This window comes from Prunus mume, linkage group LG3 (genome assembly GCF_029339155.1).
Source record: "Prunus mume cultivar Tortuosa linkage group LG3, ASM2933915v1, whole genome shotgun sequence".
NCBI lineage: Eukaryota > Viridiplantae > Streptophyta > Magnoliopsida > Rosales > Rosaceae > Prunus > Prunus mume.
In genome coordinates this window covers 11,865,420-11,933,785 of record NC_142700.1, presented here as the reverse complement: position 1 = coordinate 11,933,785, position 68,366 = coordinate 11,865,420, and the positions used below count along the sequence as shown (strand labels likewise).

The following is a 68,366-nucleotide window of genomic DNA, read 5'->3' as shown; positions in this document are numbered from 1 at the left end:
AAGGTAGTCGTACATGATAAGTTTGTGGTTGAAAATTCTGTTTTGCAATGCATGTTATTTGAGAAAGACATTGAGGTTCAAAACTTGTTTGAGATGATAAAATCACTTTAAAACAACATGGTTAAACAATCTGAATCTTTTGATGCTTTACAATTTGAAAATATAAGATTGGAACATGAACTTAAGTTGGAAAAAGAAAAGATTCAAGTTTTAACCATTGGTGCTGGAAAGATTGATAAAATGCCCAATTTTGAAAAATTGTTTGGTGATAAAAGAGGTTTATGATATATAAATGAGTCTTCTACACCTTCATCATTTGAGACAATCTTTGTCAAAGATGTGTCAACTTAAGAAGCTCCAAAATTTGTTCATGGTCTCAACTTGGGTTTCGATTCCATGAATATTGTTTCTAAGGGAAAGTTGTCTCCTCCATAGTTCAAATTTGTGCCTACCTGCCACCATTGTGTTGTGAAAGGACACATTCGACCTACGTGTCATATCCTTAGGATTGAGTCTCAAGTTTCCAAAGAAAGTGAGTTTAAGACTCATGTGTCATCTTTTAAGGGGTATGCGGCTGCAAAGTCTGTGGTTTGTACAAGTGATAAAATTCTTCACTTGCAAAATTTGGTTTTCAACAACCAAAAAGGTTCATTCCTATATGCCATCATTGTGGCACATTAGGACACATTAGACCAAAATGTTTTGAGCTTAGGAATTTTGAGCGAAAACTTTTTGTTCATTTCAAGAAAGTAAATGATAACTCACTTCAAACTCAAGTGAATGATCTTCTTTATAAAGTTGTCAAAATTCCTAAGGTGATCTCTTTACCTCATAAAGTCTCAAAAGTGAAGCAAGTTTGGATCAAGAAGGAAGACCATATTCTTCCTCATGTTGGTGACTAGTTTCTTTATCATATGTATCTAGACCATTCTCTTGTTTATGTGTGCTTCATGGAGTCTAGATACATTGTCATGCATATGCACCTTACTTGTTCTTTTTTTTATTAGGTTTTTTTTTTTTTTTAAATGTGGTCATTGCATGCATTTCTTTCAATCATCTCTCTCACAGTGCTTTGAATCTTGGGTGATCAACAAAATTTCATGTTCTTTTGAACTTGTTCGTATTTATCTTGTTGGTCTTGTCCAAACCTTTTCCCTTGGTGCAAGGAATACATTAGTCTTTGTAGATGACTTATTTGGGTTTATTTGGGTCTCATTCTTGCTTGAAAAATCAGAAACCTTTCAAAGGTTTAAATATGTCTGCTATCTTTTACAAAAAATTAAGATGACTAGTCATCTGCCACTTGTTAGAATTCAAACAGATCATGGTTCTGAGTTTGAGAATTCTCAATTTATGAAATTTTGTGAGGAGATGAGAATTAAGCATGAGTTATCTGCATCTACTACACCTCAGCAAAATGGTGTTGTGGAGAGAAAAAAATAGAGTTCTTGTTGAGATGGCTAGGGTGATGCTCAACAACAAAAATTTTGTTGAACATTTTTGGGTTGAAGTTGTAAATATAACTTGTTACATCTTAAACAGGGTGTTTTTGAGGTCTGGTACCAAACAAACTCCTTATGAGCTTTGGAAAGGTAAGAAACCTAATGTGTCTTATTTTAGAGTCTTTGGTAGCACATGTTATATCTTAAGAGATAGGGAACACCTTGTTAAGTTTGACTCTAAAAGTGAGAAAGAAATTTTTCTTGGGTATTTCACTTCAAGTCGAGCCTATAGAGTATACAATTATATGACCGAAACCATCATTAGTCTTTTATCTCCTATGCTTGAGGGAAAATCTTTAGGTATGGATCTAGTGGTTGACCTGTTAACCTTTAGCAAACCGGTTGACCTGTCAACTCCTGACAATTTTGTTCTAGTTGACCTTTCAACTTGTCATAATCAACCTCAGAATCCCAACTCATCTGTCCCGGTTGAAAACTCTCTATAGAAGCATGATAGCAAGCCTTCTCTACTTGATTGCAAGTAGACCTGACATTTCTTATAGTATAGGAGTTTGTGCTAGGTTCCAAAGTGATCCCAAAAAGTCTCATATGTTTGTTGTCAAAAGAATCGTAAAATATGTTAGTAGAACCATTGATTTTGGTTTGTGGTATACCTATGACACTAGTGTCAATCTTGCTAGGTATGGCGATGCCGATTGGGTAGAGTGTAGTGTTGATAGGAAGAGTACTTATGGGGGAGTCTTTTATGTTGGCAAAAATCTTGTCGCTTGGCAGAGAAAAAAAACAAAACTTTGTGTCATTATCAACTGCTGGGGTTGAGTTTGTTGCAGCTAGAAGTTGCTGCACTCAACTCCTTTGGATGAGACAAATGTTGGAAGACTATGGTCTTGCTTAATCATGCTTTCTAATCTATTGTGACAACATGAATGTCATATATATTTCTAAAAATCATGTTCAACACTCTAGGACTAAGCATATAGACATTATGCACCATTTTATTAGAGATCTTGTGAAAGATAAAATTTTATCTTTGGAATTTGATCCCTCTGAGAAACAGCTAGCAGATATACTCACCAAGGCCTTAGACTTTCAGAAACATGTCACACTGAGGTAGTCCATTGGCCTTTGCTCAATTGTTTGATTAGCTTGTTTGTTTCTTGTCTTCAACACATTCCAAAACAGTTGACTAGTTATCTTGCATGTAGTTGATTAGTCAAGTCCAATTTTAATTTTAATTTTTTTTTTAAGGTTTTTAAATTGATATGCCATTATTTTACATCTCTCATCTCTGATGGTGTGAATGTTGAATTTTTTTGTGCTTTGTCTGACTTGTGCATAATCCTCTTTCTTGTTTAAGAGCTATTAGATGAGACTTAAATTATGCTATATTATCATCTTGGTGAGCCAAGTGTCTATGCTTTATTTTGGACTGTCATTGTTATTGTCTCTTAGCTTATCTCACTCTCTTAGCCAATCTATTCAATATTGTTTCAAAAAAAAAAAAAAAAAAAAAAAGGGAAGTGTGACCAATGTAGTCACGGCTCTAGGAAGGTATAAGGTGATATGAGTGAAGCATCTAAAGCAAAGAGCCATAAAATTGGGCTATTCAAGCACTTATGTCTGGGATGTGCAAGTGTCAAAAAATAAATCAAATATTTTGTTAATAGAAAGTGATGATACTTGAACTTTGAGCCTATACTCTGATCATGTCATAAAATTTCATTATATACATGTCTCTCCAAGAGAGATAAGATATCATTCCTTGTGTCCCTTGGCTTTGAACCTCCCTATTCCAAAATATGCCTTGTCTCTGAGCATGAAATGCAATTCATATTCTATCTCTCAAAGTTGGTTGTAAATGTTACTTGCATAGGCTTTTAATTCTTCCTTTTTAATTCATGTGCTTGAAGACTTAGCCTAGACAATGAATGTTGAACATCCTTGATCACTTGATATGTTTGCTAGTTCTTCTCTGTGTATTAGCAAAGTCCTTCATCTTCTATAAGGTCGATACTAAACATGTTGCTTATTGTGATTACTGCTCTGGTTGACTAGTCACTATATGCATACGCTGATTGTGGTTGACTAGTCATCATGTTCTATTTTCGTTTCTGACCGTGTCTCTGGTTTTGTCTCTTATTCCTTAGCTATGTCTCTAGCCGTCAAGTCATGTTGTATATGCTTAATAGGGATCTTGTTCCTTTTTGTTGAAATTAATTTTCACTCTCTAAGAAAGACCATTGGTTATGAAACAAAGCACAAAGGCTCACTTGTCTTCTTCTTGTCTCATTTACACCTTCTGTTTCAACACTGGTATTGTGTTTATATGTGGTCGTGTTTGGATGACGCCACTTTGGTCTATGACCAGTCATCTTAATAAGTTGTGTTCCCACATTCAATGATTTAGCCTAACATAATTTTTGAAATCCTTATGAGTCTGTTGTGCTATATGAGTTTTGGATTGTTGGCTAATTTATTTTGTTGGGGGAGTTTCTTTGAGATGCATGTGTTTTGGCAACATTCTTGCTGGTTGTTTTTATCATTTTCATACATCAATGTTACCTTCCTAAGCCTTCTCTCAGTTGATTTGCTCTCTTTTGTTTTTGGTTATATTTATGAGGTTGATGGTCTTTTGATACCATCCCAAATTTAAACTTGCGTGACTAGTCCGTTTCACTAGTCCACTCTCTTCTTCTTGTGCTTTTTGGAAAAGCTATGTTGTGTTTTTTGGACAACCTAGATACTTATTTCTTGTGTTCTTTCTCATATGTCCTCAATTTTGAGCAAAAATTTAGGGTTCATCTTGCTTGGTGCCTTCTTCAAATTTGACAATGATTGATGCCTTAAATTTTGAAATCTTGGTGCTCTGTTTTGATTTTTCACTGTGGTGTGTAAAGAAAAATTCATTGATTGTCCCTTGTTTTGATAAATATGTTGCTTAAATTCTATCTTTTTAAGGGAGTTTCTTTATGTGTAATGTGTACACATTGAAATTAAATTCAGCCACTTTATTTTAATTGTTTTAGGTATGATTCCTTGCAACTTTTGCTCCATTTCTTATTTTCTTTAGCCTGATGCACTTTTGTGTTTGTTGGCTATTTATGGAAAGTTTGCTGGATTAGTACGTCAAAGGTTAATTCCTTTATGTTATATGATACTCAGGGGAAGTATTTTTGGATAGGTTGGGTGGTATATTTTTGTAATCACATTGTGGGGATCTTTTTGCTTGGGTAGTCTGTGCAACTTAATAGGGGGAGTTGTCTTGTATCATTTTGAACAAATGCTGTTTTGCTTTGTAATCAAACTGTGTCATGTGCATATTGTTCAAATATGATTATGTGACTTGTGTTTAATTCACTTGATTACTGTTTCTCTATATTTGCTTTTTTGCTATTTCCTTATCAACAAGGGGGAGAACACTCTCAACCCCATATTGCATATATTGCATATTACTTCAAATTTATGTGATATAATATGCTTGTCGTGTGCTTGGGAGTTTGGTTATTGTTTTGCATGTACTTCATTTCATCATCTCCTTAGGTTTGGTTTTGGGTTGAGTGTATTTAGAGAGTGTTGTCAAGGAAAGCCAAAAAGGGGGAGATTGTTAATGTATGCATTTTGAGTTTTTCTTTTGACTTCTCTTGACAATTTTGTAATAAGATTTGTATTGTTTTTATCAAGCTCAAGTTTAGATTAAGAATAGCTTATCTAGGTGTTCTTAACTAACAACTATCCTATGGAGGTTCAAGCAAATTGACAAAGGTAAATTGTGTATTGCATCACATTGCATTAAATTGCTTTCATAAAATGATGACTAGTCATCTGTTTCTCATATGACTAGTCATCCTTGCTCTGTAGGATTTCCAGCTAGATAACCAACTATTTTGTCATATTCTTCTTTCTCTCTCTACTACCATGTGTTGATTCAGACCTAGGGAATTTTTGGGTGTAAAGGCCAAAGGATTCCTAATTTGGCATCTGTCACTTTTGTAGGCAAGTTTTGGAAAGTTTCTCTGTAAACTTTCTCTTCTTCCTCAAGTGTAACATTCATATTTTTCATCTTTGAGTTTTCCAAAATGTCTCTTTTTGACAATTGCATTTGAAATATGAAAACCTCATCTTGCTAGATCAAACACTCTCTCGTAAATATCTAGGTCATACTCAAGATTGATTTCTTCAAAAGTATGGTTTATTGAAGAAATTGGTCATTCTCCTTTGAATCCAAATTTTGGTTTCTGTTTGAGTTAGAGCTTGCAAGTTGGTGCCATGGGATGAATAAGCTGGAGAAGGAGCTGTCATTGCCATGAAGAACTGAGCTTCAAGTTTTGCTAAGTTGGAGAAGAAGATTGCACAAAAGAGAGGTATAACTCATCTTCCTAAATAGATCTAGGTTTTTCTTGAGCTTGCTTGTGTTCCTTTGTAATAATATTTTTCTACTTAGTGGATTGCCTAATAAGTTGATGACCCCTGATTTTTCCCAATGGTGGGTTTCTGGGTGAACAATTTATGATTGCATCTCTGTAATTTTTTTGGGTTTGTGTTCTTGGTGGTTGATTAGTCATCGCATGAATTCTAGGTTTGTGTCCTTGTAGTTGACTAGTCATCATTATCTGTTGTTTGGTGTTTACTTGATTATGATAATTTCACACACTTTCACCATAGTTGTTGCTAGCACAGGGGATGCCTAGATTGACGGGTCATTCTAAGTGCCTAAGTTGTCATTAGTAATCTTCTAGGGTTGCAGGTACATTATGGCATGCTCTGTGTGTATTCTTGATTGTGGCTGTTCATGACTAACAGTTGACTAGTCATAAGTGTTTTTGGTCAAGGTCTAAAATGTGTGAAAATTGTTGCGTTAAGTGTTGTAAAATTTACCCTCATCACCTAAGTACCAATTTCAAGGTGTGGCCCTTAAACTTTGTATATCGTCACTTATCATGAACTTGATCAAAGAAAGAGTGGAGGTGTTTCACCCAAATCTATGGCAAATCCTCTATCACACCAAATTTGGAAGAAGTAATACGATTATCTCAGCTATCATCTTGTCCATCACATTGTAGTGTTATATGGCCTCAAATAAACTTGGGATTTCCAGGACATGAAGAACCATCAAAAGAGAAAAGTCATATTGGAGATCTATAGAAGTTTGTCTATGGTGGAATCATGGCGGGTCTAGTACTGCAGCGATGACAGTGGTGCGGCTAGGATGATGTTAGGGTTTGGTTGTTAAACTAATTAATAAAATAAATTTTAAAAACATAAAAAAGCTAATTAAATTAAAATAGATTCTCCATGTCATGCGAGACATTAGTTGGTAATAAAAAGTTGGTGTTTAAGTTGGTGCCCGTAGCATTACTACTATTAAAATTACAATTGTTTCACAATTCAATATATTCTTTTTCGTCATTTTATATTAGGGTAAATTAGTAATTCAATAAATAGTTTGGTAGTAAGGTGTACTCAGTTAATTTTAGAGTTCGTTTAACAACACTCAATTTTTAATAAATAAGATACTGACATATGTAAGGACGACAAATGTCAGTTGATAAACCAAGTCATGAGACTCCAAGATTATTGTAGTTGTAATTGGTAAGACAATATATAAAAGAGGCTCAGTAGATTAGTTGTGATACGTATAGCACTGTGGACTTGTGGCTTGACTGAATCTTACGTCCATGCAAGAGAGAGTCGGTCTAACGATCATATCAAATAATTAATCTCCTTAACAATCAAGTCATTATTTGTGGGATTTAAAAAGCTTGGGAAAGACTAATCAAAGTCACAAACACATGCCATCGACCAGGAACAGGAATTCACATTAGTTTCACCATTTGAATTTAAATTAATCAGTTCCCAAGTCCATGGGTTTAGAACATCTCGGTGGTCAATGGGAAATCGATTTATATCGATTTATATTCATGTACTCTTGTCAGATTATGAAAATACTGAAAATGCGTATTTAAGGTGGTATTCTAATTACTGATGGGTTGGTTTTTGTATTTGGGATAGCAATGTTTTTACCACAAGATCTCTGATGCCTATAAATCATCCCTTGGGCTCAACTAATAGACGCCACAAAAAGAGATAGCAAACTTCGTGTTATTCAGAAAACTTTGTGGTACAAATCATTCAAAGTATATCTCTAATTAGTTGCTAATATGGCTTCTGGATCCAGAAGGCCAGGTATTACTACAGGTCCTCCTCCACAAATCAATAAAACCCCTCAAACGAATGCGGTGACGGATGAGGACAGGCCAGTTATTACCACAGGCCCCCCTCCACAAATCAATCAAGTACCTCAAAAGAATGGTGTGACAACGGATGAGGAGGAGCAGAATGGTGCCAATGGCTCAAATCGAAAACCGATCAGCACAAGTTCTGAAGAACCTCTGATTAATGAATAAGCTTATAGATCTCTTGCTGCTTGTGATATTGGTTAACTTTTAAAGTCTTGTGTTACAAATTCAATTGTAATCTTATATCTTTGAGTGTTTAAACTCTCAACCGTATAAGATAACGTTTGGATTTTGTAATATGCTGACTCAAATTGAAAATCAAGTGATGCCAAGACAAAGCAGAAATCCCAAAGTAACTGAATCCTCTTGTAATAGCTGTGACTAGGTAAGAATAATAGTCTTGTTTTTGCATCCTTTTGTAATTCCCCCAGTATCATTTTCATGTTTTTCTTCCTCTTGCGTTTGCTTTTTTATTTTGTTTGCCAATAAACCTTGTAATTCTTCATCGAAGTATGATGATTTGGAATAAAGTTTGTATGATTGATTGGATGATAGGTGTCACGTTTGATAACACAATTAATCACGTTTGATACCTTTTTGGTGCATGTATAGAATTTCGTCTTGTACAATATCCTAGCTTCTTATCCTAGTTTCTATTTGATGGGACGACGAGGGATCAGCAGAGGGAGTGGCGGACAAATTAAGGGGACGACGAGGTTGAGGGAGCAGAATGTTTCTGATCTCACCAGCTCAAAGACTGATCAGAAAGACGGCAAGAAAAGCAAAGGAGATGTCACTGCTACTCCAAAAAAGATTGGTTCTACCAATTGATAAAATGTCGGTATATTTGTCAGTAGTATGTCATAATCATAAATAATAATAAAAAAGAAAAACACTGAATTTTTTTAAAAAAACTTTGGTCGTCAATGGGAAAACAAAGAGGGCCGTAGGATATGCCAACTTAATTACGTTGACTTGGATCGATCTGCTGCTGTTCACTTCTCCAAAGGATTGCAAACCAAATTTGAGAAGTCAGACCTACTCCTCAAGTGACTTTTTCCTTTTGTTTTTTAGGATATACATATACAAATAATAGCTTTCTAGAAACATCATATAAATAATATGAATGACATGTATATATCCTAAATATAATAATAAGTTCTCGATGCATGTAGCTTTCTAGCTCGCTAGACACAGAATATGTACACACAAAATATGTCAGTAACTTTCAATAAAATAAGAATGGGAGATTCTACGATAAGTATATGTTAAGGATTAGTTACATACTTCTAATCTTAACTGTTGGATTGCATTTATTAAAGGTATTGATAGTCTCTTAGACACAAATCAACAAGTGATATTAAAAATATGTAACTAATTCTTGTCTTATATTAAAAATATGTTACTTAAATCCTTATTGGAGAATCGCCCAAATAAAAAAGGAAAATGCTAGGTTTACCACATTTTTCATACCACAATTGTATCACCTCTCTAATAGAGGTGGGCCCCATTGTATTGGTGGGCTCCACCTTCATTAGAGAGGTGGTACAATTGTGGTATGAAAAAAGTGGTAAGCCTAGCATTACTCAATAAAAAATATCGAAAAGAAATAGTTGTCTTATATATGTTGACTAAGCAAAAAGGAATTGGAGAATCTCCCAAGTCATGAGACTCCAAGATTATTGTAGTTGTAATTGGCAAGACAACAAATAAAAGAGGCTGATCAGCAGATTAGTTGTGATAAATTAATTTCCAGCAGTGTGGACTTGTGACTTGATGACTTAATCGTCCATGCAAGAGAATTATTAAGACGGTCTAACGATCAGTACGTATATCAAGTAATTAATCTCTTCAACAACCAAGTCACTATTCCTGGTCATTTAATTTGTTACGTATTGTCTTATTAGTCGACTTGGCTAGTTGCCACCCCAAGATCTGCTACAAATCATTCCAAGTAGCAGCCTATAAATCATCCCCTCGGGCTCAACTGAAGATATAGCAAACTTTGTATATCTCTAATTAGTTACCTACATGGCTGTTGTTAGAGGCTTCATGTCAAAGGCCATGCTCCGAATTCCCATGTTGAAGACCATACAACGGAAATTTACGACTGTGTAAGTTGATTGGTCTTCCTATGCAATCATTTTTCCCACATCTTTTCTTTTATCTTTTGGTGGTGAATTTTCCCCTCTTCTTTAGAGTTTGAAAACCATAATTTTTTTACACAATTATTTATAATTAAAGGTCATATGAGTAAGGAGGTCGGCATTTCTTACCCCCTTTGGATTGAATTGGAGTTGAGTCCAAACCAGTCCTTATGAGTCTCATCCTATGAGACTTACAAGGCACAATATGTTGGATTGTTGTCCAATTTAATAAGTTCGAGTCTCAATATTTATAAGTTCACCAAACAGTGACCATTACACATTAATCCAATCCAATTCAAACCACGAAACATGTAATTCTCATTCCTTTAAGTTTCATTTTACATATAATTACTTACACTAATAATTCCTTTTCTATTTCTTTTTCTTTTGTTTAGAAGATGTGCTTCTTCTGGACCTATAAGGCGAGATATTACTGAAGGCCCCCCTCCACAAACCAATGGAACACCTAAAACGGAAGCTGTGACGGATGAGTACAGGCCAGGTATTACCACAGGGCCCCCTCCACAAACCAATCAAGTACCTCAAGCAGAAATCTCAAAGTAACTGAATCCTCTTGTAATAGCTGTGACTAGCTAAGAATAATAGTCTTTGTTTCTTGTTTTATTTTCTTTTTTGCGTCCTTTTGTAATTCCCCCAGTTCCTTTTTCTTTTTCTTTTTTTTTTCATTTTGTTTGCCAATAAACTTTGTATTTCTTGATTCCGTCAATTTATGATGATTTGAAATAAAGATTGTATGTGATTGATTGGATGATCGCAGCAAAAACTTTACACTATTTAACTTTTAGACTTTTAAAATATATTTTACATTTGCAAAGTCTTCCTAAAATTTTACTCTAAAAGGAAACAAAAGATTGTGGAATTAAATAGTGAATAGCCAAAATTATCGGGCGCTCTTTTTCTTGTCTTCACACGCTACGCTACCACCCCACCAAAACAAACAGGAAACCGCGGCCTGGTAACCCTAATTCTTCTTCTGGTTATTTACATACAGAGTCTTCTTCTTCTTCAGGATTTCTTATTATTTTCTTATTTTGGTTATTTACTGAGCGTTCTTTGTTTACTGAGTGAGGGTGTACTTGAGGCTCTGATCTATTCTCAGGTATCAATTCTCTTCATAAACATATTTTGGTTTTTCTGTGAATTTTAATTTTACTACCCGATATCTGCAATTCTGCTGTGAATTAGTATATTTTGGTTTTGCTGTCAGAAGAGCAAGAACCCATCTTTCTAGTTATAAAAACAATGATTCTTATTGATCTGCATGTATGTCTGGGTTACTAATAGAAAAAATCAAGGAAGAATCGACATTGGGTGCGTGTTAAAATAATAAAGATTAAGAAAGAATTTATATGGGCTAAGTTTTATGGCGCACTTAATTTTTGTTGCTATAAAAATAATTTTTGTTGGAGTTGGGCTCTTAATTTGAGTAGGCTTTTGATTCCTTCTTGACCAAGGATGCCCAACCATTATAAATACATGACTTCTTCTTGACTTGCGATTTGACTTGTGATTTTCTTTCATTTTTGCAGTTGCTCAACTACCATGTCGTCTGATGAGGGAAGTCGGTCGTTGGGTTCACAAGTGCCTTTGTATTTGTGGGGCGGTTCTCAGGTTCATAAGAAGAGGTTCGTGGCCAATTTGCATCCCATCACGACCGAGGCACAATTCCAAAAGTGGCGCGCCCGTTTTGCTTCTGCCATACCGAATGATGTGCATATCAGGTTGGCGGAGCCTTCGACTGATGATGTCGCTCGTGAGGACCCAAACGATTCGGACGCGAGGATTATCACCTTTCGCCCATTTTATTTTTCCTTGGGTTTTAAGTTCCCCATGTCAAAGTTCTTCAAAATGGTGTTCCATGCTATTGGTTGTGCTCCTAGTCAGTGTACTCCAAATGTCTATTGTACTATAATTTGCTTTAACAATTTGAATCGCTTCTTCGACCTGGGCTTAACTTTGCGGGAGTTTTTCTACTTCTTCGAAGTGAGACGCTGTAAGAAGTACGCTCAACTTCGTGCACACAAAGAGAAGATGTTTGACAGCCTTAGTGACGATGATCATGCATGGAGTACTGATGTGCTGGAGGTCAGTGGAAGATGGGAAGGCGTGGCAGACGATGGTCCGCAAGTTCCCATCACTTATTGTCATGGTATGTCACAATCTGTTGTTATGCTTCATTTTTACTTAAATTTTTTGAATGTATGACTATCTGACTTTCGTCTTCTGCTTGCAGGTGACGATATCAGCAAAAAGATTGATCTCAAACCGGATATGGCTAAGATCCACCAAGCCATGAACATCCCTGCGAAGTTTCGAGAATGGCGTTGGCTGTTGAGCGAGCATCGAAGCGAAAGCAGGTGGTCCGCCGCCAGGGACATTGAAAGGTGGAAGCGGTATGGCCCATACTCGGATGATCACCCTAATGAGCTGGATGAGTCCTGGACCAAACTTTCTGGAAAGAGAAAGGTTGCTCCTGAGCTTTCCAGGGATGAAGTTAAGACCTCACAAGCAAGAGATGTATCCAGTTTGATGAAGAAACACTGTCTTCCTTATGTTGTGATTAAGCCTTCTTCGAAAGAGGTCTCATATGCAGAGAAGACTCAAGTGAGAGCTGCTCATTCGTCATCTACCAGGGTCAAGTACACTATAGATTATGATGGCAAGAAGGTGCATGACATGCGAGATATTAGGGATGCAATGCTCAAGTCTTCAGCTAAGAAGTTGAAGACCGGTGATCTGCCCTGCAAAGATGTTTGGGCCAAACCTTGTTTTTTTGCCGAGAAGCAAAGATATGCTGACCTTTCTAGTAGAAGTTTGAGTCGTCTACATCACTCAAATGATGATGATCGAATTAAAAAGGCTGTTACTTCACTTGGCAAGCGTGAGCCACTTGACGAATTGCAAGAAACCAAGGGTAGAGCAGTTGAGAAGTCTTCAGCTGAGAAGTTCAAGATCGGTGATCTGCCCTGCAAAAATGTATGTGCCAAACTTGGTTCTTTTGCCGAAAGGCAAAGAGATACTGACGTTTCTAGTAGAAGGTTGAGTCATCTACATCAGTCAAATGATGAGGATGGAACTGAAACGGCTGCTACTACGCTTGGCAAGTGCACGCCACTGGATGAATTGCAAGAAACCAAGGGTAGAGTTGATGCAACATTATTGACTATCTTAGAGGCTAGGATTGAGGCGTTCCAAGCATCAAAAGAGCTGTCTGCTCAGGCTAAAGGTTGCGATGATCTACCTAAGAGGACCAAGTCTTGCCCCACTAGGGATGTGTGCGTGTCTAACCTGTTTAAGACTAACTTCCTGGCACGGTCGTCTACCTGTCCTGGGCTGGTTGATCATCTGCGACAAGCTAGTGATCTTGGTGCTTTTCAAAGTCTTCATTCAGAAGAGCAGAACAATGAAGCTCTTCCTTTGATTAAAAAAGAAGTGATTTTCGCCTCTGATGCTATCCAGAGCTCGTCCATTAATGCCCCATTTTCTGCTGAGTTTGAAAAGCTGGAGAAGAAGAATGCCACTTTGTCTGACCTACTCTCAACTGAGCAAACTCGCCAAAATATGAAGATTTTAGACTTAAAGAGACATGTATCCCTGCTGAAAAGCTCCCTTGCTTTAAAGGATGGCGAGCTCGATTCCTTAGTTGCCGCCCTTAGTGAACGAAATGAGGCATGCCTTCGTATCGAGCACAAGTTTGCTGACTTGTCTCAAAGCTATGATAAGCTGCTGTCAAAGTTCGAAACATTCCAAGAGAACACCAAAAAGTCAGAGCTGTCGAGTAAGTGGTCGTAGTTGATAAGCGGACACTGAGTTGGTCGCGGAAGGCAAGGCTGGCATGACTAGAGCTTAAGACAGGGAATCGCATACTGAATCTTCGTAGTAGATGAAGATTTGTTTATCTTCTTTAACTTTGTAGCTTTGCTTTATTTTTCTTCTAAGTATTGGTCTTAGTTGACAATCTTCTTTTTGTTGAACTTAGGCCAGTTGGCCACTTCGTTATGAAAATTTTAGTTAACGTTCTAACCAAAATTTGTCTCCAGTCTTGTGAACCGCTTGAGTGCCGAAATTGGATGCCCAATCGGTGTGGTGGATAAGGACCTTTTCTGGCCAAATGTCCCCTGCATAAGCGATTTATCAATCCGTGGCAATTCGATTGTCATCGATAAGAAAGGTGGTGGAAAGGTCCCTTGCCAGCCAGAGATGGTACCCCTTGATCACGGTACGTCTCCACTTTTGAAACCCGGCTGCCCAGTCGTTATGCTTTTTCTTTTTCTTTTAATTAAATTGTTTGTGATGAAGATTATTTGCAATTTAATTACTTTAAAAATTCTCTTTTCATATTGAAAATATTTACTTTTTGGTGCATGTATAGAATTTCGCCTTGTAAAATATCCTAGTTCTATTTGATATGGAAATACTTTTACAGAAAAATTAGTTCTAAAATTAGTTTTGAGTTTGTTGAGCATTTGGGTGTATTTTTCAACAAAATTTTTGTGTTGCACGTTTTTATTTTTGGGACGTAATTGAAGAAGATGGCGTGGCATGCCTTTGCTAATTGATCAAATTAAGCTATAACTGAATTTGGATTGCTGGTAGATGAATGGTTAATACTTGAAGATGGTGTGCTTTTATGTTTGAACGAGAGAATAGAACCAAAGGCCGCCGCTGCTCACACTTATTCTCCTCTCTTATGCCTTAGTGCTCCTGTTATGGCATTGATTGTCTGGAATTTGCTTGGACTCTCTGAATTTTGGAAAAAAGAAAGTGTTTTTATTTTAGTTTTGTTGGTGTAATTAGACGATATGTAGTATGTCAAAAATTTGAATCCAGTCAAGTTAATTTGGTGTGTGCATATTAGATAATCGATATTTGATATTATAGTTATTTGTTTATGGATCATAGATCTCATTTCTTCTAACTTCATTGACATCATCATCCTTTTTTTGTTTTGTTTTTTGTTGTTGTTGTTGTTGTTGTATTTAACAATGTAATTGCAAACCGGGAACAAAGGTGAAGAACCTGTTGAAGAAAAAGGTGAAGAACCTGTTGAAGAAAAATGTGAACCTCCCAAGTCAAACCTCAAGGTGCCTACGTATCCTTTTACGGAAATCAGAACCAAAGGCTGATCTTGATAGCACCTACATTCCTTTCATCCAGCACTCTCGTCCTATTGGTATGCCTTTGATTTTAGAGACAAAAAAATACAAATTTATTTAGCTCCTCCTCCTATCTCCTTCCCCAAAACCCTTGCCTCCCCTTCCACACCCAGACAATTTCATTCAACCCTTGTGTCTGCAACTTCTCTATTACCAATTTTACATATATTTCATCAAAGATTCATTTTATAATCTTCTTACGACATAATATCTATAGATTTGTTGTTATTCAAAATCATGTGCTCACAAGACTATTATTTGGGTTTTGTCATCCTCATTCTTCTTCTTTTTTTTCTTTTTTTTATTTATAAATTTTTATAAATAATTATTTTAATTGTATCTAATAATGGATTTACAAACTGCACACAGGTGAATGCAAGTATTGTTTAAAGGTGGGTGAGCACGTGACGCAACCATGCCCTTACCAAGATCGTGTCCCAAAGAATGCAATTCTCGGCAGTGGTTGTGATGTAGTTTGTAGAGTATGTGGTTGGTTCTTTAGAGGGTCCTGTTGTGGCCAAGATGAAGGACGTGCGGTTCTCAAGAATTGTATTTCTGTCAAGCGTTGTCTGAAATCGTAGAGAATGGAGTAGCTACTGTTTCTCTAAAGTTAATTATGATTTAAAGCATAAATAGACATTTTATTTTTCTAATGTTTGTAATTAACTGTAATCTTCTCCAACTCCAACTCTTGTGTTACAAATTCAATAGCTGTTGTTTGTTATTCTATATATCATAACTTTTCTGTGTTACAAATTCAATGGTTATTTTGTATATTTTGTATATCTTTGAGTTTCTAAACTCACGAACATTTTTGGAATTGTAATATATGCTGACTCAAATTAAAAATCAAGTAATGCCTAGAGAAGCAGAAATTCCAAAGTAACTGAATCTTTTTGTAAAAGCTGTGGCTAGCTAAGAATAGTCTTTCTTTTTTGTTTTATTTTCTTTTTGCATCCTTTTTTAATTCCCCCAGTTCATATTATGTATTCTTCATCTTGTGTTTGCTTTTCTGTTTTGTTGTAATTCTTGATCGATGTATGATGGTTTATATTAAAGTCTGTGTGATTGATTGGATGATAGATGTCCCGTTTGATGATGATGATGATATATATATATAAGGTAAGAAAGATTATTTACTGTTGAAGAATATAAGTTCCACATAAGAAACTTGACTAAATACTCTAAATGGTATCATAACGTGTTGATTGAGTGGGCCTAGATCACTGGGCATTTACCTTTACCTATCACATGCCCCACACATACTGGACTTTGTAGGTGATTAAGTTTGGAGCAATATCAGTGTTACATGGGTCATTGACCCGTCTATCTGAAATCTTGACATTTATACACAAATAAACCTAGTAAAAATCACATTTTGCATATCATAAACTTCAAATGCACAATCATATATAGAGCAAAATATAAAGCATGCTTTGTTACTGAAAATTTGTTAATACTATGTCATAGAAGTACACTGTTAATACTATGTTATATAAATCAACTCAGTTGCAGGGTATGAACAATATAACAGCTGTTCATACCACTTACTGGAAGTTAACAACTGTTCATACCACTACAAATAACAAATTGTATACTACAAATCAACTTATCAGCTTGTTAATATGGTCTTTTTGTATGTTAGCTGGGCTGGCAAGGTTTGTTAGGCAATTGGTTAGTTAACTGGCAATTTGTTTTGTTAGTTAACAGTTGTTATTGGCTTAATTGGGAAGCGATTATATTAGTAGGTTTATGCTCATTCTAAGGCATGTAATTGTAAATCCATTTTCAATAAGAAATAATAGTTCTAATTCTTTGGCATTAGGTTAAGGTTGAAGGGTTCCTATAAGTATGATTTTCCTTTTTCCTTTAATTTAAGGTTTTGTAACGAAGATTTTTTGCAATTTAATTATTTGAGCTTGAATTTTGTGTCTCAGCTTTTGTGTGTACGAAACATTCTCTTTTTACATTGAAAATATTTACTTTTTGGTGCATGTATGAATTTCGTCTCGTACAATATCCTAGTTTTATTTGATTTGGAAATACTTTTGCTAATTGATCAAGTTAAGCTGTAACTGATTTTGGATTGTTGGTAGACAATGGTTAATTACTTTAACTCGGTGTTTTTAGACCAATTTTCTAAAAAAGCTTTTTTATGTTTGCAGTATTTGAATAGTAAAAGGCATTATTTAAATGTTTCATCATGCCTTACTAGCCCTTTATTTAGAACCAAAGGCTGCTGCTGCTCACACTCATTCTCCTCTCTTATGTCCTAGTGCTCCTGGTATGCTCTTGACTTTTTGTTTTCAGGGTTTGAGAGGAAGATTATCTGGAATTTCCTTGGACTCTCTGTATTTTGGAAAAAAGAAAGTGTTTTTCCTTTTAGTTTGGTTGGTGTATAGAGGATTATATATTATGCCCCAAATGTTGAATCAATTCTGTTTTTGAAGATAATTTATGCATCCAAGTTATTTTGGTGTGTGCATATTGGATAACCGACATTTAATATTATAGTTATTTTTCACAGACAAAGCCAAGCATTAATTTGCCAACAACACAGATCGTGTTCATACTAAAACCCAAAATATATAAAGTCATTCTGGTTGGTCCAAGAGAATAATTAAAATAAGCTTTTTACTTGAAGATTTAATTCCAAATGAGTGATTTTACATGCACCTCTATATTGAAAAGCTCAAGGATATATCTCCAGCAAATGAGGTGCAGGTCCAGTCCAATGAGTGAAGAAAAAAGAAATTACAAAAGATCAATCAATGAAAGGGGCTAGATGTTGGGTTTTAACAGGTTGAGTATTTCAAACTTTTGGGGAGTTTTGCAAGGGAACTAATAACACACCCAAGATGAAGGGGCTACACGTGCAGTAAAGCTCCCACCAACTCATGTGTTAGCTTACCAAACAAAATAGGAGACGTCCCAAGCTCATCAATTATAATCCACGGTAGAGCTTGAACTTGACTAGGCACATCATGGTCATCAAGATGTTGAGGTCGCATGTGACGATTTTGAGCAAATATTTCATGCTTTCTTCTCACTTCCTCATATGGTTCATCACAAACTGAGCGATGAAAATGTACCAGTCGTATAACGAATGTTCCTTTTAGCCCTATGACAACATTGTAGTTATAACCTAGCAACTTTTTTTTGAACACAACATCCACAAGCACATTAAACTCATGTGTATAATCCTGATCACGCCTGTACCACAAAAAGATCAATGAATGGGAAAGACACGCAGCGAATTCATCGCAATGATCAAAAAGCGCTTCTAGAACCGATTTGTAATATTCGGTATTAAAGCTAGATTGTGTCAACTTAACCACACGTAGAAATCCACCACTCATTTCATCAAAAAGGGATGCATATAATAAAGCCCTTTTCATTTTTTCTAATACGCCTTCAAAATATTCTTGCCTCCAAGTCAAAAAATAATCCCAAATATGTGCACCACCGGATCCATTCAAAATTGCGTCGTTATCATTGGATGTGTGGACAAATCTAGAACTACGAACGACATATGTATGAGGATAAAAGCTTCCATCCTTTTTCTCAAATCCAGCTAAAACAATAGACCCCTGAAATTCCTTTCCATACTCCGATTCCCATTTGCCAATGTACTCATGGGCTTTATTTGCCGCAAGATGGATGTTGTCATCTACTGCCCCATTTGTTTGCATTGCATTTCTTAACTCCTTATTCACCTCCATTAACACTTCTACACTTTGTGCGGAATCTCCCGCCATGGCAACTACTATGTTGCAATAATTGATTAGACATAATTTAGTAGCCTCCTCATTCTCTATAAATCCTTTCTTGTCACCACTTGTACCCCTCGTATCAATGCCAATAAAGATTTCTTGACCACAAATAATGGCGATGTTTGTTGTGCCCCATCCCTCTACCTGTGTAAAAATTTAAATTTTATTGAGTATTTTTGTATTTTCTAAATAAATAAATAAATAATTTAGGCAACTAGAATGAAGTAATTCAAAAGATATTAAAGACATTACACTAACAAATAAAAAAACAACAGGAAGATGCATCTGTATGAGGCTGTTCGGAAAACAAATACGGGAAAATAAGACGACAACAAATGTTATATAACGTTACGAAGATACGCCAAATTAAAGAATCAGTAAATTATGCAAGCATCCTTCCTCCTAAAAGGAAAATAAACTGTATTTTTGTAAAGTAGTGGTAATGTCATACACACCTTCAACTTCTCCCTGGGTTTCTCCAAGTATGCATGTTCTGAAACTACGTTCTGCAATTTTTTGTTGATCATAGAATATGCCTCAGTCATTCCCGTGTTCCACTGCATATGTGGACAAGTGTACGTACATTAGTGCAACAAATAGTATATTGCAAAACATAAGTGCAACCCGACTACAATCACCAATTTCTTGTTGAAAAAGAAAGGTAAGCTGTTTTGTTAAGTCCAAAATAAAAGATATTTTCAACGAGTTAATAGCAGCAACCAACAATTGTCCAAAAACAACTATATGAAATGTCAAACTTTTAGATCATATATACTATCACGGAACTAAGAGCAAATTATAAAGCAAAGAAAATAGTTAGACTTTGATATAATAACATAAACATAGACATACATCATGTGTATGTGCATATTTCTACCTTTTGTTACTGGCGTGGTTACTTCGACGCGGCAGGAGAGAAAGCGAGAGAGATTGGCTGCAGGCAAATAAAAAGAGTCAGTCTTCACTGACAAGAAAAATAACAAAAAGAAAAGGAAATAAAGAAAATAAAAAGGGCAGTCTTGTGCTCACAAGTGCAGTTTCGTGATGGCTGAGATGCAGTGCAGAAAGAGAAGAACAAAAACAAAAACCAAAAAGTCTGCTGTAGTTCGTTAAAAAAAGGAGGTACTACTGCAGTTGCTATGTCTTTTTGGCTCATAAGCCAGAGTAGTCCGTCTATGTGTGCAAGAAAGTGCAGTGTGTGGCCCCTTTACTACAGAGAAAAAAAAAAGAGTTATTCTATACATGTAAAACGAAGAAGAAGAAAAAAAAGGTGAGAGCATAGCAAATAGGTGCGGCTTCTTACGTACCCGCAGGCGATTCAGTTTTGTTACAGGCCAAGATGTAGCAAAGAAACAAAGAAAGCTTGATGTTGTCTGCTGCAAGCATGAGCCTTTGAATGTGTAGTTGGGTTACGAACAAGTACCATGCCACCCTTTTATAAGAGCAGCTAGCGTTGTTCTGTTAACTAGGAAAGTAAAAACTCTTCCTACCGTTTGGACTAAGACTTTCCATACTTGCAATTCAAGAAATCATAGAACAAAAAGAGAAATATCAATATTGATACTTGATTTGTCGTAGGTGCAAATCATGTAGGGACCACTTCGAATATACTTTGATTATCTGGAAGCAGAGTAATGCTCCTCTTTATCATTATATGTGGTGTTGTCAAATATGTTGAATCACGTTGTTAGAGCATCCAAAGTGGGGGTAATATTTTCAAGGGTGTAAAGTCACTTTTACATTCCTTTTACATATCAGGATGTAAATATTGTTTTTCCTCCAAGGGAATATGTAAATTCAAAGATATATATTCGATTTTTTTATGTTAATCCAAAGAAATTTATTTTACATTTGCAAAGTCTATGTGTGTGTGTGTGTATATATATATTTTTAAATTTAGGTAATTCTTGGCCGATTTCATGAAATCAATGATTTTCAAGTGATTACCCATCACACTCAAATTGATTTATATTCTATTTTTCATCGTCGGGTTTGTTATTTTCAATCGGAGTCAGAGGTGGTGGTGGACGACAAGAGGTGCAAGAACGAGTTCTTAGTTTTCTTTTACTTTTTCTTTCTTTAAAAAAAAAAAAAACAAATCAAGTTTTCTGGGTTTTTTACTGCATGATTTGGTGTCGAACAATTATTTTTAACTTTTAGTTTTAGTTAAATTATTATATAATACCATAATCGAAGAGAGAACAAGCAAAAAAAAGAGCATAAAAAGAGAGAGAGAGAGAGAGAGAGAGAGAGAGAGAGAAGGAAGAAGAAAAAAGGAAAAAAAAAACCAAAGAGAAGAAGATAGAAAAAGGAAAGAAGAGGAGAGGAGAAAAAGAGGAAAGAGAGATGATGGAGAGTGGAGTGGTTGGGGTTGTTGAAGAATATAAGTCCTACGTCGTAAACTTGACTAAATAAAATAAAATATATAATGAATGGTTCCACTACTAATATCGTCGAGGCATTTTGTGATAAAATCTCACACCTACAGGGCTTTGTAGGTGGTTAAGTTGGAGACAATGTCGGTGTTATTAGTAGTGGGATGCTAGCCCATCTCTCTGAAATTTAACATGATATCATAGCGGCGGGTTGATTGACTATGCCTGAATTGGGCCTTTACCCTTACCTAATATCTGGTGTTCACATGTTGGACTTAAATGTTTACCTTTACCCCTTATCCAATATGTGGCGTTCACGTGTTAGGCTTAAATTATTGACGCCGAGGTAGACTTGGTTCCACGTGTGGCCCACTATATGGTGGTCCTACATGAGGGGGTGTGCTGAAGTCCCATGCCTGAAACTTTACTAAATAAAATAAAATATATAATGAATGGTTCCACTTCTAATATCGTCGAGGCCTTTTGTGATAAAACCCCACACCTCCTGAGCTTTGTAGGTGGTTAAGTTGGGGACAATATCGGAGTTATTAGTAGTGGGCAGCTGGCCCGTCTCTCTGAAATTTAACAGTGGTTATGAGAAATGGCTGAGGGAGAGTGTCACAAACAAGGATTAACAACATTTTACTCCTTCCAGATTTATGTGCCATATCAAAATGGGACTCAACGTTTCTAAACCTGACCAATTAACATCGTTCGAATTGACCATCTCTAATGTGGGATCCGCCACAAAATTAATTTAAATTTAATAAATAATATTAAAATATTAAATAATGAAAGGGGAAAAAACAACAAAATCTCTCTCCCTTTCTCTCAATGAATGTCAAGCTTCTTATTACAATAGCAATGTTGATAATGTGCAAATTCAAGGAAATTACCCTTTGTTCTTGCGCCTTTTTTTTTTTTTTTTTTTTTGGGTGCAAATACTCCGCGGAAACTCCTCATATGTGAATTCATGATCCTTCCCATTTTGATGAAGCTTTTTGTGGTTCATAATCTTTCTTGCAGGTACTTAAGAAATTATATAATACTAATCACTCCAGATACTTGATAGGAATTGGGTGCAGGGTGAGACCTTTTCTCCTTATTGCTAGCAACGGCTTCTTCCTCCCTCTACCCCACTCTCTGTACACCATATCCATGGGGACCGAACCAGCCCCTCCACCTCCACAGCCAAACCCACCCACCCTTTCGGACTCTCTCTCCCCTTCATCATTATCCTTTCACCCTCACTCCGTTTTGATTCTATAATTTATTAAACATAACTCCATCAAATTACTTAAAATGTTCATAACTCTCTCAATAACAATTACCTACATCAGAAAAATAAGCATGAAAAGAACTAGGTTGGATTGGATTGACTTCTCACAAGCAAATTCCTAATCCGATCAAATCATGTCAGTTTTTTAAATTAAGGATATCTAATCCAATACGTCAAATCATCAACACTGATTAAAATTGAATTGAATCAGTCGATTTGGGCCGATTGGATTGGATCTTGCACACCCCTATAAGTGATGGTCCATCCTTAATATTTAAATTTTTAGACTTTTAAAAATTTATTTTACATTTGCAAAGTCTTCCTAAATTGTCCAGTGTAATTCCATATTAGGGGAGGGGAATAATGGGCCCTTGCGTCAATCCAACCACAGCTCTAGGTCGCACGTTTACTCTAGCCCTCGGTGCGGGAGTAGCCTCTCCCTCCCCTAAACTTTTGTTCATTTAAAAAAAAAAAAAAAAATTGTTCTAAAAAAGGAAACAAAAGATTGTGGAATTAAATAGGGAAAAGCCAAAATTATCGGGCGCTCTTTTTCTTGTCCAGCTACCCTAACTCTCTTCACACGCTACGCTACGACCAAAACAAACAAACAAAGCCTTCACCTTCTACCAGGAGGAAACCGCAGCCTGGTAACCCTAAGTCTTCTTCTATTTATTCTTCTGGTTATTTACGTACAGAGTCTTCTTCAGGATTTCTTATTATTTTCTTATTTTGGTTATTTACTTAGCGTTCTTCGTTTACTGAGTGAGGGTGTACTTGGGGCTCTGATTTATTCTCAGGTATCAATTCTCTCTTTGGCTTCAAAAAACATATTTTGGTTTTTCTGTGAATTTTAATTTGACTACCCAGGCATATATGCAATTCTGCTGTGATTTAGCATATTTAGGTTTTGCTGTCAGAAGAGCTAGAAACCCATCTTTCGAGTTGTAGAAACAATGATTCTTATTGATATGCATATATGTCTAGGTCACTAATAGAAAAAAAATAAAGAAAGAATCAACGTTGGGAGCGTCTTCAAATAATAAAGATTAAGAAAGAATTTATCTAGGCTAAGTTGTATGACGGACTTAACTTTTATTGCTATAAAACTAATTTTTATTGAAAAACCACCTTCTTTTTTAATCTAACAACTTACAATCTCATCTCTATGTGAAGCCTGAACCCTAATAAATCCAAAGCTCTGCAGGCAGGCATTACTCTCTTTCGAACAGACTCATCCATGGACCTTGTCTCATCCTTAGATTGCCAGAAATTGGATGCCCAGTCGGTGGGGTTCGTTGAGGACCGCGGCGCAAAGGAACTTTTCGCGCCAGATATCCCTCGCATCAGCGATTTGTCAATTTGTGGCAATTCGGTTGTCGTCAATAAGAAAGGTGGCGGAAAGGTCCTTTGCCCACCAGAGATGGTCCCCCTTGACCGCGATACGTCTCCACTTTTGAAACTCGGCTGGCCTATGGGTATGATTTTCTTTTTTTCTTTAATTTAAGGGTTTCTAACGAAGAATTTTTGCAATTTAATTACTTGGGCTTTAAATATTATGTCTCAGCTTTTGTGTATGACAATTTCTCTTTTTACATCGAAAATATTTGCTTTTTGGTGCATGTATAGAATTTCGTCTCGTACAGTATTTTAGTTATATTTGATTTGGAAATACTTTTAGAGGGAGATTAGTTTTGAGTTCGTTGCGCATTTGGTTATTTGGGTGTATTTTTTCGACAAATTTTTTGTGTTGCACGTTTCTCTTTTAATTTTGGGAAGTAATTGAAGAATATGGTGCCAAGCCTTTGCTAATTGATCAAATTAAGCTATAACTGATTTTGGATTGTTGGTAGACAAATGGTTAATTACTTGAACTCAGTGTTTTTAGACCAGTTTTCTAAAAAAGCTTTTTTATGTTTGCAGTATTTGAATGGGAGAATAGAATAGTAAAATGGCCTTTTTTAAATGTTTTATGCCTTACTAGCCCTTTATTTATTAGAACCATAGGCTGCTGCTGCTCACACTTATTCTCCCCTCTTATGTCCTAGTGCTCCTGGTATGCTCTTGACTTTTGTTTTTAGGGTTTGAGAGGAAGATTATCTGGAATTTGCTTGGACTCTGTGTATTTTGGAAAAAAAGAAATTGTTTTTTCTTTTAGTTTGGTTGATGCATTCAATTCTGTTTTTTAAGACAATTTATGCATCAAGTTATTTTGGTGTGTGCATATTGGATAACCGACATTTAATATTATAGTTATTTTTTTATGGATCATAGATCTCATTCCTTCTAACTTCTTTGACATCGTCACCTTTTTTTTTTGTATTTAACAATATAATTGCAAATAGGTAGCAAAGCTGAAGAAACAAAGGCTGGTCCTGATGGCACCTACATTCCTTTCTTCCAGCTCCCTCGTCCTGATATTGGTATGCCTTTGATTTTAGAGAGAGAGAAAAAAAAAATTATATAGCTCCTCTTCCCACCTCCTAACAAACCCTTGCCTCCCCTTTCGTCTGTAGCTTCTCTATTTACAATTTTACATATATTTCATCAAAGATTCTTGTTATTCAATATCAATATCATGTGCTCACAAGACTGATATTTGGGTTTTTTCATCCTCATTCATTCATTTATTTTTTCTATAAATAATTATTTTTATTGCTTTTGTTGTATCTAATAATAGATTTACAAACTTCAAATAGGTGAATGCGAGTATTGTTTAAAGGTGGGTGAGCACATTTGGCAACAATGTCCTTACAAGGATCGTGTCCCAAAGAATGCAATTCTTGGCAGTGGTTGTGATGTAGTTTGTAGGGTATGTGGTTGGTTCTTTAGAGGGTCCTGTTGTGGCCAAGATGAAGGACGTGCGATTCTCAAGAATTGTGGTATCTGTTTGACCACAGGTAAACACTGGTCTGCATCATGCCCGACCCTTCCACCCGCCAGCAGGAAAGAGATTCCTTCTGAACCATGTTTTTCTATCAAGTTTGTCTGAAACTGAAATAATAGAGAATGGAGAGTTACTGTTTCTCTAACGTTAATTGCAGTTTAACAAATATAATTAGACATTTTATATATCTTAATGTCTTAATTAACTGTAATCTTCGCAACTCTTGTGTCACATTTTATACTTATTCCGCCGGAGAGAATATTACTCTCATGTATGCTTCTGAAACAAAAAAGACAAATGTGGCAAAATAATAATAGTTAAGGGACATAGGGCCGCATGGAATTTACATTGATCATATGCCTAACATTGAGAATTGACAAGAATCAGAAGCCAAAGCCAAGGAAATCTCACAGAGGCTCCCTCTAAATTCTAACATGGAGCAAAGGAAGGGTTTGAGATTGATACTGTTTCCAATGCCCCTTCAAGGCCATTTAAACCCCATGCTAGAACTGGCCAACCTTCTTCACCACAAAGGATTCTCCATAACCATCATCCACACCCAATTCAACTCTCTCAACCCTTCAACCTATCCAGACTTCACCTTCCACTCAATCCCTGTTGCCTTATCTCAAGCTGAGGCCTCCACAAGCGATATTTTGGCGTTTATTTCTCTTCTCAATGTTAAGTGTTCTGAACCCTTCAGAGAATGCTTGGCTAGGTTGCTATCAGATAATCAGGAGCCTGTTGCTTGCTTGATCTCTGACCTTCTGTTTCACTTCACTCAACCTGTTGCTGAGAGCCTTAAGCTCCCAAGGATTCTATTAAGGACCTCAGCTGCCTTTTCCTTTGTTGCTTATGCTGCATTTCCACTTCTGCTGGAAAAGGGTTACCTCCCCATACAAGGTGTGGCTTTTTATTAAGCTTATTTCTTTACATGTTTCATTGTGGATCCAGATCCTCTGCTTATCTTTGTTCAAAGTACATAAATCTCATACCAAGAATGTCAAGTTTTGCACTACAGTACGTAAGATGTTAGACATATCCGATCAGTATCGATGGGTTTTGAGTTAGATGCTTTAATTTTATCGATCTTTGTTTTAAATCTAATTCGCTTATTAGAAGTCTAAGAATTATATTGTATTTTTATTTTACTACATCAAACCTATTTAACTAAGATGGAAAAAGTCCTTTGATTTTTAATAAACAATTCAGTTAAAAACAAAGATATCCAGACAAAGAGAAAGTCCAAATTCCCTGGCTGTTTGCTACAAAATCTACATGCATTGTCAGATGCTATTACACTTGACAATTACTTAAATTTCTGGGTGACAACAATTTCCTATACTTTCAATTACTTCATATTTTTATTAGTATATTTTTATCTTGGCATCATTAGATTCTCGACTAGAAGAACCAGTTATAGAGCTTCCACCTCTCAAAGTCAAAGACCTTCCGGTGCTCAAAACTATGGACCCAGAAAAATACTATGAACTAGTGTCAGGCCTGAAGAAGGAAACTGAGGCCTCATATGGGATCATTTTCAATACTTTTGAAGACCTTGAAGGAAGTTCACTGGCCACAATTCGCCAAGAATTCTCCATCCCAATTTTCACAATAGGCCCATTTCACAAGTGCTTCCCTGAAGCCTCGTCTTCTTCTTCAAGTAGCAGCTTATTATCACAAGACCAAAGCTGCATTCCATGGCTAAACTCCCAAGCACCAAAATCTGTCATCTATGTCAGCTTTGGAAGCATTGCTACAATAAGTGAAGCCCAATTTTTGGAGATGGCTTGGGGGCTAGCCAACAGCAACCAGCCCTTTTTGTGGGTGATCCGACCCGGATTAGTACATGGGTCGGAGTGGCTAGAACCACTGCCAAGTGGGTTCATAGAGGCCCTAAACGGGAGGGCCCACATTGTGAAATGGGCTCCACAAAAGGAGGTGCTGGCCCACCCAGCTGTTGGAGTGTTTTGGACTCACAATGGTTGGAATTCTACATTGGAGAGTATTTGTGAGGGGGTCCCTATGATTTGCATGCCATGTCTCAGTGATCAAATGGCGAATGCAAGATGTGTAAGTGATGTTTGGAAAGTAGGGTTGCAGTTGGAGCATGGGATGAAAAGAGGTGAGATTGAAAGAACAGTTAGGAAAATAATGGTGGAGAAAGAAGGGGAAGAGATTAGAGAGAGAATCTTCCAGCTAATGGAGAAGGCAAATGTTTGCATCAAACAAGGTGGCTCTTCATACCAATCCTTGGAGGGCTTGGTTAAGCACATTTTGTCATTAGAAAAATGATAATTTGCTTTCCAAACTCAGAGTCAATGACTTTCCAACTTGGTGTTTTGAGGGCATTGGGAGGCCTTGTGTTGTTGTGTGTAGTCTAAAACTTTTACTGCTTGTAATTTAAACCTAGAGATTTTAACAACTTTGTGCCTTTATTGGAGGGGGATTGTGTATCGCCTCAATAATCAATTCTATGTATTTTATTATTATTATTTTACAAGTGATTGGGGGAGGGGAAATATTCATCGGGTGCCTAGGAGTTTCGAACCTCTGCCCATAAGAATATAAGTGAAATAACTCGACCAACTGAGCTATACCCCACTTGCTCGACACCATGTAGTTAAAGGTTATTTAGAAGAGTTTCAAATTGGTTTTTTTGGGCTGATTTTTAATGTTGATTTGAAAGCTCAAACGGTAGAGCCCAATAAGGGAGCCAAAAACCGAAATAACACAAAGGCAAAGCCAGGCCCACAATAAAGACAAATGTAGAGGTGAACAAGGATTTCTAGGCCCCACCAAATCTATTATGGCATGTTTATAAATTCGTAATTGGATTAAGAGGAATTGAATTGAGGATGAGTTGAATTGAGGGGAATTAGATTCCGGATTCCTATTAAAGTTGTTTATTAAACCATATGAATTTAGGAGAGTTAGATTCCGGATTCCTATTGAAGTTGTTTCCTAAATTATATATGGAATTGGGGTAGAAGTGGTGCTAATTATTAAAATGTCATGAGTATAATGGGTAAAAAAGATGAATTTCTTCGTAACCTTATGACTTTGTAAAGTCTTGCCCCTTGCGTTGTTTATCTGTGAACAACTTATAATCTTTCTTTCAGTTGTTAATCTAGAAGATAGCTGTGAAGGTATGGTTTAAAGTTTCTAACTAGAAAAAATGTACAGGGACATAAAAATGGGTTCGAAATCAAAGCCTCTCAGACTAGAAAAGAAGCCAAAGCGTCAAGACAGTGTTAAAGATAGGATCAGTGAGTTACCAGATGCAATTCTTTGTCACATACTTTCCTTCATTCCAACAAAATATGCTGTGAGAACAAGCATTCTGTCTACAAGATGGAAGAGGATATGGGCTTCTGTTCCCATTCTAGACTTCGAATATCAAGCTTTGTCTGTTTTGTGTCCGTGGACAGAGGGATATAAGTCTGAGTCCTATGCTCTCTTTTTAACTTTTGTTGATCGTGTTCTTTCCTCCCGTGACCGGTTAGATATTCAAAAATTTCGTCTTCATTGTTACTGCAGCGATGAGGATTTCTCTCGTTGGATTCCAACCATCATTAGGCATAATGTTGTTGAACTTGATCTTCATGTCGAAATAAATAATCATGAAGGTGGCCTGATTTTGGAGTTGCCTCAATGCGTTTTCATGTGCAAAACACTGGAGGTTTTGAAGATGGAAGTCAAATTGTATTGCATATATATGCTCCTCCTACATCAGGGTGTTTTCCAAGTCTCAAGTTCCTACATGTCAGTGTTGATTATCCTGATAGTGACTCAATGGAAAAGATTTTTTCTTGCTGCCCTGTTCTTGAATGTTTGACTATAGATGGACTTCTTGGATTCAATGATGTTTTGAATTTCAACATCTCTGTGCCTCAACTAAAGACGTTGAGATTGGAATTCAACCTAAGCTGTTTTGGTCAAAATAGTAAGCACACTTTTTTTATAAATTGCCCAAAGCTTGAAAGCCTTGATATCAAGCAGGATATTTTGTCAAATTATTCATTCGAGAACGTAAAATCTTTGGTCAAAGCAAACGTCAATCTCTGGTGCCATTATGTGGTCACGAGCGTGCCTTTTCTAACGGAGCAACTGCGCTTCTGGCCTTATTTTCCAATGTGAAGTACCTGTCTCTTTCAGCTCATTTTTTGGCGGTAAGTATGCCCTAACTCGCTCCTTTTACTCAATGTTTAGTAGAGAGGAGTATCGGAAGGAGAGCAGGGTAGCATGCAAGCCCATCTTTTGAATCCCTCTAAGTTGGACAGATTAAAGAAATAATTAAGATGAAAAAACACATACCTAGCAGGCATGTCCCCCTCCCCTTGTAGTTTAGACTATCGCTTGTTTTTATATATAAAAAAAGGAGTGTTCGTACTGAAAGTAGTGTCTTCCATTTTGGTGTTTTATGATTTGCAATAGTATGCTGCTATGCATAAGTAGATGTTTAATTCATGCATGAGTTTATGTTTGATTAGTATTTTATCTTTCACGAAGGGTGGCTGTCTGCCTGCATTTGATAATTTGAGTGAATTGAAGCTGGTTCTTCATGATTGCTATCACTGGGATTTGCTAACAGAGCTGCTCAAGAGATCACCTAATCTGGAATATCTTGTCGTGGAACATAAAGAAGTAAGATGCACTTTCACTCGTGCCAAGTCCTACCAACGTGCATCTCTTTACCATTCTCATTTCATTCATACTTTGCAGGACATATCATGTTTTAAGGATTACATAATGCACGAAAACTACTTGAAATATGTCTTATACTCAGAGCATCGATGGAGAAAACCAGAATCTGTGCCTGTTTGTCTGATATCACACCTCAAGACTATCACCATAAGGGGATACAAGGGATACCCGCATGAGAAGAAAGTGGCTAAGTATTTGTTAAAGAAGGGTCAAGTTTTGAGTAAGATGACTATTTGTAATGGCTTATCCAAAGATTTTGCAATGTCTCGAAGGGCTTCAAAGGCTTGTCAACTTGAATTTATCTGAAGTTTTTATTTTGTTAGTCCAATATTGGGTTTTAGATGGATTCTGTCATCAAAGTTGTAAATCAGAGAAACCCCCTTCGTTGATCTTAAGATGGATCGATTTGCCGATGTTTGTTTTGTACTTTGTACATTTCTTATCCACTTTGCTTCGAATTAATTGTCGTTTAATTTTTTATACAAGTCTTTCTAGTCAGAATAAGATTATCAAATGCTATTCATTTTATTCACTATCCCAAACGAAATGTGAACGTAAAGACCCAAAGAGGCAAAGCCCAAAAGAGGCCTAACTGAAAGAGAAGATGCATATAAGGCTCTAGTTTTCCTAAAGAAGTCTCACATTTTCATTTCGTAGTCGCAAGTCGCAACAGAGATGGTCAAAGCGGCGTCGTACCTGAGGTTACAATTTTCTTAGCCTTTCCCGCCGTTTCTCGACAACCAAGCAGGGGTTTTACTATTCGCTCCCACTAGGGCTTTACTCGGGCATCTCAGAACGTTTCAGGTACTTTTTCTTCGTAACCCTTTGGCTTCTTCCGTACCATCTGTTTGGTTACCGAGAAACTGAGAAATGATTCATGGAAAGTTCAAGTCTTTCCTTTTGCATTGTTTATTTGTGAAGAAAATGTAGTCTTTCTTTTCAGTTGCTAATTCTAGATCGTTATGGTTTCTGGAAAAATGTTCATTGATGGATTTTTTTTTTACAAATTTATAAATAAACCCAATCCTAGACATGTATTTATAAAAAAACTCAAGCACTATTTAAACATAGAAACACACTCAAAATCAACTCCAAAGTCAACTTTTTGGGTGTGTTTATAAATGGGTTTTGAGTGTGTGTAATGATGGGTTTTTGGTGTGTTTATATGTTTAAATAGTGCTTGGGTTTTTTTATAATTTCAACCCCCATTTTGGGTGTTTTAGTGAAACTCCCTTTTTTTTTCTCGGGTCTGTCTGTTTTCATTGAATAGCTTTTCCCTAGAAAATAGAATTTCATATTTTTTTTCATACATGAATAGTTTAATGTTTCTAAGTAACTGAACAGAGACATAAAAATTAGGAGTTTTTAGTTTTAATTTTTTTTTTTTTTTTATCCAAATGCACAGAGACATAAAGATGGGTTCGAGGGTAAAGGGTTTCTTACTAATGGGTGGGAAGATACCAAATAAGAAGTCAAATCCTCCACCAAGAGTTGAAGACAGGATCAGTAAATTACCAAATGAAGTACTTTGTCACATCCTTTCGTTCCTTCCAACAAAATATGCTGTGAGGACCAGCATTCTCTCTACAAGATGGAAGAACGTATGGGCTTTTGTTCCCAACCTAGACTTCAAATATGTAGAAGCCAGGTCTTATTTTTTCAACAAAAAGAAAGACAAGTTTACCTCTGCTGGTTTCTTCATGTTTGTTGATCGTGTGATTTCCATTCGTCGTTCAGCTGATATTAAAAAATTTTGTCTTCATTGTTCCTGTGGTAGTAAGGATTTCGCTCGTATTGTTGGTTGGATTCGAACTGCCATCCAGCATAATGTTGTTGAACTTGATCTTTGTTTTGAAACAACAGATAAAGACCTGGCTTTTGAGTTGCCCCAATTCATTTTCATGTGTAAAACACTGGTGGTTTTGAAGTTGAGGTCAAACTGTATTACCAATGCTCCTCTTGCGTCAGGGAGTTTCCCAAGTCTCAAGATTCTCCATGTCAGAGTTGAATATCCTGTTAATGATTCGATGGAAAAGATTTTTTCTTGCTGTCCTGTACTTGAAGATTTGACTATAGATGGACTTTTGACTATAGTTGGACTTCTTGGATCAGATGATGTTTTGAATTTCAAGATATCTGCTCCTGAACTAAAGATTTTAAAATTTGATCTTGCCGCATAGAAACTGGGTTGGCGATCATGATCACCAGTACTGTTTTCTTATTAATTGTCCAAAGCTTGAAAACATTGATCTCAAGCAGGACATTTTATCGAAATATTTATTCAAGAATGCAAAATCCCTGGTCAAAGCCAGTCTTAATCTCTTTAGCCATGCTGTGGCGGATCAACAGCCCGACTTTTCTAACCGTGCAAATGCACTTCTGGCTGGAATTTCCAATGTTAAATATCTCTCTCTATCAGCTCATGTTTGGGAAGTAAGTATGCCCTAACTTGTTCCTTTTAAACTTTGTTTGGTAGAGAGGATTATAGGATGGGACGAAGGGATGGTTGGAAGAGAGGAAGGATATGTGCTCCTTCTTTTGTAAAGAGGAAGACTGGAGGGGTGAGGAATGCATAGGGGTCGATATTTTCAATCACTTAGAAGTTGGACATATGAAAGAATGAAACAAATTAAATAGTAATTTGCTTTTGGTTTGTATAGGAAATGAATAAGATTTTGATCTGTAGTTACATGAGGAGATTCTCATTTCATCTCTTATTTTCTTATTTTCCTTTTGGGAATCACCTTATTCCCTTTTACGTAGGAGAGATGAAGAAAATCTTAGCCGAGGGAAAGACACATCACTTGCATGCCCCCTATTCTATTTCTTCAAAATTTTCCTTACTTATCGATCTTTTTTTTTTTTCTTTGTACCAAACGTAGTGTTCGTAACTGAAATCCTGTTTCCATTTTGGCAACTTATGTTTGATCAATACTTCATCTGTTATGAAGGCTTGTTGTGTCCCTGCTTTTGATAATTTGAACGAATTGAAGCTGGTTCTTCATGATTGCTACAACTGGGATTTGCTAACAGAGTTGCTCAAGAGATCACCTAATCTGGAACATCTATTCTTAGAACATGAAAACGTAAGATGTATTTCTACTCATGTTATGTGATATCAACAGCAGATCTATAAGGTTCCCATTTCATTCATTCTTTTAAATGATTGTCAGGACGAAGAATGTATATGCTCGGACGAAGAATACTCGGAGGATGGATCCTCAAAGGTAGAATACTCAGAGGATGGATGCTCCAATGCTGAAAAATGGAATACCCCAGACTTTGTGCCTATATGTTTGGTGTCACACCTCAAGACTATCTCCATAAGGGGATTCCAAGGGCACCTGCATGAGAGGGAAGCGGCAAAGTATTTGTTAGAGAATGGTGAAGTTCTGCGTAAGATGACTATTTATACAGGTGATTTTCTGCCTGCAAAAGAGAAGATATACAAGGAATTTTCAATGTTTCAAAGGGGTTCAAGGACTTGCCAGGTAGAATTTATCGAAGAAGCAGGTTCTAGCTTTGACAACGATTATGTTTACTAATTCCAATTCTGGGTTTTAGAAGGAGTCGAATCTATACAAGATGCAATTTTTAGCTTTTATAACGATTTTATTTTGCAAGTCCAATTCTGTCCTAGAAGGATTCTGCTATGAAAGTATGTTGATCTTAAGATGAATCAATTTGCAGTGTTTTTTTTCCACTGAATAAAATTCTTATCCACTTGTTTAGCTTCTTTGAAGATGGTTAATCTGCAATGGAGGAGTAGATGGTTAATTTCCATTAGTGTAGGAGCATCAAGTTGTCTCTGATGCCTCTCCTCATGACAAATCATTTAGGAGCCTAGTATAAACAAGCAGAATTACCTTTCTTGTTTGTGTTTGTATTTAAACAATCAACAAACCAAATCTACAAAATAGCTATTGATCTAGCGATATATTTATTTCCATTTTGTTGGGAGAGGTTCCAAATTAAAATCATCCTCCGACAAGTAAAATAATATGAAGACTTGCAAATTAGCATAAAAACCACAATGTTTACACATAGGCTAGAAATTGCAAACATTAACAGTTTCAAAAATAAAAAGTTTTTTTGGCAGAGTCAAATTTATTTATTTTAATACAAGTGACTGTCTAAACTATAAGGAGAGTAGTAGTTTCTCGTACACGCACTAGTACTACCCAGGCGTGATAAGTTTTGAAATTGAGACCACTAGTCTGCAATCCGCTAAGCTAGCCCCGTTGACACAGTCAAATTTAAGTTTAAAAAAAAATTAATAATAAATTAAACCAAAAAATTAAAGAGAGAAAGAGAGAATGAGCAATAAGGTGAGTTTTCTGAAACAGTGGATTGGAAAGAAGCCTACAAGGTCGCACTTCATAGTTGCAGCAGAGACTGCTAAAACGCTGTCGTTTCGATGCTCTTCTTGTTCTTATTAGCTTTTCCCGCGGTTCTCAGCAATCAAACACAGATTTTATTCTTCGCTGCCAGTAGTGTACTACTGGGCCATCTCACAACGTTTCAGGTACTTTTCTTCGTAACCCTTTGACTTCGTTATCATTTGTTTGGTTACCGAGAAAACAGAGACATGGTTAATAGAAAAGGATTCAAGTCTTTCCCCTTTTGCGTTGTTTATCTGTGAAGAAAATATAATCTTTCTTTTCAATTGCTAATTCTAGGTAGAATATAGTTTCCCAAAAATGGTTCCATTGATTATTTTCTTCTTTGGGCTGTTTGGATCCCTTGAAAAACTTCTCTCTAGAAAGTAGAATTTCATGATATTTGTGAAGATCAATTAACAGAATTGCAAGCCTACATTACGAGTTTTTTTTTTTTTTTTTTTTAAATTTTTCATCAAAATGTACAGTGACAAAAATGGGTTCGCAGTCAAAGCCTCTCATACTGGTAAAGAAGCCAAAGCCGCAAGCAGTAGTTAGAGATTGGATCAGTGAATTACCTGATGCAGTTCTTTGTCACATACTTTCCTTCCTTCCAACCAAACTTGCTGTGAGAACCAGCATTCTGTCTTCAAGATGGAAGAACATATGGGCTTCTGTTCTCAATCTAGACTTCGACGACGAATACAATCCCTGGATAGAGAGGGATGACTCTTTCTCGATGTTTGTCGATCATGTACTTTCCTTTCGTGACTCAGCCGACATTCATAAGTTTCGTCTTCGTTGTTCCGGTGTTGAGGATTTCTCTCGTATTGATGGTTGGATTTGCACTGCTATTGACCTTAATGCTGTTGAATTTGATCTTCGTGTTCACTCCAATCGCCAGATTTTTGAGTTGCCTCAGAGCTTTTTCATGTCCAAAACACTGGTGGTTTTGAAGCTAAATTCAGATTGTCTTAGATATGTTCCTCCTAAGTCAGGGTGTTTCCCAAGTCTCAAGTTCCTCCATGTTACAGACTATTATCCTCATTATGAATCAATGGAAAAAAAAATTTCTTGCTGCCCTGTACTTGAAGATTTGACTATGGTTGGATTCGCACTGCTATTGACCTTAATGCTGTTGAATTTGATCTTCGTGTTCACTCCAATGGCCAGATTTTTGAGTTGCCTCAGAGCTTTTTCATGTCCAAAACACTGGTGGTTTTGAAGCTAAATTCAGATTGTCTTATATATGTTCCTCCTAAGTCAGGGTGTTTCCCAAGTCTCAAGTTCCTCCATGTTACAGACAATATCCTCATTATGAATCAATGGAAAAAAAAATTTCTTGCTGCCCTGTACTTGAAGATTTGACTATAGATGGAGTTGTTGAACATGATGCAGATGTTTACATCTCTGCACCTGAATTGAAGACATTAAGAATAAGTTTAAGTGGTGAAGATTTTTCTCCTCAGAACACTTTTTCTATAAATGCTCCAAAGCTTGAAAAACTTGATGTCATGGAGGATCGTTTGTCAAATTACATTGTGAAGAATGCGAAGTCCCTGGTCAAAGCCATTGTTACATTGTGACTTCTCTAAGCTTTCAAGTGTGCTTCTGCCAGGAATTTCCAATGTTAAGTATTTGTCTCTTTCAGCTATTCGTTGAAGGTAAGCATGCCCTGACTTGTTCCTCTCATATTGTTTGGTAGAGAGGACTGTAGGAAAGAAAGTAGGGGTGGTCGGAAGAGTGAAAGGAAAGGTATGTATTCCTTTTGTTTGTAAAGTGGAAAATCGGAGGGGTGAGGCATGCATACAGGCCCATCTTTTAAATCCCTTCAAAGTTGGATAAAATGAAGGAATGAAAGAAAAGAATTTAGTAATTTGGTTCAGGTTTGGAACGAAAAATAAAGAAATGGAATTGTATTTACAAATGAGAAAAATGTGTGCACCTTTCCTTCCATGATATAAACTATACTAGGGATGCACCATCCTTGCATCTTGCATTTTTCCTTTCCTTTTACCCTATCCATCGATCTTTTAATCTTTATTTGTACCAGACGTAGTTTGTAACTGAAAGCCTGTTTTTCAGTTTGGCAATTTATGATTGAAATAGTATGTTGTGCACGAGCAATGTTTATTTTCTGCGAGAGTTTATGTTTGATCGATACTTTATCTTTCACAAAGGCTTGTAGTGTGCCTGCTTTTGATAATTTGAGCGAATTGAAGCTGGTTCTTCATAATTGCTACGATTGGGAATTGCTAACAGAGCTGCTCAAGAGATCACCTAATTTGGAGTATCTTGTCTTAGAACATAATGAAGTAAGATTTATTTCCCCTTGTGCTGCGTGATACTAACATGCCGCTCTTTACTGTGCTCATTTCATTCATTCTTTTACTGTCGGGGTGCGTGTAGTATATACTCAGAGGATGAAGAATACTCGGAGGATGAAGAATACTCAGCGGAATACTTCGACCATGAATGGAATACACCAGAGACCGTGCCTGTTTGTTTGTCCACCCACCTCAAGAGTATCACCATAAGGGGATTCAAGGGAGACTCTGATGAGATGGAAGCGGCCAAGTATTTGTTAGAGTAGGGTAAAGTTCTGAATAAGGTGACTATTTATGGTGGTGATTTGCTGTGTAGAAGAGAGGAGTTAGACAAGGAACTTGAGTTGATTCAAAGGGGTTTGAGGACTTGTCGAGTTGAATTTTTCTGAGATGCAATTTCTAGCTTTTGCAACAATTGTATTGTTGAAAAGTCCAATTCTGGGTGTTAGAAGGATTCTGTTATCTTTTATTTCTTTCGAACTAAAAGGATTATGTTATCAACAAAGTTGTAATATTTAGCAACCTTTTTTTGTTGATAAAAAGATAAGCCTATTTGCAGTTGTTTGTTTTCCGTTGCATAAGTTTCCTATCCACTTTGTTTAGCTTCTTAACTTTGAATAGCAGAGCTCTTATATTGAATTGAGAGATAGACATATTGAATTGAGAGATAGACAAAAGGTTGGCTTCCTCAAGCCAGAAGTCCAAACCCACTTTTTTTTTTTTTGTTGATACAAGCAATAATCTATTTTAATTTAATCTAAACTACTGGGAGCGGGATTCGAACTCGGATGCAAAATGGGTGCACATCTGCTCTAGTCAATTTGGTTAAGCCCGCAACCACTTTTAATATACTGTTGAGAACTTCTACAGCCGTAACTTAACTATCAAGTCATTTCAAATCCATACATAAAACTCATAATTGGAATTTACAACTTCTTTCATGCTCATCTCTTTTCCCATTTCATCACTAGTACGATATATATGTTTTAACACTTTTTTTATTTTTATTTTTATTTTTAAGGAATATTTTAGTACTTTTAAATCTCAATTCTTCAACCAGATGTATGTCGGATTAATTTGCAGTCAAGAGGCCCTTGCTTTATATTATGGAAAATACTAGAGGCACCAACTTTGACCAACTCTAATAAAGCGTGGGACTGTTTATTAGACTCCACCTCTATTAAAGAGTTGGTGCCCAAGGTGGTGCCCAAAGTTGGTGCCTCTAGCACCACCCTTATATTATTTGCCCAAACGAAACCCTCCAAGGCCTAAACCCCCAAAACTCTTTAAACCCATCACCCATGTCTCCCTTCAGAACCCTCCTTTCCCACCACCACTCCTACTCTCTCCTTAAACCCCAAAACCCTCTTTCCATTTCCCAAATAACCCGCAAACCTTTCTCATTCTCCTCCATCTTCCAGAGATTCTATAGCTCACACCAGACTGAAAACCAAACCAAACCGAGAAAGCCTTTAGACCTTCTCTTCAAAGAGGCCGTAGAACTATCACCAAAACCCGAAAACTCCGAAAGCGAAGGTGAAACCGAAGACAGCCCATTGAAGAAGGGCTTGAGGGAGTTGGAGAAAGAGGTAAAGAGCTTGAAATCAAATTCGAATGGCGAAAACAAAGCGAAGAAGAGTGAAGTCGAACCCAAGAATTCTAAGGGTGAAACCGAAGACAGCCCATTGAAGAAGGGCTTGAGGGAGTTGGAGAAAGAGGTAAAGAGCTTCAAATCGAATTCGAATGGCGAAAACAAAGCAAAGAAGAGTGAAGTCGAACCCAAGAATTCTAAGGCTAAGGTCAGCTTATACGAAGTGTTCACAAACAAGGCGGCGGCGGGGGATGAAAGGAAGTGGAAAGAGTTGACAAGAGAGAGATCAAATACGTTTAAGGCTTTGTCGCAGGATATGGAAGTGGTTGTGAGCCATTTGTACAAAGAAGGGTACTTTAAAGATGCCAATTTCTTGTCTGTGAATGATGGTAGGTTGGATTTTAGTTGCTTTAACAATAGCTATGGCCGCGGTTTTGTAAAGTTTGCGGTGGAGAGGTTTGCCAAAGACAACCAAGTGATTGCAAAGTAAGCATTTTTATATGATTCTGTTTTTAATTCCATTCTTTTTTAGATTTATTTCTTAGCTCTATTTTCTTCTGTGTGTTTTCATGTTGGAGGAAAAAGAAGTGATTATGAAGGTCTACATTTTATAGTTATTGTCTAATGTTTCTTTCAATTCCTGGTAAATTGGTTTTCTTTTCCCTGTTTTCTGGTAATGTAGCATTCATCTCATATGATGCAATGCAATCAATTGTCCCAGTTGTCTCTATGAGTGAAGGCTTGTGTTTCTGAATCTTTCCGGTTGAAGCTTTAAACATTTTAATATGTAAATTATAAAGAGAGTAGAGAATGACACAATTTATAACGGGATATTTTTAGCCACGGAGCTGAGCTTATGGGGATTTCCATCATTTCTCATTATTACACTTCTTAGTTTTCAATTTTCCAAAGGATATGTAATACACTGTTATTAGTTGGATGGGCAATGCTGGGACTTATTGTGTTGGCCACTGCTTCACTAGCAGAGGAGCTGTGTTTTCTTTTTTCTTTGAGGGGGAAAATTGCATGAATGAAACATGGAGCTGGCACAAATACTATTCGTTGTTTTGATCCGCATACGTTTGAAAAGGCTTATGTCAATGTTCTACTTTTTTGCCAAGGAAGCTATGCTAATTCTTTAGAAGTCCACGGGTTCATGATTGGCATTCAGTTGGCTGTACTATGAGTATGAAATTGTACTCCATGATGTAAGTATGTTGGGATCAATATGGAGCTATATCTTCTAGCACATTGACTGGGAGAAACCACAAATTATGTGATTTCACTACCAATTTAGGACTACACTTTACATACAATGTCTAATCTTCACCAGATTGTCTTTAGTGAGACTAATTTGGTACTGCTTGATGATTGAGTTGAGAAATCGTACAGTGGAGGCCTAGGAAGAAAGAATATAAAAGATGATTTCAAACAATCTTTTCGTTTGCCTACATGCACCATTCCAGCAGCCCTAAGAAGTACAGGAACCATTTAGACAATCTGACATCCTGCGTTAAACTTCAAGATTTACATTTGAGTTTTATGGATTCAAGTTTATGAGTTCATGGTTTCATCAAGTTGATTTATATTTTGAATGTGCAGTGTTTTTCATTTTTTTTGTTGGTATTTCTCTTAATTTGATAGTCTCTTGATCAGTAATCTCCATCTGCTCTTGAAATTTTGTTTTTCAGATGGTTGTCAGGCTCTGACTTGAAAAAGGCGGCCCTTGTTGGTTGCCCTTCCCTTGCAAGAAAGAGTGTTTTCGGTGCTAAAAGATTGCGTAAATTTTTTGATATTCAAGAACATACTGTGAGTCAATTGTCCTATTAGTTTTTCTCTCTCACACTGACTTCATTTCACTCAATAAATTTAAATATTGTATAAATTTATTGTTTTGTGTTTTTGGTCACCTTCAGGTTTGTAGCAAATGTGTCTTAAAACAATCATGCAACTTTGTGAATCAGAATGTGTGGAATAGAGGCACCAAGAATTTGGATCTGGCTGATGTTATGAATACTATCACTTTATATGCTCTGGATGCTGTGCCTCCACAGCTGGTTGTGTCTGATGAAGTAAAGTCTTCTGTTAGTCGATTGCTCAAGGAGGTGTTGAGGCTAAGTAAAACCACTTCATGAGGCAAATTTACTATTTGCACGACATTGTTCGAGGTAGGTTGAGGCTTATTATTTTCGGTTATTGCGTTTTTTGGTTCCAATTTAGACTCCTTTTCTTCTGAACCTTGTTCCTTTTATATAGGGTGCACATGTGGGGGATCTGAAATAATCCAACCCAATTTGGGTGGAGGGTGCTCAACCTGATGCCAAGAATAATGCATATCTCCAAGGTGACTTTCCCCATATTAATGTGAAACTGTTATCTTGGATGGACCATAAATCCTTAACACATTCTTAAATCCCTCGACAGATTTTGTATACCACCTTCAGTCTTACATTTGGGTTTGCTTGCACACGTTACATTGCATGCATTTTTACTGGTTTTATGAATTTAGTTTCATCTAAGTTCTTGCTTGCTTCCTCTGGTCACCAGTGCGTCCTGGAATCTCGTATCTCACCGACCATATATTCTCTTCAGAAACAGCAGTTGAGTTCTCTTGAGCGCTAGACTGTCTTAGGTATTATATTTTAAAAATGGTAAATTACTCAAATGGTCCTTAAATTTGTATCCGATTTACATTTTGGTCCATAAACTAAATTATTCGTTTAAATGGTCCACCAACTCTTTATTAATCGGCGCTTTGGCCCTATTGTTACATTTTCTGTTAAACTTAGTTATGTGAGCAGCACATGCTATATTTGTGGGGGTAAATAAGACTTTTGACCTATATATCACCACTTTATCACCTATTTAGAGAACATAGGACGGTTATGGACGGTTTTACCCTTACATTTGACGGCAACATTAAAATAATGTAACGGTAGGCTTAATGGAGCAATTAATATAAAGTTGATGGACTATTTGAACGAATAATTTAATTGAGGGACCAAAATGTAAATCGAGTATAAGTTTGAGGACCATTTGAGTAATTTACCTTTCTAAAAATGTTTAGAGACCAAATCCCAGGATCAGCACTTCCCCTATGAGATGCATGAATGAATAATGAGTATATTAATTAGGTTTTTTAGGTTTTAGACATAAAAAAAATTTCACTTTTAGAAAAAGCCAAAGCTTTTTCAAAAAAGACAAAAAAACCACTCAACTTTCAAATCAAAGACATACAAATGTATTGGATTCCTTAGGAAATCTAAAAATAAATAAGGGCATTTTTGTCCATTTTTGCTTCTTTTAAAAATTTTCTCTCTCCTTTTGCTTTTTCCAAAATGTCCCATATTAATTTAGGCCGTCTGACAAATTTGAGTGTATAAGATCAAACATTCTGATTATCTGAATCTCTCTGATGTCATAATGCATTTCAATAAGATTGTTTCAAACTCTGTGTCCAAATGTTGATTTGATTAAGCATTACATATTGGGGGGCGGTTGACTTTGTCCCGTAACTACTCTTTTGAAAGTCAAAATGCTGGATTTAATAAGTGGGGTAATCGAGTGGTCGGCAAGTTTTATCATTATCAAATGTAATCTCTGAATGAATGATTTGGACTTGTGGAGGGCTTCGTATGTCGTAGTTATGCAAGTAAATAATCATGTTAGGCCAACAATCATGTGTTGAGGCCTAATTTGTGTTTTTGATTAGATTGGATTAGATTAAATAACTCATTATATTCTGAGCATATTAAAAGAAGAAATGGATTAGTGACGTAAGAAGTTTAGGGCCTGTCTGGTAACGTTTTCAGAGAATGTTTTTAGAGAATATTTTCAAAGAATGAAAACGAGAAAACAAATTTGCATTTTCAGGATTCAAGAATGCGTCTGGTAGATTAATTAGAAAACATATTCAGAAAATAAAAACAGTGAAAACGTGTCTGGTAGTACAATTTGAGAATAATAATATGTGAACTATTTTTCAAGTATATTTTTGATAATGTATGTTCTAAAAAGAATAATTACAAAATAATAAAATTCTAATGTTAGAAAAACATAGAATTATCTTTAATAATAAGTGAAAATGATAAATTTAAAAGTTGAATTTTGTTGGTTAATTGATAAACTGAACAAGTATGCATCTAAGAATAGTTTTTTATACATACAAAATTTTTTCCCCCAAAATAAATGCAGATTATTGAGTAAAGAACTTCTTCTAGTAGGATATGAGAATAAAATAAACAATGAAGTGTCATTTCTTTTCAACTTTTATTTTTTCATTAATATTTTTTAATGTTTATTATAACAAAAAAAACCTAAAATTATCTGAAACTATTGTTTAATTAAAACAAGATTATAAAATAAAATAAAAATGTTAGCACACTTTTCCTTCCTCCTTCTCGACTTTTCCAACTCAGAGACTCCCCACCACCCAACTCTCCTCTTTTTTCACTCTCACTCTCTCATATCTCTTCATACATCCTCTCCTCCAATGAGTGCTGGTGTTGCTTGGGTTTATATAACCCATGTGAAAACAGCAACAAAATCACACTGAAACACATAATTCAAACCACCACAATAACTATGACCCTCGATTTGTTCAATTGGGTCGCCGGTGGCTATTACGGTTCGAGTAATTGGGTGGTGATGGTGGAGGGAGGCTGTAGCGGAGGCTATGGCATTGACGAGTTTGATTCAAGCCAAGGATCTGATTGTGGTGAAGGCTGTGGCCTTGAAGTCGGAGTGGGTCTCACAAAAGAAGGCAAAGAGAGAAAGGAAGAGACATTGGGGTGTTTAATTTTTGGGTCTAGGATTTGAGAAAGGTGAGAATGGAATAGAGCACGATGATGTCTTGTTCCAGCCGAAACTATTTCCCTTGTTTTCACTTCCCTCTGAAAATGATGAAAACGTCTAAAAGTTGTTTTCTCGTTTTATGAAGAAAGTTGAGATCGTTTTCAATTCTTCGTTTTCCGTGTTTTCTAACTTAATTGCACCGAATGCATTTTTGGTTGTTTTTATTCTCGGAAAACAGAAAACGGGGTTAGAAAATGATAACGAACGAGCCCTTATCGTTTCCAATTTCAACAAAACCTTACAATTTATCTATTTCTTACCGCCTCGTACTTTGAATTTTGTGAGTTAGACAATCTAATTCAATCTTAAGTACCAAATATGGTCTCAGTGAATTGAATTTGAAGTCAGCTGTCAAGCCTCCTTATTTTGGAGAGTAGAATTGCTGGTTATTTTTCCTTAATTTAGCAACCAAAAAGCTGAAATTCAATACAACTAAACGAAATTGTTATTTGACGGAGTAATGTTTGTCAACAAAGACATATAAGATTAATTAATTAATACAAATTAATTTAAGAAAAAGAACACTAGGAAGGAAGAGCGCTGACTGGTCTCTTAGCTTGATTTTTACACGTGCTCCGTTACGGAGTGGGGCCCTCAGGGTGGGGTTGTTGGCGTGGGGCCACGTGAAAGTGCTGTCCTCTCATGACGCATACTCAGAGGCTGGTCCCAGATCCTGACACGTGAGCCGGACTCTGACACGTGCAAGATTATATGCTCATTTGAAAACGAAAAATAATGAATACAAAAACGACGAATGGGTTTACTGTCGTAGACAGAGACGGTTACGGGACCGGAGCAGCAGAGCCTGGACACGTGTCGAGCGATGCAGCGTTTGTCACAGAGACGGTTGTAAAATTAGGTTAATCTCCTGTAACGCGTAATCGGTTTTTTTTTTTCCCTCTCGGAAGGTAACGCTCCTATAACGTCATCGTTTTGGGGTCGACGTAATTGTCATGTATGAGAAGTGCCATGTGCATGCAGGTGCCAAGTGTTAACCTCCGATCCGATGCTGAGTAAATTTGTTTTGTACCCTAGTCACATTGACACTTACGTTTTTTAACCTCTTGAGCTTCTTTTGTGAATGCATAAAAGAATTTTAAAAATGTTCGATTTGGAGTGTACGTAAGTGAAACAAGAGCATCGGTATCATTATCCTAGAACACTCGACATTATATTTCAATAATCCAAATTGTCTGTTAACGAATTTGAACTTTGACAATAATATTGCTGTTGTACTATCGTTTTTGTACACAACTTAAACAAAATTAAAGACAATAAGCCAATAAATTATTAAAGGGCCCCATTTTTTTCACTCCTCAGATAAAAGGGGTCCCATTGTAAAAAATTACCTTCAATTTCAGAATATTTGGCCAATGAAAAATATTTCCTTTTTGCGTTTCTTTTTCTTTTTCAACTAATGCATGGACCAAAAAGCCAAATATCCTCCTCCTTCCCTCCCTTTCTCTCTGTCTGAGAGCAATAATGGCAGGGTCGTAAAATAACAATTAAATAGGACCAAATACAAGTTCTCCCCAAAATTCTCTCGTTTATACAAACCCCACACATTTTCATGCTGCTTTCACTTCTCATTTTCCCGGGGTTTCATCAGAAGTAAGAAACACACAGCTTCTCCCCTTCCGATTTCGACACCGCTTTCCCTTCAGCCTCCTAACCCGACCTGATCACACAAAGATCCGATCCGATTCAGTGATCCTCCACGAAATTCAATTCTCCGGCCGAGTCGAATTCACTCCAATTCTTCCCCCAAACGTATCGTCCGCGCCGGAGCTTCTATCAGGTTCCGAAGGCTCCAAATTCACGTACTTTCATCTCAGCTCTCAGCTCTCAGCTCTCGTTCTCCACGTAACGGCGTCGTTGCTGTGCGGGCGGCGGTTCAGAGACGAGAGACTGATAGGAGATGACGTACGGGACGCGTATGCCGACGTGGAAGGAGAGAGAGAACAACAAGAGAAGAGAGAGAAGGCGAAGAGCCATAGCGGCGAAGATCTTCGCCGGTCTGAGAATGTACGGGAACTACAAGCTCCCCAAGCACTGCGACAATAATGAGGTCCTCAAAGCTCTCTGCGACGAGGCCGGTTGGACCGTCGAACCGGACGGCACCACTTACCGCAAGGTAAAAAAGGAGAAAATAAAACTCGATTTCTTATTTTACCGTTGTTAAATTGTTCATTAGCAGTATACACCATCAATATCTTTTCTTCTGATAAATTTTTACCGCGGTTGATTGATTCTTAGACAAACTTAAACAGATGGCTGAATTCGAACAGTAGTTATCGTTAGGCTTTTAGCTCCGGCGGACGGCGCAGTTAGCGCGAGTGCTAACATGCGCTGGACGAGCGGTGCACGATAACAAGGGTTGGTTAGGAATTTTGATCATGCTGCCTTAGTGGCGCATTTTAGTAGAAGTATCTAACGTACGCCGGATGCGGCGGCCCATGCTGGCCGGGGCGCTGTCTGGAGTCGAAGCACAACGGCCTGTTTTGCTAAGATGCGCTGGTGTTACTGGCGCACATTAGCCGGGGTAAACAATCAGTGGGGTTAGATTCGGTCACCGGTGTACGTTAGATCTAGTCAGCTCTGTTATTTTGTTTGTTGGCTTTAAGCCTTTAGCTCTTCTTTCTTTCTTTTACTTTTGCTTTCTTTGTATGATCGCTTTTCCGCGTGAAGCACTAGAGAAGCACTAGATTGTCTCTATGATTTCTTTGGCTCCCGATGACTCTGTTAATCTGCAACCCCTGTACCTACGTAGATCTCGAGGCGACGAAGATACCCTTTTTAATTCTTCTTTTTCAAAATTTGCGGCCTAAAATACCCACTTGGGTGTGGAAATTCGAGGCTTTTGAGGGGTACTTGTGTGCCATTTTAGTGAACTCTGATCTCTTTTTCTGTGTTGATAGATTTGGTTAGTAACCTTTTACTTTGTTTAGGAGAACACAGGCAGAGCCTTTTCTGGGTTGTGCTCAGTTTTCCATTTTTTAGATTTCGTTTCTTATCACAAGTTCGTAACTCACAGTTATTAAAAAGTTCATAACTCACAGTTATTAAAAGTTAATAACTTCCTCTTTTTAGAGTCATAGTCACATTGTTTGTTTTTATATGGTACATTACAACTATACATCCTTTGTTAATTCCTCTACATTTAATAAAAGCTTTATATTATCTTAAACAAAATTGCTTATAAATCCAGCTACTATTTTTCGTTTGGTGTTACGGTAATAGCAAGAGTTCCAACAGAAACGAAACGAAATGCCTATACAGAGTAATTTGGTGTGTACATATAATTGCACCTTACATGTGTAATTGAGTTCAGTCACCAAACCATCGAAAATGTTGGTTAATTGAAATGGTCCCCTAGAGGCAACACTGGTTAGGTGTTGAAATTTTCCCACTATGGTTTGGATTCAAGTCATGGTAGTGGTGTTAAGTCAGCAACTTGGGGTCAATTTTTCCCCTTGATTAATTCAATTTTAGATTCATGCCTCCACATCTGCCTTCTGCATCATAGGATGTTGCTGGTACATTGTTTCTAGAAGGTATCATGGTTGCTTTGGATTTTACATCGCTTGGGAAGTAAATATGGCAGGCAACTCATAGGATGTTGCTGGTACATTGTTTCTAGAAGGTATAGTTGACTGTTATACCTGAAATTTTTAGGACACAACTTTGCTTAGGTGTCCTCACGGTATTGTAAGAGAAATGAAGGTTGCCACCAACTGGGAATGTGTCTTATGACTTTTATCCCTGCATATGATATCATTACTTGATTCAGTGATATATTCCTTTTCTCCCTAAAAGAAAACTGTAGCCTGTAGGTGCTAGCGCCCAAGCTGGCACCTTGATATGACCCTGAAGAATGGGAAAATAACTACGTGACAGAGCAATTTATTGTTATACTAGGTGAAACACAAGCAACAGATATATATGTATATGCATTTTCTTATGAATATGGACATACATTTAAGGCTGAAACAGATGAGGGTTCTTCTGTATTTGCTTTGTTATCAGCCTAATTTGTTCTTAATGAACCTCTGACTATGGCTTTATGCAATTACTCTTGAACCTCATTATCTATTTTTGTTTTTTGTTATGTGCAACTTATCATCTTCAAATGTGTGCAGGGATGCAAGCCTGCTGAATGCATGGACGTGGTGGGTGGATCAACACTAGCTAGCCCTTGCTCGTCTTGCCACCCAAGTACTTGTGCTTCCTACAATCCAAGCCCAGGCTCTTCTTCCTTCCCAAGCCCGGCATCGTCTTCCTATGCTGCTAATCAGAATGCCGATGGCAGGTCCCTTATCCCATGGCTCAAAAACCTCTCATCTGGATCCTCTTCAGCCTCCTCTTCTAAACTACCGAATCTCCACATCCATGGTGGCTCTATCAGTGCTCCTGTTACCCCTCCATTAAGCTCCCCAACTGCCAGAACACCCCGAATGAAAACTGACTGGGATGACCAGTCTGCTCGCCCAGGGTGGGGCGGGCAGCAATACCCCTTCCTGCCATCTTCTACTCCACCAAGCCCTGGACGGCAGATTGTTCCTGATCCAGAATGGTTTGCTGGGCTTCGGATCCCCAATGGACCAACTTCTCCAACATTTAGCCTTGTCGCTTTGAACCCATTTGGGTTTAAGGATGAGGCTTTAGCTGGTGGTGGATCTCGCATGTGGACTCCGGGGCAAAGCGGGACATGCTCTCCTGCCATTGCAGCCGGCTCTGATCACACTGCAGACATTCCAATGTCCGAGGTGATTTCTGATGAGTTTGCATTTGGATGCAACGCAGCAGGGCTGGTTAAGCCATGGGAAGGAGAGAGGATTCACGAAGAGTGTGGATCAGATGATCTGGAGCTCACTCTTGGGAGCTCAAGAACCAGGTCTGTTGGTCTGTACATTTGATTTGCTAGATCAAATGGATTATTTGTTTGCTCACTTGAACCATATTATTTACAGGTAGAGGATTGCGCAAAGTGACCGATCACTTGTCATCGAACTAACTCTGATTCCTTGTTTCTGCAATGCCAGAAAAAGGAAAAGGAATCAAGGTGAGCACCACCGGTAGCTCCCTTTCATTTATTTTTTAGATTGTTTCTTTCTAGTTTTTAGTCCTATTTAGTTAGTTATTTCAAGGAGTGGGATAGTTTTCACAACCATTTCGTCATTGTCTCTCATTACCTAAATTTCACTGGAAAGGAGTGGTATGGCTCAATGGTCGAAGGGGATTGAATTGGGCTTAATAGCTGCTCAAAATGGTCAAACCGTTTCCAACGAGTGAATAGATTATAGAGCGTCTCTTCTCTTTACCATTGGCTTTTGTACATTCTTTGACATTATTGGTATGTGTTTGGCATGTTTTCTGTATGACAATTTGTTATTATAAAAATAGGAAAAAAGGGAAGAAAAAAAAAAAAAGTGCTCTTACAGTTTTATTCATATGAGAATTTGTCTGTTTGCCACTGAGAATCAAAGATATTGGAATGACCCCACAGAGATTTGTCGCTTTGAATATCTTCATTTTGTTATCTTTTGACCAAAGAAAGCCCTTGTGGTTTTGGGAAAGTTCACCATGATGAGGACATCTAGATGTGGTAGGAAAGGGCTTTTGTTGAGGAAAAAAAAAAACAGAGAGACAAATTGAGACCCCATCCAAAGTTCATGGTCTGGCAAATTCTCATGTACAACCCTTTATACTCATTCATCAACCACACCACATTTGGCGACAAATGTAAATCACGACTTGAAAATATTAAGGCAATGGCATTTTTTTTTTTACTTTTTAAGACTTGGTCTCAAATCCTCAAGGCATACTTGCCAAAGAATGCACGGCCATATTAAGCGACGCAGTGAAACTGTCTGCATGCATCAAATCTGCGGCAACATAACAGCATTAATATTTCTACCAATAACCCTCGCGAATAGAAGAAAACTTATGTGTAACATGTTTCATACACTTCTCAAGCTTTCTACTTGAAAGAAAATCATTACACTTCTCAAACGAAAAATATTTAAAAAATCGCATTTATATACCACTTTTCTAATAAAAACAAAATTCATAATACGATACACAATACGTTAAGTAAATGTGATACCCATAACATTTTCGGAACAAAACTTTTTCCCAAACAAATGTTCAACCTTAAACAAAGGGTCGACATATATTTTAAATTTTAAAACTTCAAATCTTTATTAAATTTATCATTGGTCAGTGACGGCCTCTACATCCACCAACGTGGGGACCAACATTCCCTCCTCTATCCTCAACTCCACACATCCCCACAACACAAATGACACATCCTTTTGCCGCTTGCGTGGCATCAACGGAAGCTATGTGCGCACTACGCACCCTGCGCCATTTTCAGGCCACCAATCCCCTTTTTATTTCCTACTACTCCACACTTACTTGGTAACTTGCGATTCCCCAAATCAAAAACCCTAATGGCCCTGCCCTTTCATTTTATATTTAGTTGATTCTTTAGAGCTTATAGAAGATTCAAGTTCGAATTTCCCCCATCACAAACATCGTTTTCTCTTTTCAAAATCAGGATTTTTTTGACAGAAAACCCCAAAAGCTCGAAAGCTTTGATTTTCAAGCTCGGAATTGTAATTTCACGGTTTTGGGTCTGGTTGACATCATCAGAAGCTCGAAAAGATTTGTTTTTTCCATTACAAATCTCAAACAGGTTGGGATTTTTATTTTACGATTTAAGATTGAAAACTCTAAGCTCGAAAGCTCAAATTTCAAGCTTGAAATTGTTATCAAAACTCAAGAAAGCTCTGGTTTTCCATTATTAGAAGCTCAAATCAAAATCCTAATCTCACTGTTTCTGGGCCATGAAGAACTTGTGACTGTTTCAGAGGAACAACACAAAAAGCTTTCAACTTTTGCTGAAATGTCTGTGGAGAGGTCCTTCGAAGCTTGGGAGGAGGTTCAGCGCCATGGCCAGGACTTAGCGGACCGCCTTGCGCAGGGCTTCACGGGTTTGATTCAGTCCCACATCAGTACGCCGTCGTTCGCTTGGCCTAACCCTAACACGTCGAAGCTCTTCGATCTCGAGTTCCCGAACCAGAGTTTCGGCAAGAGAGACTTTGTTGGGTTGGTGGCCGAGAACTCCGGGATTAATGGGGTTTCCGCGATTCTCAATATCGGTAACAGGATCGGGCAAGTCGGGGCGGATTTCGGGGCGTGCTTGAATGGGATGGTTCAACAGTTCTTTAGGACCTTACCGGTACCGTTTAGGCATGATGAAAATGCTGCTATAGTGGCTGTTCGAATTGATTCGGATAAGGTTAGGCAGAGAGCAGATGCGAGTTTGAGTGGTAAGGAGGATTTGGGGCCATTGAAGGAACGCTCGAAGGATTTCAGGGTTGTGGAGAGTGATGGTGTCTCTGATGGTTTGGTGGATGAAGAACTTGCTGGCTTGAATCTAAGGTCCGCTGGTCTTCTGGGTAGACCACTGGTAAGTTTTTCATCTTAGCATTTTCATTTTGTTATTATTGTTGTTATCATATGTATGATTATGATCATCATCTTTGTTGTTATCACTTACTTCTCAAACAATTAGCTGCATTTTCGGGAATTTTATATGTTTGTCTCGTTATTCTCTCGTAAAATTTCAAGCAGAGATAAAAAGGAGTGCCTGAAATTTGTATATGTTTGTCAATTTTGTTATTGCTGCAATAACAGGATGCATTTTTTTTTTTTTTGGGTTGGGTGATGCTTGTCAAACTTTTATCATAGGCAAGGTCTAAAGAGCACCTGAAACTTCTACATGTGCATTTTTTAATTTGTCATTCTTATGGAGTGCAGGGGAGCATAAATACCTCAACAACTTATGATAGTAGAACACGTCAGCTAGAAAGTTCTTTCCTTGCAAGGGGAGATCTATGGAGAGTAGAGGCTTCGAGTGGCAGTTCCACCTCTAGAAATGACAATTCATCACTCTTCCTTGTCCAGCTTGGGCCTGTACTCTTTGTTCGTGATGCGACACTTCTTCTTCCGGTGCATTTGTCAAAGCAACACTTGCTTTGGTATGGCTATGATAGGAAGGTATGATTAAATTCATTTGACTAATGGTTTTCTGTTACGTGACAACCAGTTCTTTATCAAACATAATCATAAACATGAATATGAATACTATCTATCTAGAATTAGCATTAAAGTTTGTTTTATGTTTGAGTTGTGCTCTACTTATCTCTTTTTTTTTCCCCAAAATCGTATGATCCACAAACTTGACTGTTTGGAATATCTTTTCTACCTTGCATTTATACTTCATTGTTTCCATGCATCATTTTTTTAAATGCATCAGTAACAGCATAAGAAAGGAATAGTCTTTTACGTAACTGTTTCTTTTATAAGTGAAAGTCTCATTAGAAGGGACCAGAGGGACAGCATCCAAATGCACCAGAAGTACTGTAGAAGAGAAAAACCATGTAAGTCAATAAAAAAGTCTACAAGAGAGAGAGAAACAAATTGCATGGACTATGTGGTGGGACTAATCAAACTGGTTCTCAACAATTGCCAATCAAAACCTTAAGAGAACTTTTAGTTCCTTCAAAAGCCCAGCCATTACCATCCAACCTGCCAGATTGGTTCTACAATAGAGAGGATCGAATCTGGTAGTCTCTTAAAAGAGCACACAAAGTGACTTCTTAATTGTTTGCTCCTCAATATTAAGGAATGTTTAGTTTCTTAGAAAGCCGGACACTTATACTTGAACCAAGGGAACTACAAAAGATATAAAAATGTAACATCTAATGCCTTGTGCTTATTTTCCCCAACAAAATGACAATGCACCCTAATGAAACAGCTGCATCAATCCTTGGCAGCACTTAATATTTCCAAAAATTTAAGACAATTAGGTCTTTCAAATAGTACATTAAAGTCGATCATGCTTAGCTACTAGTTCCATTCTGTTGATGATTTCTTATCCTTCGGATGCTTTTTATGATTTATTTTGGTGATTTTTTCACTTCTTTTTTTATCCTTAGTGTTGTTGTCATGGTAGGTCTATGTCACGTATAGCAGCTTGATTCTTTCCTTGAGAACAATCCTTGCTGTGTTCTCATATGCACATTTGTTTTAATTTTTAGAATGGGATGCATTCCCTTTGTCCGGCCGTGTGGTCGAAACACAGAAGGTGGCTCTTAATGTCAATGGTCTGCCTGAATCCATTAGCCTGTGTAAGTTGATTTCTGTGTCTTCGTATATTTGTTTTTCAGTGTCAGCACTATTATTCGGTTTTTGGGGTTGATTCTCATACGCTCTCTCTCTCTGCAGTCATTTGTTGATTTACAGTTTCCAAACGGGCAATTTACATTTGTATCTGGTGAAGGGCTTTCTACAAGTGCTTTCTTACCTCTGTGTGGAGGCCTTCTACAAGCTCAAGGTCAATATCCTGGAGAAATGAGATTCAGTTTCTCTCGCAAGGTTAGATTGCAAACTAGTAATCTTCTTTAACAAATCATTGTAGTAGTGTTCTCATTTTATAACAGAATGGTCTTATACACATTGGTATTCTCATTAGTTAGTCTTCTTGCTTTAAAAGAATTAAGATAGTTTAAATGTTTCTCAGAATAAGTGGGGAACACGCATCACCCCAATGATACAATGGCCAGACAAGTCTTTTACACTGGGTCTTTCACAAGCCTTGGCTTGGCAGAGATCTGGTCTCATGGTGAGGCCTACAATTCAGTTCAGGTTAGGTTTTTTTGCCGTCTCTCTATTAGTAAATCTGTACATTATTGTCTTTCCATCATTGGTTGTTAAGACTTGTCTCTAAAATGTTGCAGTGAAATGAATGTAACTGTTAATGTTCTGAATCTTATTTTAATATAATGTTAACATGGTACTACCATATGCTTCTGGTCTCTGCACACTTTGTCTCACAAATAAAAAGCTGCGCCGAAAAAAAAAAAAAGGAGAAAACAAAAAAAGAAAAACACGAACGTAAATTTTTTTTCCTAAGAGGGCTAGGAGGTCTGGAGGAGTCAGTCTTTGAGGCCACTGATTGGTCCTAGGAGGTATGTTCCTTTTGTTCTATGATTTTATGGGTGGGTTGGTTGGGCCAAAGCATATTCTCAAGTTGAATTGGGGCTAACGAGAGTAATTTAGTGATATTTCATAGATTACACAGGTGATATATGCATATGTTGCATGTCTACATACTGTAGGAAATGGATTGAAATTTTGGAATTTTTGACATGGGCATGTTCAGCATTGGAGGAATAGATGAGGTTAATTTGGTATTCAGCAGTCTCTCCAAAGTCAAATTGTTTAGTGAGCACAATTCTTTTACCCCATAATATTTTAAGTCCCTGTTGCACTTTTAATGCAATGTGTGAATATTTTAAATCAGCATGTTATAAATTACTTTCTTACATCCCTGTTGAGCTTGTGCACAGCAATTGTATTGGCATCTTGTAACTGGGTCAAGTAGTTCATGCACATCCTTCCAGTGCTTCAACAGTCATCATACTTGGTGTTGACATGTTTCATGTAATTTTACAATGGTCAGTTTATGCCCCACTTTTGGTGGAAGCAATCCTGGTTTGCGGGCAGAACTCATTCACTCAGTGAAGGAGGAGCTCAACCTGATATGTGGTTGTGCATTCACACCACATCCTTCTGTGTTTGCTTCAATATCTGTAAGTTATTACTGGCACCAGTGTATATTTTATAATTTTCAGCCTTTGCCTATAGGTCTCTGGGCTCGTTTGTCACAATATCTAGAACAAGCTTTGTGGCCTTTGCTATACTGAAGTTTTTATTTTCATGTAAACATCTCAAAGAAATTTTTTTCATGATTTTCAAGTAAACAACAAAAGTTATTAGGAGGTTCTAGGATTTTTTGTTTCTTACTGTCTTCTTCTTCTTTATGTGGTCTGGCATGTTCAGGTAGGCAGATCCAAGTGGAATGGAAATGTTGGGAACTCGGGGCTAGTTTTTAGAGTGGATACCCCGCTTACCAATGTTGATCGACCTTCCTTCTCTGTTCAGTTAAACAATGTCCTTGAGTTTTGATTGTTTTGGCTCCATAGTCTGCAAATGCAAGTGTATATAGTCTCAAGCTCTGAAATACAATACCACATGTGAATATGTGAATGTTCTGCTAATTATACAAATGTTCCCTGTTTTTCCTGTATTTGGGAGCGCTTATTTTTTTTCTTTCTTTTCTGACCAGCTGCTGATTTTCTTTTGTAATCTCTACTGTATAATTTTTTTCTTCGCATGTAATTTTTACAAATTTAAAATTCTGGCCTTCTAAAGAAAATATTCTTTTCATTATGGGTCTCTTCAAATATGCCTTAGTACTAGAAAAGATGAATTGAAATATTCAGTGAAGTAATGAACTGAAGTATTCATTAAATTGCAAGATAATTAATCTGAGTTCGAGTTAGGAACTATTTACTCACTACATTTGAACTCGAGTTCGAGTTTTCCATTTCCTAATAATCTTTGATGGAGTTTCCCATTTCTTAGTGTTATTTTCTTTTTCGCAAGGTAATTCCCAAGTCAGTATCTTAGCTTGGGCAATGATTAATTTCATTCAAAAAGTTTGATAAAATAAATAATGAGACAGAATTCAGAAGACACTTTTTCATGCTTGCGTTTCCATTGTAATTAACGGTACATATTTAGAAACACTTAGCTGCTATATCCTCATAATCTTCCATGGAAACACTTCAGCTGCTTTCTGCCAGAAGATGATGTTTGAGTGATTAACTTTTTAAACCAATTTTGGGTCTTCCCCTTCGGACAGTTATGGCTCTAAAAAAGGCTAGGATAAACACCAACTTTGTCAAGAATGACATAATGCTTGTCCACACAAATGTTGTTCTCCTCCAATACCATACAAACCTTCTCAGCTGAGGAATCTCAGACTGAAGCACTAATGATCCGGCATATATTTGAGGTATGCCTGCAACAGATTGAAACTCTGCTCTTTGTTCTAGTATCACCTTCAAACAGGCAGTTGGCTCAAGTCCTTCAATGTGATCACTCATTTTTATGTCCAGAACTTGGGTTTCTGATTGTAAACCAGCAATAAGAGGAGCACTTATAAGAAAGGTTTCGATGACATGAATTGGCCCTCTTTTGAATCGCAGCATGCAGGGATAGCTTGAACTAGCAGTGACAATACCATTTGCTGACAAGAACTGTACCCTTACCTTGATGCACAAGAAATGGTAAAGTCATAATAATGCATTTGCAATTAGGTAAAAAATGAGACATAAGCATTGCAATAGTGGCTATACAGATTTTAACGGAAGCTCAAGGTTGATCAAATATCATACCTGAAAGACACCTAGTTTGTGATTGTATTCGGATTCAGGCATGGTCAATGAAACAGCAAGCTGCAGTTTGTGATTATAAGGTATAACACGGTCACCATGGGCACCCGAAGACGACATGAGGGGAACAAAAGCTACAGGACTTGATTTGGTGTAATCAGAGTTCAGGGTCTCTGTGGTCTGAATCGAGTTCTGAACTAGGTGTTTCATAACAAATCCACTCAGTACAAACCCAGATGCCAGAATTCCAAAAAGCATGAAACAAACATAGATTGACCTGAAGAAAGCCAAACCTACTTTCACTGCAAGTGACTTTTGGGCTTTCAAGCGCTCAGATACAGCTAAAGTGACATTTGTAGATGTGACACTCCACATTCTCAGCAGTTTTTTCATCAAATACCCTCTAATGAGCCTCAAGAGTTTGAAACGGAAACAACAAGAGCATGAAGGAAAAATAGGATAACCGAATTGGAAAAGTGAAGAGGCTGACCATTAGACTAAGTTGAAATCCTATGATTTTCATCAGCAACACCACAATGAAGGCCAAAATGTTCAAAGGAAATGGATTATAGCTTCCTAATAGAGAGTTAGCAAAATCCTTCCATACCCTGTCATCTGTGTGAAGCGAAGGAAATGGATTACCAGATTTTCTGCGTACCCTTTCATTTTCTGGCCAAGGACTTTCAGCTTCATATCTTCTTTCTTCAATTGCATTGCTGTCACGTGAATCCAAACTAAAACTCCTTACTTCTCCATGTTCACTTAGCTAACCCCGAGCAAGATTCGCATAAAAAAGGATAGTTTTCGGTGTCCTCTGGTCCTTGATCACCTTGTCAGGCCCCATCTAGAGCCAATTTGAGAATAGAACATTTCAACATATTGAACAATCTTTGTGGTTCCACATTACATTCGGGTTCAAACCCCCAAAAACCATCCTGGGTCTGTGAGAACCCATGATCACCATTATCAGCAAGTTCAGCTTGAAGAATTCTTGGCTCTTCCATGGGGATGAATTGGAAGAAAAGATTACAACAAGGCAGAGGCACTGGTGAGTGAAAAGGACTGCAACCAATTTAACTGTAGGAAGGACAATTTATACTTATAGGCAGGAAATGATGATTTGGCACTAACTGTTATTTCTCGGGATGCTAAAAACAAGTCGGCGGTTCAGATTGGATGGTGCAACAACCGGTAGGAAGAGCTTTTGGGGTCTAATTCTGCAAAGATAAAGTTGCAGCGTGACACACACTTCAACACTACACTTGTTTACTGGCACACCTACCCAGGTGTATGCCCAACTAGCTAAATTAGCAATCTCCAAATTTTATTTTGGGTTTTTAGGGCTAATGGTATTTGAACTTTGACCCGATTCGCATTTTGGTCTCTCAATTTTCAAAATCATTCTCGTGGTCCTTCAACTTCAATTTCGTTAAGACAAAGTCTGACTGTCAATTTTGTTAACTTTTTCTATTAAATGCAAAGGCAAAATGACATTTTTGTATTATTTTTAATTTCCACATTTTGAATATTACTTTCACCCAAAAAATAAAAACTAAAAAACCTTCTTCCTATCCTCAGTCAAACAACATGGCCGAGGGGTTATGGCTACTGTGATGAGGATAGGAAGAAGATTTTTTAGTTTTTTATTTTTTATTTTTTGGGGGAAAGTAATATTCAAAAGGTGGAAATTAAAAATAATTAAAAAAAAACCATTTTGCCTCTGCATTTAACAGAAAATATAACAAAATTGACAGAGGACCATTTGTCCTAACAAAATCTGAAGTTGAAGGACCACATAAATGATTTTGGAAATTGAAGGACAAAAATGTGAATCGAGTCAAAGTTCAGGGACCATTAAACCTAAAAACCCTTTTATTTTTCATTAATGGAGTAATGGAACATACACCAAAGCAAATCTTGAAAGTTGGATCTCAAACTGATGTAAAGTGTTAAATTTGTTGATATTTTAGACTTGCAAAAACAAAAAGATTTTTTAGGTAAACATCAAGAAGCATAGCTGCATTCTCATCTCACCTTCCTCGATCAATTGCTTCACTCATCATCACCTCAATGCTTTCATGTTTAAATATCTCATCTAGGGTGTAACTTTTGTGGCTGTATTTGTGAAGCAATATGCACCCATTCGGAGAAAGAAGATCTAAAATACATAGCATCCTCAGCTTTCACAAATATATATATATATATATATATGTATGAACTTTGATCATATGAGGCAAAGTGTTTAATTTGTTGATATTTTAAGACTTACAGAACCAAAAAGACTATAAATGCGGGTACAGTTGGAGGAACATAATTTACACATTAACTCTTGTTCAATACTTTCAGAAACATGTCTCCTACTCTCCTAGTACAAATTTTCCACTAACCCCTTTTAAAAAAAATCTCTGGACTAAATTCAATATAATTGAGTAAAAGAATTTGGAAACCTTTATTTCATCAGCTTTTCATCACTGTAAATTTACATCATACATATCCTTGAGTAGCTTGGTTGACGAAGAATGTTCCATGGTCTCATCCTTACTCGCAAGAGAAACCGAGGAATCCACCCATGGACCCTCCATTGATGCGCCTCGTACATGACTATCTTGAGAGAATGTGGAAACGTGTGTTTGGCTGTCTTGTGATAGCCTCTCAAAGGCTTTGAACTTTGCATCCTGTTCGGCTGAACCGCGCTTGATTGTTGGTGCTTGAACTGGACTTTTGCCCTCGAGCATACTTACTACAGAAGACATGGGTGGTCTGAGAGTGGGAGATGGGTTGCAGCATAAGAGCGCCAAGTTAAGCATTGTCATGGCCTCCTCTTTAGAGTAGTTTGAACCAAGACTAGGATCCACGAGTTCTAGCATGTTTCCTTGCTCTTGTAGGACATAGGCCTTGAATTACATGTAGAAAAACAAGGACATTTACCACCTCTTGAACTATTCCAAGTGAAAATTGCAAAGCTAACAAGCACTTAGAACACAAATTTTTTGAAGGTCTCTACTGAAAACCATTTAACAAAATATTTAATCACTTAGAACACAAAGTTTTTGTTCATACTGAAGAAATTGTGAATGCTTAATCTTCAAAAGATCACATAATATAACGGATAAAGCTTACCCCATCAAGAAGATACACGAACTCCTCCTTTGGCCTGTAATTTGTGTTGCTCTTTCCACTGACAATTTCTAAGGCAACAATACCAAAGCTGTAAACATCTGCTTTGTCTGTCAAGTAACCTCTCATTGCGTATTCAGGAGCCATATAGCCTCTGCAAAAATAGCGGATAGCTCCAGATCAGTGAGTAAGGTGCCATTAATCATTAGCAAACAAAGGCCAAGAGAAGCATATAAGAAATTTCTAAATGAAAGTATCAAGATATCTTTCAATTCATTAGCCACGCTGTATTCATGACCCCGCAACTCATTAACACTAATATTATACAGCAATCTGCTTAATTCAGGGGTTCAAACCATATACTGTATCTTCGCAAATCTGACTCAGAATAGTCATAACAGATACATGTTTCCATATCCCAGAGATATGCATTTCTTATTATCATTGTCCGATAACAAGCTCTAGTCCAAAAAAATTCAATTGGCATATTAATACATCTTAGTGAAGCTAAAATATGCGAGAGAGAATGCTCACATTGTTCCAGCTATTCGTGTGCTGATATGCGTGTTCTCTTCTTCATCTAGCTTAGCTAAACCGAAGTCAGATATCTTTGCATTTAGATCCTTATCAAGCAGCACATTGGTTGCCTTTATATCCCTATGAACAATTTTCAACCTTGATTCTTCATGAAGATAAGCTAATCCCCTTGCTATCCCCACACATATCTTCTTTCTAGTTTTCCAGTCCAAATTTAGCCGTTGTTCGTCACGACCTACAAATGTTTGGGGGAGAGAGGGAGAAATAAGATACAAGACTTATTCCAAATTTATGACATTCTGCTGAAGATGTTGCAAGTATTTACCAAAAAGAGCACGGGCAAGACTATTGTTTTCCATGTATTCATATATAAGCAACAACTGGTTTCCTTCAATACAGCAACCAAAAAGCTTCACGAGGTTTGGGTGCTGCAAAGCAGATATCATGCCTATCTCATTAACAAACTCACGGTTCCCTTGCTTTGATTTGGAGGAGAGCTGCTTAACAGCAATGACAGCACCATCTGCCAGAACACCCTGAGAATCGAGCAAGGTTATTTCAGAATCACATCTACACAAAGAATATTTCTTTCACTAGTCATCAATTATTTCACATTTGTGCAGTGAATTAGTGCCAAATTCACATGTGGGAAAATAAATATTGTCATGGTAATCATTACCTTGTAAACAGGCCCAAAACCTCCTTCACCTATCTTATTTGAAGGATCAAAGTTACCAGTGGCAGCTTTAATTTGTCGTAAAGTGAAATAACCTGTTTGTAGTTCTAGCCCACGACGCAGTTCTGCCACAAGGAAGGATTTTAGATATTTACCATACAATGAGACATAGTGAAAACAAGAGAAAGAAAACTAGCTCATTTGTCTCCTATTGTGATGTTGAGGATCATGCAGAATACAATTCACTGTGCTTGGCTATACATCCCCTACTTGCAAGAATTAGTGCGGCAAAGAGCAACTTTATATGCAGAGATTATCCTTACCTTTATCCTCATCTTTTCCCCCTAAGAAACCACTCAGTCGGAGGACTACCAAAACCAATACAAGGGACACACATGACGCTACTACAATGCCGGCAATAGCACCAGCAGATAGCCCCCCAGTATCAACCTTAAAATCTGAAAAGAAAGTAAAAGTTTAAATGAAGTTAAGATGCACGCAAGTAGAAAGAAAAAGAAGAAATCCTAGAACAAGGGTGAAGCTTACTTGGTGTCACAGTAATTGCAGATATAAGAGGTCCATAGACACCTCTGTCAGGAATGGCAGTAGTTCCTTTTCCTGCCCAGTATAAGTGGATCTCTAGAGTGCTACCGTTAACAAGAACATCATATTCTCTGACGATGCCCTTACCAACGCCTCCTGCTTCCTCCATAATATTGAAATCCTTCAAAACCAAATTCCCCTGCGGAAAAAGCAAATTACAACTTTACAAGCTTCAACCAAATTTACCATGTAGCCAAACCAAATCTTGTAAAGAAAAAAGAAAAGATTACCAATCATAAATGAAAAATTTGACAATAATACAAACCCACTTTTACTCACTTGAATTGAGACATCAAATATGCGCTTCCCAAGGCTGCTGAATGTCTCGCTATCAGAATACATTATTTCAGAAAAGTGGAGCTTTACTTTGTAACTCCCCTTTATCAAGCAAAGGCCATAGTACTTGAGTGAGAGAGGGGCAAGGCGGGCTGTTTGATAAAACTCTGGACCATTCATAGTCAGAGACAATGTGTTTCTTGCTATGTAATCTGCACGAGACTTGCCCATGTAAACCCCCGTACTGCTATAACCCCACTTATCAGATGATGAAACGAAGTGTGATGTCCCCACAGTGGTTAAGTCCTCTTCATATTCATTGCCCTCAAACTCCATCCTTTCCCCTCCACAATTGATAAACAAAGAATGGTCTGCAGGTGTTACGGGAATTGTATTAGAAATTTAGACATGACACCTATCACGTCCACTCAAAAGCTGTTGCATGTTCATGAAAGCAAAATCGCATATGAATCAAAACTTACATCGGGGTTTTGAGGGGCAAGGGAGGTCCTTCTCCAAGCACCATCTATTTGTTGAAAGGATTAAGGCTCAGTCATACATGTATTTTATGAAGTTTGATGAAAAAATAATTATAAGTTTTAGTAAACTTACGATTGTTGTGGAGACGAATAACTAGAAACTAAATTCCTGTTTCATAATCAAAGGAATTAGTAGAGAAAATAGGGCAAACAAGGAGCATATGATAAGTACAAAGAATTTTGCGAGTAATGTAGGAGGAATGTACTTAAGTTTGTGGGTGCCTTTGCACAGGCGTGCATGTGTATTCTCTATTAGGAAAAGCTTTGGATATTAAAAAGCTTACACAGTTAACTGTGGGCAACTAACAGAAGGTGATCCTGTAAAATTGTTGTAAGACAAATCCCTGCAACAGAAATTTCATGGCATTGATGACAACTCTAAATTCAAAATAATTGATAAACAGATAAAGTTAAAGTTGGTCGCAGTAATTGTACAGTTAAACCAGTGCGTAAAGAAATAAACACAGATGAGCAAAACTTCATAGATTAGTAATAGAGTAATAGACTAACAGGTTATTTTTGTTGTTAATTATCCAATTTGGCACTTGTCCGGTCAGTAAGTTGTTGGTCAAAAACCTGCATCCATAAAACTTACAGTAAATGAAAGATGCAGATAATTGCTAATTCAAGGAATAAATAAAATGCAAAGCATTTGCACAACTAAACTAATGCTTGATTTATTTAATTGACTTACATGTAATCTAGACTATCAACACCCTGAATGTTCTCTGGAATTTCGCCAGTCAACTTGTTAAAGCTCAGGTCTCTACAAGAGAGAAAGAACTATCATATATCAGATATTTGTCTTGATGGGTTGCAAAACATAATTAGAATCAAAATATAACATGAATCTACTCCATTTTGTGAACAAGGTTTTGAAAAAACTGAAAGTTTTGTAACAATAACTGATAGCAATTTACAAAACTGAAAATTTCATTTTGGTTCAGTTTGACGATGGTAAATTTAAGCTAAGCACTCACAATGTTGTCAATTTTGTCAGATCGCCAATGTAATCTGGGATTAGACCACTAATTGAGCAATTTCTCAGAGTCCTGAGCCACAGAGATGCAACCAAGAATTAGCAGAATTGCGTTAATAACTACACAGAATCACAATTTCGATAGGGTTATGTGATTTTGAACTCACACTATCACCAAATTTTTCGTATCTGTCAAATTAGGAAAAGGCATACTTGATCCATTCAAATCAGAAATCCTCCTGATACAAAAGAAACGTCAGAAATACTTATTTGTTTCATTGTAATTACAAGATAGAGGAGCGAGCTCTTACAATTCAGTTAAGTTTTTCAACAAAGAGATGGTGGAAGGAATGGGGCCTTCCATGGATGTGCCTTGCATATCACTGCAACATATTTAAATTTATTGTTCAGTGCACAAAAATACATAAACATTAACCAACATTCAAAAACTTGATTTAAAGGAGTAAAAGATGGGAGATGAATATAATGAAGAGCAGCACTCACAGTCTTTCAAGATTCGTCCAGTTGCCAATAAAACTAGGTATCTTCCCTGATAATCGGCTCCCATCTATCCTACTGCAGGCAGTAAAAGAAGATGAGAAATTCTCTGTTCAAAAATACTAGACATCCAAACAATTGGGTCATGTTGCATCACTTACAAATCATCTAATTTCTTTAGATTTCCCAATGATTCTGGTATTGTCCCTGTAAAGTTGTTCGCAGAAAGAAGGCTGTAGAAATAAGGAGTAGGTTACATTTACCTCAAACCAGGTTGACAAAAAAATTCCAGGTATTCTATACATAACAAGGTGCTGATATCAATCATACATATAAGTTGCATCAATAAAATTCCAATATATATAGAATGCAAACTCTTTTTCAGTGAGTCAGAAAGGGCACATAGAATCAAAACTGACTTGTCGAAAAGCTAACACTAGGGAGCCAAGAAAATGAACCATCTAATGCATAAATACATTTTACTCTTGAAACAGATGAAACAGATGAAAAAAAAACTTAGTTAAATGAGTCTGGCAGGAAATTTCTGATTGATCAACGAAAGCTTCCTCCCTTGGCTGCAGTGGTTGCAGACATAAATGAAAGATTTGAATGAGGAATAGCAAGGCAGTCTTACAGTCTTTCCAAGTCAGTCAACTTCCCGAGACTTTGGGGAAGAGGCCCGTCAAACTGATTATCTTCCAACACCCTGGAAAATGGAATTTGGCAATGACGGTTATGCATGCATATTCCTTCTTTTTTATCATTTAGAAAAAGAACATCAGTGCAAGACTTACAGCTCTCTGAGCATAGTAAAGTCACCAACTGCCGCAGGAATTGAACCACTGAGTCGATTTCCCAAAAGAGACCTGCAGCATACCAACAGTTACATGCTAATAGGCCTGACAGATATTAAAGAAAACACATGGCGATCAATTAAGTTCCTCGGTGATATGAAGGCATATTAATCACTTACAGAATGCGAAGAGGAGCACGAGAAAGGCTTGCAGGGATTGATCCATTGATGTAGTTACGAGTGAGATCACTGTTTAACGAAAAAGCTTAGTCTTCCCACATTCTATATTGGTTGTGATCATTAAACAAAAGAGGTACTATTTCCTGAAGGAGATTCATAATGCATGGAAAATAGGCTGAAATCTCTTTAACTCAATACTTGTTTATCTTTATCTGGAAGAACCATGAATATGGCAGGGCGTCTGAGAGACTCAGAGTTAAATGTTCCACTAAAACACCAATAACAATTCATCTCTATACTCAAGTTATGCACAAGAAAATTCAATAAGCTAAGGAACCAACAAGCCAAAATACGTATCACTTACATTTCTTCCAGATGAGTAAGATTTCCAAATTCATCAGGTATAACTCCCGTTAAATTGAGACCCTTCAGCTCACTGCAATGCCAAAATTTAAGCAAAGGAAACTTTGACAGTGGAATTCAAAACAATAAAACTTCAAGCCAAAAAAGTCGTACATGTTTGTGACATGGCAAGTGTTGTTTGCAAAGGAACAGTTGCATGTGACATTGCTTAGAATATTGTTGGTGAAGTATCTGTAAAAGCCTGATCCACCACCTTGGCAAGAACTTCGGCTGATGTTCCAAAGAGTGTTGTGTAGTTTTGTGGAAATTGTTTCAAGAGTTCTCACTGTCACGTACAAATCAATTAGTAATATGAAGCAATAGGTTCACTATAGAAATAACTAAATAAAGAAGAAGAAAAAAACCTAGTATTTTCAACAGCCAATAAATGCCTCCTTCCGGGAAAGGAGGCAAGCGGTGTCCTTATGCTAAAGAGTGCACGTACTATTGGCACCTATAAAACTACTAAATCACACCCAAGTTTTAAACTTTATGTCAAGTTTAATCTTCACAAAAATTACTAAAACGGACCAAGCCTTTCTGAAAAACTTGTTCATTAACTCACCACATTTGAGTTTTTATTAGTCAATGGCATCAAAACGGACTTTGAACATATATTCATAATATACTGAAGAAAAAAAAATTCCAGTGGATGTTTCAGGCAAAAAAGAAAAACATTTAGCAGATTCTTAAAGGCTTCCAAAGCAATAGTCGAAGTGTCATCTCAGATTAAAAACTGCCCATATCAAGTGTCAGGCTCATCTTTGACACAACTTATAGATCACGTGGTCAAAATCCATATGCAGAAAAAATGGTCAATTTTTTCATACTAATTAACAATATCATTTTCCTTAGGTCTGACTGACCATTTATTAGTATTCTCAATTCATAGGTGGCAGAGGATCTGGTCAAAACTACAAGCAGCCCAAGTTCACACTACAAGGCATTTATGTAGCGGTCCCAATCAACCCTAAAGCTAAAACTAATTCCAGTCGACCAAAACTCATAATAAACAACGAGTAATGCTATTTTTATCACATTTGTATATCATATTTTCATAATATTTTATATGGCAAATAAAGTGGACAATCACATCAATTAAAAAGTATCAATAAATCATAAAGAAAAAAGAAAATATTAAATTAATTTTAACTGATGTATTGTCCACCTTATCTGTCACATAAGTTGATATGAGAATGTGATATACAAATGTGATAAAAGTAGCATTATTCATAAATCACAGGCTGTAAAACTATTTGTTTTTTAATTAGGACTCTCTCTATATCCTAAAAACATAAAATAAAATGCAAAATATGGTTAAAACCAATTTAAAAAGGGGTCAAATCATGCAATTATTGGTGCACTTTTAGTAAGAGGCAATCAACACACAACATTTGCTATATGACAAACCAAACAGATAATCATGATAAAAATTTAGAGTGGTGATTTCCCCACTCTTTTTTCTCCTATTTTATCCACTTACACTCTTTTTTTATAACTAAAAAAGGAGTGTAAGTGGATAAAATAGGAGTGGGGAAATCATTGCCCAAAATTTAAGATTAAAATTCCAAATATATAAAATTTGTAAATAAATTTCATGACTGGTAACATCAATGCAACAAGATGGAGCTGCCCACTCTGCCACTTGCATTCATATAAACTGTTAAGGACCATAATGTCCCTCATCACCATTTTTTACTCTCCCCATTGATTGCAGAGCCAACTGGGAGGAATTTACTGAACCAATAAGGCCTGCGATCTATACACCATCACGTGGAGATTTCTCCATTATCATGTGGGCTCCAACTATAGCAACTCTTCTGGGCCCGCAAATACATAAATCACTAAGATGAAAGGAAAATCATCGACCAAAACTCATTTTCCTCTCTGACCGTGACGATCCTATCAGTAAAACAACAAAAGTTGGGGATATTTTCTTTAGCCAAAAAGATGATGGCTTATGATGCTGCTAGTTCTATCAAGACAAAACTCAATTCTGTACATGAGCAAGATGGTTGGTCCTCCACCTATAGCAGAAGACATTGATAGTGATTCAGAGAAGAATGACAAATCAGATTATACGAATCTCTCGGAGAAAAATCTTCAAACTAATTGATAAAACTGTGAACTATATGACTTTAACATCGGATTATAAGATCAAAACTTGGAGTGGGTACCGTTTGACTACTGAGAAAATGTTGAGAAAAAAAAAAACTGATGGAGAAAAGACAGTCAATTTCTATTCTAGAAGTGAAAACACATGTAGTTTCAAAAACGAATACCAGAGAGAAATAAAGTCAGGAACTTTACAAACAATAGAAAGCGAAAAAGAGCAGACACTGATGCAGATGATGAAGTCCAAGAACATTAAGAAAATTCAAATTTCTTCGCTTTCCTAGAGTTTTCTCGGGAACCAAACAGAGTAGTTTTCACTACTAAGTGTATAAACAAACCAAATGCAATGCAGTGCCCAGAACAACAAAAGCATCACAAAATCTGAAAACCCAGAAACGTTTCGCAGCCAAAATCAAAAAATTTGAAGCGAAAATGATGAATTATTGTACTTACCTTCTTCCAAAGGCAGAAGTTGAGCATTCGATTCAAACCCAGTGAAGCAATTCAACGCCAGAAACCCCAACACAAGAGCAAAAACAATCTTAGAGGTCGAAATCACGAACCCCATTTTGCTCTACAACCAAAAAAGAAGAAAAGAAAAACTGCTTTCGATGTCTCCAACAAAACCACAAGCTTAGCGTCCTACACTCAACAAAACGACAACAAAGCAGAGACAGAAGCAGAGAATAGAAACAGAGGGAGTGGTTAGTAACTTGGTATGGAGGGAAAGGGACAAAGAAGAGAGTGATTCATGAATGAGATAAAATGATATAAAGGCCAAGCAAGAGAAAAGCGTTTCCTTTTGGTTTTGGAAAATGCTTGGAAAGAGATAAACACGAAGAGGTAGGAGAGAGAGAGAGAGAGAGAGAGAGAGAGAGAGAGGGCCGCCGGTGAGAGGGAGATTTTCTCTGGTTTTCGCTTTTTGACTGTTTTTTGAAAGCGTCAAACCGAATGTCCCTGTCAAATGACACTGTCATGGCGGCAATAATATATAATGCTACGGTTCGCAGTTTGCCAACTTTATGTATCGACCCTTACTAAAATCAAAATCAAAATAAATTATTACCCTACTTACTAGTAACTACAGAGATCATATACCTTTTTCCTCCACGTATTTCAATTTGGTTTCAATTTTGTTAATCATAATGAATTTGTTTATCTATGTAAAATTTATCGTTTGACTAATGCATGAGTAAAATGATTTTAAATAAGGAATTTGATAATTCTATTCTTGTGGTGGTGGCAATGTTGGTGGTACGATGGTGACGATGAGAGTGATGACCATGGTAAGGTGGTGACAAACAGTGATGATGGTTGTTGAGGAAACAATGACGATGGTAGCGGTAGGGATGACTTGGGGTTAATTTCATCATGTGGTTTTATTTAGAAAACGTGAATGTAATAGGTTAATTACTGCATGTTTAATATCAAATGACGCTTGGAACCATTTAAAATCGACATATTTTTCTTTCAGCATATCTAAGTCTTCAATTATATTGTTTGGACGTAAGAGAATATAAAACCTTCGTTCAATTGTTTACAAAAATAAATTGGTTGAATCAAACTACTCACTTAAATTGTTTACGCTATGGCCAGCACCCTTTCATCTTCTTTTTTACTGAAGCTTATCTTTCCTTTTCTTCTACCTGGGACCTGAAGCTAAGCCTATGATTCCTATCCCTGTCAATAAAAAAAATAGATGGGGCTTCCTCGATGAATTTAAAATGGGAAACATTGATAGCTATTTGCCTTGGATTAAGTGAGTCACATGGCTCTCATACACAGTTGAAAATGACTTTTTTACTAATGATATTGTTTGCCGTATTTTCTAGAAAGCGATATATTTTTTTTCTTTTCAAATTACAGTTTGATATATATATATATATAATTCATTATATATAAATAATTCATTAAAAATACAAAATTAAAATTACACAGAGTTTAAAAATAAAAGTAAAAAATGTTCTTTTTGTTTTAATAAGAGTAAAAAATAATTCATTTTTGACAGCTGTGATTTAAGAACCGTGGTTTTTACCTGCGTCTTCAATTCAAAGTCAATAACGTCCAGCTTCTGTGCCATTGACTGGTCGATTTGAATGCTGTAAAGGGAATGCTGTGGAACTTTTTTGTATAGATTATTATATTTTTGGA

At 36.9% G+C, this 68,366-nt stretch overlaps 7 protein-coding genes and 2 pseudogenes across 10 annotated transcripts; 8 read left to right on the top strand and 1 right to left on the bottom strand.

The window, feature by feature from the left end:
- The first annotated feature begins 23,103 nt into the window (after positions 1–23,103).
- Positions 23,104–25,593, top strand: LOC103325990 (uncharacterized). Its single transcript, XM_008228188.3, has 4 exons — positions 23,104–23,247; positions 23,655–23,925; positions 24,793–24,870; positions 25,147–25,593. The coding sequence occupies exons 2-4, from the start codon at positions 23,688–23,690 to the stop codon at positions 25,437–25,439; spliced, it is 609 nt and encodes a 202-aa protein (XP_008226410.1). The 5' UTR covers positions 23,104–23,247; positions 23,655–23,687; the 3' UTR covers positions 25,440–25,593.
- A 173-nt stretch (positions 25,594–25,766) lies between these two features.
- On the top strand, positions 25,767–27,922 carry LOC103325989 (UDP-glycosyltransferase 76B1-like). Its single transcript, XM_089048520.1, has 2 exons — positions 25,767–26,237; positions 26,731–27,922. Exons 1-2 carry the CDS (start codon positions 25,769–25,771, stop codon positions 27,627–27,629), a joined length of 1,368 nt encoding a protein of 455 aa, XP_088904646.1. The 5' UTR covers positions 25,767–25,768; the 3' UTR covers positions 27,630–27,922.
- Positions 27,923–28,530: 608 nt separating this feature from the next.
- On the top strand, positions 28,531–30,347 carry LOC103325988 (F-box/FBD/LRR-repeat protein At5g56420-like). The gene is given in 5 exon segments (XM_089048694.1): positions 28,531–29,047; positions 29,050–29,415; positions 29,418–29,506; positions 29,847–29,981; positions 30,060–30,347. Coding segments are annotated over 5 exon segments (1,395 nt in total).
- Positions 30,348–30,629: 282 nt separating this feature from the next.
- LOC103325987 (F-box/LRR-repeat protein At4g14103-like) lies at positions 30,630–33,792 on the top strand (annotated as a pseudogene). The gene is made up of 4 exons (XR_016125717.1): positions 30,630–30,845; positions 31,447–32,474; positions 32,993–33,127; positions 33,215–33,792. The product of XR_016125717.1 is annotated as an F-box/LRR-repeat protein At4g14103-like (transcript).
- Positions 33,793–34,348: 556 nt separating this feature from the next.
- LOC103325984 (F-box/LRR-repeat protein At3g59190-like) lies at positions 34,349–37,318 on the top strand (annotated as a pseudogene). The gene is made up of 5 exons (XR_016125320.1): positions 34,349–34,566; positions 34,909–35,644; positions 35,688–36,060; positions 36,567–36,733; positions 36,817–37,318. The product of XR_016125320.1 is annotated as an F-box/LRR-repeat protein At3g59190-like (transcript).
- A 671-nt stretch (positions 37,319–37,989) lies between these two features.
- On the top strand, positions 37,990–40,857 carry LOC103325983 (craniofacial development protein). The gene is made up of 4 exons (XM_089049479.1): positions 37,990–38,824; positions 40,030–40,147; positions 40,255–40,506; positions 40,595–40,857. Exons 1-3 carry the CDS (start codon positions 38,049–38,051, stop codon positions 40,471–40,473), a joined length of 1,113 nt encoding a protein of 370 aa, XP_088905605.1. The 5' UTR covers positions 37,990–38,048; the 3' UTR covers positions 40,474–40,506; positions 40,595–40,857.
- A 3,814-nt stretch (positions 40,858–44,671) lies between these two features.
- Positions 44,672–48,642, top strand: BEH4 (BES1/BZR1 homolog 4). 2 transcript variants are annotated; one of them, XM_008228158.2, is made up of 3 exons: positions 44,676–45,326; positions 47,332–48,086; positions 48,163–48,642. In XM_008228158.2, exons 1-3 carry the CDS (start codon positions 45,111–45,113, stop codon positions 48,164–48,166), a joined length of 975 nt encoding a protein of 324 aa, XP_008226380.2. In that variant the 5' UTR covers positions 44,676–45,110; the 3' UTR covers positions 48,167–48,642. The 2 variants fall into 2 exon arrangements, with proteins under 2 accessions (XP_088905042.1, XP_008226380.2); XM_089048916.1 differs by lacking the exon at positions 48,163–48,642 and having other exon boundaries at positions 44,672–45,326; positions 47,332–48,142.
- An 873-nt stretch (positions 48,643–49,515) lies between these two features.
- On the top strand, positions 49,516–54,350 carry LOC103325963 (uncharacterized). Its single transcript, XM_008228157.2, has 7 exons — positions 49,516–50,666; positions 51,017–51,256; positions 52,300–52,389; positions 52,487–52,636; positions 52,782–52,906; positions 53,724–53,853; positions 54,104–54,350. Exons 1-7 carry the CDS (start codon positions 50,100–50,102, stop codon positions 54,227–54,229), a joined length of 1,428 nt encoding a protein of 475 aa, XP_008226379.2. The 5' UTR covers positions 49,516–50,099; the 3' UTR covers positions 54,230–54,350.
- Positions 54,351–57,729: 3,379 nt separating this feature from the next.
- LOC103325961 (putative LRR receptor-like serine/threonine-protein kinase At1g53440) lies at positions 57,730–67,179 on the bottom strand. The gene is made up of 24 exons (XM_008228155.2): positions 66,669–67,179; positions 64,215–64,386; positions 64,063–64,134; positions 63,699–63,767; positions 63,520–63,591; positions 63,360–63,431; positions 62,887–62,958; positions 62,732–62,803; positions 62,539–62,610; positions 62,395–62,466; positions 62,229–62,300; positions 61,943–62,014; positions 61,759–61,824; positions 61,533–61,592; positions 61,322–61,357; positions 61,192–61,235; positions 60,713–61,080; positions 60,377–60,572; positions 60,154–60,288; positions 59,834–59,955; positions 59,480–59,690; positions 59,152–59,389; positions 58,621–58,771; positions 57,730–58,394 (listed from the first exon to the last, which is right to left on the bottom strand). The coding sequence occupies exons 1-24, from the start codon at positions 66,781–66,783 to the stop codon at positions 57,969–57,971; spliced, it is 3,057 nt and encodes a 1,018-aa protein (XP_008226377.2). The 5' UTR covers positions 66,784–67,179; the 3' UTR covers positions 57,730–57,968.
- Between the last annotated feature and the right edge of the window lie 1,187 nt (positions 67,180–68,366).

Coding starts and splice junctions, on each gene's coding strand:
- LOC103325990 (XM_008228188.3), top strand. CDS start 23,688: ATGGACCTTGTCTCATCCTTAGATTGCCAGAAATTGGATGCCCAGTCG. Junction 23,926..24,792: donor GAAACTCGGCTGGCCTATGG/GTATGATTTTCT, acceptor AATTGCAAATAG/GTAGCAAAGCTGAAGAAACA. Junction 24,871..25,146: donor GCTCCCTCGTCCTGATATTG/GTATGCCTTTGA, acceptor AACTTCAAATAG/GTGAATGCGAGTATTGTTTA.
- LOC103325989 (XM_089048520.1), top strand. CDS start 25,769: ATGGAGCAAAGGAAGGGTTTGAGATTGATACTGTTTCCAATGCCCCTT. Junction 26,238..26,730: donor GGGTTACCTCCCCATACAAG/GTGTGGCTTTTT, acceptor TGGCATCATTAG/ATTCTCGACTAGAAGAACCA.
- LOC103325983 (XM_089049479.1), top strand. CDS start 38,049: ATGTCTCCCTTCAGAACCCTCCTTTCCCACCACCACTCCTACTCTCTC. Junction 38,825..40,029: donor GACAACCAAGTGATTGCAAA/GTAAGCATTTTT, acceptor TTTGTTTTTCAG/ATGGTTGTCAGGCTCTGACT. Junction 40,148..40,254: donor TTGATATTCAAGAACATACT/GTGAGTCAATTG, acceptor GGTCACCTTCAG/GTTTGTAGCAAATGTGTCTT.
- BEH4 (XM_089048916.1), top strand. CDS start 45,111: ATGACGTACGGGACGCGTATGCCGACGTGGAAGGAGAGAGAGAACAAC. Junction 45,327..47,331: donor ACGGCACCACTTACCGCAAG/GTAAAAAAGGAG, acceptor AAATGTGTGCAG/GGATGCAAGCCTGCTGAATG.
- LOC103325963 (XM_008228157.2), top strand. CDS start 50,100: ATGTCTGTGGAGAGGTCCTTCGAAGCTTGGGAGGAGGTTCAGCGCCAT. Junction 50,667..51,016: donor GTCTTCTGGGTAGACCACTG/GTAAGTTTTTCA, acceptor TATGGAGTGCAG/GGGAGCATAAATACCTCAAC. Junction 52,390..52,486: donor GCCTGAATCCATTAGCCTGT/GTAAGTTGATTT, acceptor CTCTCTCTGCAG/TCATTTGTTGATTTACAGTT.
- LOC103325961 (XM_008228155.2), bottom strand. CDS start 66,783: ATGGGGTTCGTGATTTCGACCTCTAAGATTGTTTTTGCTCTTGTGTTG. Junction 64,135..64,214: donor ACTTGCCATGTCACAAACAT/GTACGACTTTTT, acceptor TTGGCATTGCAG/TGAGCTGAAGGGTCTCAATT. Junction 62,959..63,359: donor TTGACTGACTTGGAAAGACT/GTAAGACTGCCT, acceptor TTATTTCTACAG/CCTTCTTTCTGCGAACAACT.